At 40.8% G+C, this 72,089-nt stretch overlaps 2 protein-coding genes and 1 long non-coding RNA gene across 9 annotated transcripts in view; 2 read left to right on the top strand and 1 right to left on the bottom strand.

Annotated features, from left to right (window-relative positions):
- The window catches only part of LOC121319169 (zinc finger protein 16-like), a 6,315-nt gene extending 1,360 nt beyond the window's left edge, over positions 1 to 4,955 (top strand). The window contains exons 2-3 of one of the 2 annotated variants that reach the window (XM_041256351.1): positions 740 to 1,060; positions 2,942 to 4,955. In XM_041256351.1, the coding sequence (XP_041112285.1) occupies positions 740 to 1,060; positions 2,942 to 4,092 (1,472 nt within the window). In that variant the 3' untranslated portion in view covers positions 4,093 to 4,955. The remainder of the gene's footprint in view (positions 1 to 739; positions 1,061 to 2,941) is intronic. The other variant, XM_041256352.1, reaches the window with a different exon arrangement.
- Positions 4,956 to 19,932: 14,977 nt separating this feature from the next.
- LOC121319168 (hydroperoxide isomerase ALOXE3-like) lies at positions 19,933 to 35,506 on the bottom strand. The gene is made up of 14 exons (XM_041256350.1): positions 35,238 to 35,506; positions 34,888 to 35,089; positions 33,387 to 33,468; positions 31,968 to 32,090; positions 30,362 to 30,465; positions 29,220 to 29,389; positions 28,597 to 28,740; positions 26,737 to 26,940; positions 25,948 to 26,034; positions 23,753 to 23,922; positions 22,202 to 22,323; positions 21,835 to 21,935; positions 21,233 to 21,403; positions 19,933 to 20,704 (listed from the first exon to the last, which is right to left on the bottom strand). The coding sequence occupies exons 1-14, from the start codon at positions 35,379 to 35,381 to the stop codon at positions 20,525 to 20,527; spliced, it is 2,004 nt and encodes a 667-aa protein (XP_041112284.1). The 5' UTR covers positions 35,382 to 35,506; the 3' UTR covers positions 19,933 to 20,524.
- LOC121319179 lies at positions 30,482 to 68,520 on the top strand. Of its 6 annotated transcripts, none has more exons than XR_005950672.1 (8): positions 30,482 to 31,094; positions 39,768 to 39,879; positions 39,970 to 40,424; positions 62,623 to 62,768; positions 64,663 to 64,785; positions 65,571 to 65,716; positions 66,769 to 66,938; positions 67,414 to 68,520. It is a non-coding gene; the product is annotated as an uncharacterized LOC121319179 (long non-coding RNA). The 6 variants fall into 6 exon arrangements; XR_005950673.1 differs by having other exon boundaries at positions 30,483 to 31,094; positions 39,768 to 39,863; positions 62,641 to 62,768; XR_005950670.1 differs by having other exon boundaries at positions 30,483 to 31,094; positions 62,641 to 62,768.
- The last annotated feature ends 3,569 nt before the right edge of the window (positions 68,521 to 72,089 follow it).

Here is a 72,089-nt window from a genome sequence, read left to right as displayed (position 1 = left end):
AGCGATGTCTTGTATAGAGTCCCACTGAGCCAGTCACAGCCTTATTGCAGAGGGTTAGAATAATGATTGGGGTCCTAATATGAGCGCACAGCAGCAGGTCGTGTTTTCGTGTTTATTATTTTTTCGGGGTTATTCTTTAAGAGCAGAGATGAGTTTGCACAGGATGCATGCAGTAGGGATAGCCACACCATTACAAATGTATTGCAATACTACAAGGGATGTGATTGGATTTATTTGTTTTGTACAGGATGTATAATATAAAGATCTTCATATGAAAATGCCTTTTCCTTCACTTTGTTCACAGGAACCCAAACACAGTGTTATCCGATGATTGCAATGTAGAATAACAGAAATGGGATCAATACCAGAATGAACCTAAACCACCAAACTATTATACCAGCTCACCCCTATACGAAATAACTGAGGAACAGTCACTGGAAATGCAAGCTGCACATTATTGAGCACAACAGCTTGGAGGGGTTATTTTGATACAATCCCTGATCAAAGCAGCTAACACAGAATGTTGATAGGAGTTAAAATAAATGTTTGATCATTGCAAAAGCATAAACCATGGCATTGTGGGTAGGGTACTAGGGTTAGATGTTCTTTATTAAATATAAATACCTCTTCTTAGACCCAAAGACATCTCTCAGTAGCATTCTGACACGGGGCTGGCTTGGTAGAGGAGCCGAGCTAGTAAGAAAGAGTTGGAATTTTATACAACTTTGTTTCCCCACAGATCCCAGAGAGAGCCGTGCTATCCCTGAATCTGAAGCACAGGTGGAGCCAAAGATAGAAGCAGTTTCCACACAAGAGGAGTCCTTTGAGCAGGAGTGCTGTGCAAGTCTAATGCAGGGTACAGAGCTGCCGTTTGTTAAAGATGAAGAGGTCCCTCAACAAGAATGTGTTCCTATCAAAGAGGAGTTCATAGAGCAGGAATGTGTCTCCATCGCAGAGGAACTTCCTGCTGAATATAATGCCTGTACACTTGAGGAGAACAACAAGCTGGGATCCAGCCTGTGTGTTGATTCTCCATCTGAATGTGAACTGGGATTTAGAGGTAACCCTACAAAACAAGCAGCATTGAGCTGCCTATTCATCTTGCAGAACCTGCTACTGAACACCAGCAGTGTGCTTCACATTCATATTTTAACCAGGGGGAGCTGCCCAGCCACTCTGTCAACAAGGACATAACTGTGCTTGCTCCTGAGGCAGCTGCTAGATGTGCAGCCACTGCCCCGCCTCTTTAGAATGCTGTTAGATCAGCGGTGTCCAATCACGCTCCTGCAGGCCATTCCACTCCACATTGAACACGTTCACTTCTATAAAGTGCTGCTCCTGCGCCTGGATGGAGGTTTAATTGGTTCAATTAAACAACTTAGAACAGGGTTGGATCAAAGAGCAGGAGTGGAAGGGCCAGCTCTGCACACCCCTGTGTTAGATCTGTGCCTTTCCCCATTCCTGGTAGCCTGTTTGCAGTTGTGTTGCTCCCACAGGTTTACAGAGCTGCAGGGATCACATGTCCATCACTGGGTGATGTCACATCCAGTCGGGTTGCTTAGCGTCCCCAGAAGAAACATTTCCCCCTCCAGCCCTACATAGTTCTACATATTGTGTGTCTTCAATACAGGCAGATTAAAAAGGCAAGGTGCAGTGCATGGGATTGCAAATGGGATTTCTGTTTTTAGAAGCACAGCAAATACTAATCGTCAAAAAACAAATTAAAATATTCCATTAATAGCAGTACTATCGCCATGCAGGTATTTAATAACTTGGTTGTACAGAGTCAGGATTTTTCAATATTCCAGTTTAAACTGTATAAAAGTAGGAGGATTTTCATTTTCCACGTTACTGACATGCTGACATCATTCTTGCTGTGACTGACACTTGCGGGACACTAGCTGGTAAACGAATCCGCCTCATCTCAAGCATCACTGAACTGCTCATTTGCTTGTGTTCAACACACAGACTCCACACAGGGACGAAGCATTGGTGTTTCTTCATGCCATATATTTTTGACTGGGGAAAGATAACGTAAATAAGATAAAGTTTTTCACTTTTCCCTTGTTAATGCACGTCTATTTTAGTTTTTCCCTTGTTAGTGTACGTCTATTTTAGTTTTTCTCTTTTCCCTTGTTAATGCGCGTCTATTTTTGTTTTTCTCTGTTTTTTTTAATGCAGTTTTTCACTGTAACCATTTGGTTACACAGCAGTAGTCCCACACGTTTGGTCACCATCATAACTGTTGCATGAAACCGGAGTGTAATAATTCAGCACCACTGCACTTAATCATTTGTAATTGTATATCAGCTGACAAGTGTTCCGCTGATATCACAACAAAAGGAATACACTTTTTATTTTGTTTTGGTGCATATGTATATCACCTTACAGTACAGTAATACAACAAATCTTTTGTGAATACCAAAAAATCTTAATATTTTTAATAAAGTAGCACAAATCTAGTATTAGGCAGTGGATTGTGCGATTGTCAGATTATTTTGAAATCCCTGCATTTATTGTCACTATTTTTGCTTTGATCAGTTCTTTTTTGTAGCAATCTAATGTTTTAGCCTTTCAAATGCTTAACACAGAAAACCCACCCCATCAATTCTCTGATTGGTTCAATGTTCTGTCAAGATGTAACACAGCTGTCATGTGGTTCCAAGATTGTTTTTTTTCACCCAGCAACGTGCAAGTGATGTAGTCTGCTAGAAGCACAATCAATCCTTATTGTTAAAGGCACAGTAACATCTGCAAGACAGGCAGATCAGGTTTTTTGAGCCGGGTGGCGACAGCCACTTCACTGGGTGGTCTGCCCAGCTGAAAAGGCCTGGGGAGAACTGTGCTCTCGTTGTCATGGTTATGACATGATGCCCTGCAGAACAGTGCATGTGGAAGAATGCTGTACAATAACTTTTGTCTCTCTTCTTTATTTCTTTAGCTTCTAAAGTAGATGAAGGAGAACACGACTGCACTCCATCATCCCAGTGCGAAAACTCTTCTAGTAGGAAACCACAGCGCAAGAAGCACAGAGAAGCGACACCCCAAGAAGAGTATGTGAAGACATTGAGAACTCACTCAGTTAAAATCCCTTCTTTACAAGACAGACCCCCTCTTACTGTGGAGAGTACAGAGATGCCACATTCTGCATGTTTTAACAGTTCTGAAACCCAGGGCAACTTGAAGACTTTGCCTCATTCTATTAAAGGTGGGAAGAGTTCCTGTCAATTAGACGTTCCTGAAACTCACAAGGGAAATCACACAGGAAGGGCTACATTTTCATGTGGTGATTGTGGGAAGAGTTTCAATCTTTTATCACTACTTAAAAGACACCAGCACATTCACACAGGAGAGAAACCTTCCCACATACAGTCCAGTGATAAGAGTTCCACACAGTTAGGAAATCTTCATTCACACCAGCGCATTCACTGCACTGAGTGTAGGAAAACATTCAGTCGCACAGGAAACCTTAAAAAACACAAGGTGGTTCACACAGGAGAGAAACCTCATCACTGTGCTGCTTGTGGGAAGAGATTCAGCCAGTTTGGAAACCTTAAAATCCACCAGCGCATTCACACAGGAGAGAAACCTCATCACTGTGCTGTTTGTGGGAAGAGATTCAGCCAGTTTGGAGACCTTAAAAGACACCATAAAATTCATACAGGAGAGAAACCTCATCACTGTGCTGTTTGTGGGAAGAGATTTAACCTGTTTGGAAACCTTAAAATCCACCAGCGCATTCACACAGGAGAGAAACCTCATCACTGTGCTGTTTGTGGGAAGAGATTCAGCCAGTTTGGAGACCTTAAAAGACACCATAAAATTCATACAGGAGAGAAACCTCATCACTGTGCTGTTTGTGGGAAGAGATTTAACCTGTTTGGAAACCTTAAAATCCACCAGCGCATTCACACAGGAGAGAAACCTTATCACTGTAGTGAGTGTAGGAAGAGATTCAGTCACATAGGAAGCCTAAAAAACCACAAAGCCATTCACACAGGAGAGAAACCTCATCACTGTGGTGCTTGTGGGAAGAGATTCAACCAGTCTGATGACCTTAAAAGACACCATAAAATTCACACAGGTGTGTAATCCTCTCCCTTCTCTTAATGTGTGAAGAAGTTAAGTCAGTTGCAGGCTCTTACAGGACTTGAGAACTTTCTCAGAATTGCGGACACTTGAACAACAGGAGGATATTTTACTAAATACAGAAATATTTACTGAAAACAAAAAATAAACCTGCTTGATAAACAGAGTCATAAATAGCTATGAGGACACCGGGGTCGAGTCCTCGCTTGTTTTTTTTGCATCATAAGTGACCGGGTATTACACAATGCAAACAGGGGCTAGGCTGGGGCTGCATCAGTTTCCTAACAGCAGTAAAATAGTTTGTATAAAAATAAAGCCGTGTTGTAAGTGTGATTTTACTAGAGCTTCCTTTATGAAGTGTTTTGTACGTTCTCAAATGTAGAGGAACCCCTCTTCAGTTTTACTCTGAAACTGGTAGAATGATCGTTTAAAAATACACCAGTTTAAATCTAGCTCTCAGATTTGTTTCTAATGTGTATAGAAATGAAACTGCCGAGGATGAGAATTGGACAATGAAATGAGGAGGGATCAGATGTGAAGTAAAAACCTGAAGTAACATTGTTTGAACTGTTTGGAGAAAAAAAAAACACAAGAGAAAACAGAAGGAATATGAGAGAGAGAGAGAGAAATTGAATTCACTGTGCCCGCTGGAAACCTTGAGTGGTATGGGGGTTGTGAATGTGTTTCCCTTTCAATTCGAAGATGACCACCAAACATCATTTGGGATACACTCCTGCCTATTGGTAAGTGTCACTGAGCACACAGGGGGAGGAATACCCTCTTTCTCTTCTCACACTGGTAAGGTAAGACCTCTGTGTTGCATTGAGCCCTGTCTTCTTATTAAAGTGCCGCGTAAGCTACTGCTAGTTCCCCTGCACTTTGTGCTGAAAGCTGGCCGTCGCCGCTTTTCCGGAATCAGTAGTTTAAAAAATCGTATCCTTTTTATTCTGTTTCTGACTTTCAGCACCTGCGGGCTCTGCACGTCAGGCTGCTTCTTTCTGTTAGTCTGTCTTAGCAACGGTAAGTATTGTTAAGAATTGTGTGTGTTTTTCACTCCTTCTTTCTTTGTAGAGCACTATTGCTCCACGGGACCGGGCTTGCGTTGTTCCCATTGTCAAGTTTTGGCCAACAGCCACCTGCGGGCCGAGGTCAGGCCTTGTTTTGATTGTAGCTGAACACGTCCCCGTACTCACGTATAGTGCTAGCCGCTCTGCGCTGCTTTTGCCGGGCCGGCCGTATACTCCTCACTGAGGCATCCCTCGTTGTTGGGATGAGATGTAAACGGGCTGCGCGAGCCTTCACCTTGGTGTAGGTTGCTCAAATCAATAGATAGAGTGCTCTCCCTTATCTGTCCTGTAATATTGAACTGTTTTTTGTATTTTAAAACTGTTTTTATTACTGTCTGTGTAAGTCAATCGCCCGCTGCGGCTTTGGCCCTGCCCCCCTATTGTACGCTACGCGCTGCTCAGGCGTGAGACCACACGGTCAGGGTGGGCACCGTGCTTAGCTGCCCCAGTGTTTTTTAATACTGCAGTGCATAAGACACTGCCTGTGCTACTTCGGTACCAAGCTGCACATGGTGCCCATTGTCGCTGTACCGATATAGGCTAGTGTGCCGGTTCTGCACGGTACTTGGTGCGTGCGGTGCCTGACGCTGCACGGTACTCGGTGCAAGAGGCACGCACGGTGTTATTATTGCACAGTGCTCGGTGCACACGGCGCACACTGTGTTTACAGCGCAGTGGTTCTAAACTGGCGCTATGACTGCATGGCCTGTTAGTCCAGTATCCCACAGGAGAACAGGCACAGCATGTCTGCACGGTGCATAGGGCCCGATCCTGCCCTAAATGGTGCCTGCGACGTCTGTGTGGCTTTTCAGCCCCGCATGCTTGCGAGACACCTGGAAAGAGTCGTGTGGGGGCATTCTTCGTCCCCCGCAGAGGGCCCCTCCCACTCACACCTCCCGACATTGTCACCGTGGACCCCCGTGTGGCGTCCCCCCCACCCCCTGAGCCGGTCACAATCTCTGTGCCACCCCCTGACCCCTCTGGGGGAGTACTGGTCAGACTGGGAGGAGTCCGCGTCCCTTCCGGATATTCCAGGCTGATATGGCCCCTAGTTCCGAGGCTGCCTCAGTTACTAGCGTGCCGTCACTGGCAGGGTCCGTGCCTGTGCTTATGGGGCGCGCGGCGGTGTACCTGCAGGTCCCTTGGACAGCGCAGGCAAAGCCACACTGTTCTATCTTTTGGCCGCATGACGTGGCTCCCCAAGCTCAACCCTTCCCAGCTTTCACAGATTTTATGGAGGAGGTGCGTTCCTCTTGGAATCACCCTGCTACAGCGCCGGCACGATTGACTCTTGGTGCCCATGGTGCTTGGTGCCTACTCAGTCGGTGGGACCAATATCCCACAGGAGGACATGCACAGCATGTGTGCGAGGTGCCTAGGCCCCGATCATCCCACCTCAGCCCTGAAGGTGCCTGTGACATTTGTGCAGTTTTTCAGCCCTGCGTGTTTACTAGCCGTCTGGAGAGAGTTGTGCAGGGGTGTTCTTCGTCCCCCACAGCATAACCCTCCCACTCACGCCTCCCGACCCGAAGCTGATCCCCATCGCTTCCAGCTATATGGGTGAAAAAGTCCAGGCGGGCACAGGATATTATGGATAAGAAAGCCCAGATCGGTCGTATCGTTGAGCTTTTGGAGAGGCAGGGACCCTGGTGTAGTGTCTCCCCCACCACCCCCTGAGCCGGTCACACAGGAAATAAATTAGCGATGAAATAAGTTAGCGTTTGCCTTTTGTACCCACTTTCCCACTCAATTTATTGAAAAGGTTCAAAGTCACCAAGCAATTTACCATGAATATAATATAACTGTTAAAGTGAGCCTACATAAACACTTAAACACGTGTTTGCTCACCCCCCAGTATATGATATGTCCGCCAACGACATTTTTATAAGGAAATACAAATTTGGTAAGTAGTGATTTTAACTGTGCATAGACATAAATTATACTGACAAAGTAATGTTTTTAAAATATTTGTTAAAAAAAAATACAGCAAGCAATTTCCTGAAGATAAAATGTATTTATAATACAAATGAAACATAAATATACATTACGATAAATGTCACCTTTAAAAAAAAAAAAAAAAAAAATACTGATTGCAATACACTTCGATAAATAAGATGACAACATATTTAAACAACAATTACTGTCTGCAATGCAAAACTTGTTTTCATTTCTCAAAAAAATACAAATGGCGTCCTGTAATTTTCGATGAACACAGAGAACCTTGCCTTTAAGATCCGCGCATGCGTAGAAAGGCTCAAAAAGGCAAACGCTAACTTATTGCATGGCTAATTTATTTCAACGACGTGTTTCTGATGTTTACCACATATACTGTAGCTTTTAATAAAGATCCTGACAACATTAAGAGTAAAACAATTTATTATACACATTGGAAACATTGCATTAACAGTCTGTTCTGAATAAAGTACACAGACAGAAAGTCTACGGCTTAACCTTGCCTTTAAGCTCTAAAATTTGCGCATGCGTAGAAAGGCTCAAAAAGACAAACGCTAACTTATTTCATCACTAATTTATTTCCCGTGACACCGGCACCATCCGGGTGACCATACATGGCTGTGCCGGGTGCCGGCGACTCGACCTGACCCACGCCGGAGCTGGGGGAGGGAGCAACGTGGCTACCTGCCTCAACGCCTCACGTTCCCTAAGGCTTTGCTGCAGGATCTCCTCCACTGCTGGGCTGAAGGTGTGGCCTGGTGATATGGGCGCGTCCAACAGCGTGGCCTTATCGGCGTCAGGCACCCTCGTCTGCGACAGCCACAGCTTATTTCCTGTGACAGCGGTTCCCACAGCCCCACCAGGTGACCTTAGACACCACTTACAGGCCTCATCTCAGGCAAAAGACAGGACCCTCCCTCAGCATGGTGGATGTGGCCTTAGCCAGCCCACGCAGCAACAACCGCAATGGCAGTTCCAGGGTTTCCACCCAAGACACCTGCCCACGCTAGCCCCATCCCAACCTCAGCCACCCCAACAGGGCCCCTGAAGGCTGGTGGCCTCAGAACCGATTCACGGCACAACAGCTGCACTACTGGCGCGCCACCTCTGATGTGATGGGGTTTCAGTTTTGTTTGGGACCTCCTCCTTTTCGTGACGTCACTGCTACTTTCGTAATGGACCCGCTTCAGGCCTCGGTGCTATTTTCACGTTCCCATTCATCCACAGCACATGAAATATCTCTGCTTCACCTTTCAGGGAAATGCGTATGAGTTTTTCGTGCTGCCGTTCGGCCTCTCCCTAGCTCCCTGTATGTTTTCAAAGTACGTCGACGCTATCCTTGCCCCCTTGAGGCTGCAAGGAGTCAGAGTGATGAATTACCTCGACGACTGGTTGATCTGTTCCCAGTCGCAGGAGGGAGCAGTGGCCCACACGGCGCTAGTGATGGAGCATCTATTGAGGGTGGGCCTCACTATCAATGATGCCAAGAGTCGGCTGACGCCGGCACAGTGCATAACGTATGTCGGGTTCCGGCTGGACTCCACCACGATGCGCGCATACCTGTCAGGTGACAGGGTAGCAGCTTTACCACACCACCTCTCCCTTTTCTGGCAGGGATTGAAGGTGTCCCTTGTTTTGTGCCAAAAACTTCTGGGTCTGATGGCAGCAGCGGTATCAGCCATTGAGCTGGGTTTATTGTGCATGTGCCCACTACAGGCGTGGCTCAATGCATTCAGTCTGCATCCCAAACGCGACAGGCACCGTCGGCTGGCAGTGTGTCTCGTGTGTACGACGGCCCTGCGCTGGTGGAGGATTCCCTCTCACCTGCGCCAAGGAGTCCGAATGGGGGCGGTTTACACCCGCAGGGTAGTGACGATGGACGCCTCCAACTCTGGATGGTTGAGAATAGAAAGTTGAACCTTCTCTGTCCAGTTCGGGCATTGAGATTTTATGTGGATAGGACAAGAGTGCTGTGTCAGTCTAACCAGTCTCTCCAAGCAGCAACTGTTGCATTGGATTGCAGACACAGTCTTGACTGCATATGATGGTGCTGGCTTACCCCCACCTGGGCGGATAGCCACACATTCCATGAGAGATGTGGCTATGTCATGGACCCTCTTCCGAGGTGCCTCCTTGACTGAGATTTGTGATGCGGCTAGCTGGGCTACCCTGCATACCTTTGCCAGGTTCTACCGCCTGAATGTGGTAGATCCCTCATTGCCCTCTGTGGGCACTAGTGTCCTTGAGGTTGCACACTGATGCCGCTGACCTTGGTCAGGCAGGACTTCTTTCCTCCCTCGTGACGGCTCTGTTACACGTTTCCCATAATGATATTTTGGTGGCCATCTTCGAATTGAAAGGGAATTCTAGCTTACTTACCGTAAACCTGGTTCCCTGAAAGAGAAGATGGCCACCAACCTCGAGGTCGCTTGGTCAACATCACAGTTTCATCATGAAAGAGGGCGATTCTTCCCCTGCGTGACGGTTAAGTACCCTCGGGAGGCAGGACCGAGGGCATCACTGGGGAAAGGGGGCCTATCGGCAGCTTTTACATATGAGCTCAGTGACATCTACCAATAGACAGGAGTGTATCCCATAATAATGTTTGGTGGCCATCTTCTCTTTCAGGGAACCAGGTTTGCGGTAGGTAAACTAGCATTTGTTTAAGTGTTAGTTCGTTTTTTTTCATCTCTTTGTTTTCGTTACCAGTGCTGTGCCCTGTGTTTTGTTTGTTTTGTTCACCCTGTTCATTTTGCAATAAACCGGCGCAAGCAAGTGCATTTACCATATCGCTCGCAGTGCTGTGTGTTTTCTAATCACCTGCAATACCATTTCTGGTCTGCGTCTTGAAGGCGCTGTTGTCCCGGTTCTGACACCACATGTGACAGTTTGGCTTCAGTGGTGTTGTCAGACCAGAAGAACCCTGATAGGACAGCTTTTGTATGTATGCTCAGTTATTGACTGTCTGAGGGGCTCTTTCCATTCGGTAATGGTTGTCATTCGAATTAAAAGGGAACACCCAGCACTGTGAGTAATATGGTAAATGCGCCTGCTTGCACTGGTTTATTGCAAAATAAAAAGGGTGAACAAAACACAGGACACGGCACTGGTAGCCAAAACAAAGAGACAAACAAAATGGACTACACAGACAAACACGGTGAACTGTTATTATGATTTATTATTACCTCAGTCTCCAATCCCGTTCTCCATTCACCGAACACACAACCCCAGAGTGAGTGAAACATGCATGCGTCTGTGCAGCTGTACTGAGACTCGATTGCTAGTCAGTCATTCACTTAATCTCTGTACAACTGCATGTGAATTAAATTAGCACACTATATACATTTAATCTGCATGTGGAGTGATGTGCAGTCCTAGTGCCTAAATACAATACAAATATATTTATATCCCGTGTACCAATGACTGTACACCAACATAAACACACTACATACAGTGCATGATAGTTTTAGTTATTTCAAGAAAAAAGTACAATTCACAAAACAATCAGGTAAGAGATGCAAGAGAGTTTTATTTATTTTAAGAAAACAATGCAATACACAAAACAATCCGACAAAAGAGATGCATGAGAGTTGACAGACTGTATGAGTGAGTGAGGGTCCAGTTTTAAATAGTGAGCATGCATCCTGGTTTCAGCTCTTAATTTATTGATGAATTGCACAAAGACATTTGTGTTTAGATTAGTGGGGACTGACGTGTGTGCCTGATGTTATTGCACTTGAATCTGCTTTGTTCTGTAAGTCGCCCTGGATAAGGTTTTCTGCCAAATAAATACATGATAATGTTGGCTGTTGTAATGGGAGGGTAATGTTTAATATAACTGTGAGATTGTACTGTTTGAATATGTGTGAAATATGGTTCAGTTCTGTCTAAGAAATGCTTGATGGCACACTTTGTAAATGAAGGGATTAGAGAAAGGAGATGAAGTGAGCAAGAGTAGCAACATGCTTAAGATACATCCAATTTATTTTTTTGAGGAACATGATCTGTTGTATGGTGTTGGGATTAAGTCTGCTCCTTTTTTTTTATTAATGAGTTCACCAACTTTAGGAAATATGCGTTCACATGGTACTGATGATGCTGGAATGCAGAGGTATTTCCGAGCTAGCTCAAAGAGTTGAGGATATGGTGTACAGTTCAATGCCCAGTAATGCAAAGGGTCCCCACTCCGAACCACATACGCATCGCTCATGTATCACTGAACTTCCACAGACGCATCAGAAGTGATACTCTGTGCACTCCTTGTTGAACTGACTTTGCTGTCAAACAGGTGCCACAGACCCTGGCTTTCTGACAGGGATGGTGTTGGGGCTGATCCCGTTGATGTAGAGGGTGTTGTGGTTCTGTCTTTCAGTGAAGCCCTGATCACAGAAGCACACTCCGCAGTTAGGATTTTTACAGCTGCTTGTGCATTGGGGCTGCTCCCAAATGCCAGGAATTTAAAGCGGGGATCAAGCAGAGTGGAGAGAGCCAGGAGTCTGACAGTCTCTATTGAATAACCTTAATATGCATGTATGTTTAAATTCAAAATAATAAACAAATTATTTTAAAAGCAACATACCTGGTTCAGTAGGGCTACGTGCTGCAGCAGCAGCAGCAGCAATGTTTTCAGCCCCAACGCTTCCAGCCCCACCTTGATGCACGTCACGTTACACAAGCCACATTGCACCTTGTTGGGAACAACCAAAGTGAAGTGGTGCCACACCCAAGAGCGGCCTCCTCTGCCTTCAGCCATGGCATACAGATTATTACATACAGGTTTAAGCACTGCAAAGGTCCCTAGAATTAGGCAATATGCGCCATTATTTGAATACAGAACGGTTTAACATCCACTACCAGTTTCACTGCATGGATGTTAATTCAATCTTTCATTTGATAATACCGCTAGTGTTAGTGACAGTATACAACAGTGTTTCACAGTCCAACTACTTCGTCTTGCTTTCGTCTCTGTAGTAATTCATAAGAACACTCAGAATGAGACATTTTTCGATCATTGGCTTATAAGCACTTACATCGGTATTTCTGTGACCTTTGTGTTTCATTTCAGCTAGGGAACCAATCACAGGTGTCAGCAACATTTCACAAAGGCAACTTTGTTTTGTTTGCTTCATTCAAAGCTGAAACGAACCCCAGTAATATGCTGGCCCATGTTAATGATTAAGTGTCTTTGCTTTTCTGGTCTGAATATACTTTAAATCAATGCTTTACAGTACACCAGTTAGTTACAGTGCCTATAGAAAGATTACATCCCCTTTCAATTTTTAATTTATAATGTTTTTCTCAATAAAAACTTTTTTCCCTTAACAGTGTGGAGTATAGTGTGTAGATAAGTGGAAAAAAAATCCTCATTTAAGAGCATGAAACTCTGAGGCATGACACAACAAAATGTGAAAAAAGTTCAAGGCGGTGTAGACTTTCTATAGGCACTGCATGTTGAGGATGCAATGTCATGCCCTTGCTTGTAGGTATTTCATTGTGTCACACACACATGCACATTGATAGTGTATATGGATATGGTAAGAAATGATCCATTTATAACCTGTATAATAATAATAATAAGATTAAATAGAAATTTCCCTGAATGAATGAACAGGTTTAAACATGGAACGCAGCAAACATGGCATTACAGGGATTTACGTGATGCTCGTTCCAAAAACACGTTGTTAAAGATTATAATTTAACAATGAAATATGGACGAATCAGTGAGAAAATGTGTTTAATATTTTTTTATTGCATTACAATACAATTGATATACATCTTGCTTTGACCGCGAATTGCTATCCCACGTCTCCCAAGAATAACAATCTATAAACGTGATACTGCTGCATATAAATTCGAGAACGTTTTAATGAATGTCGCCTATTGTCAAACTATTTAAAACACAACACATAACTTTCCAATTATATTTATGCTGTTTTACACCATATATACAGTGGTTTGCAAAAGTATTCAGACCCCTAACCAATTCTTTCATATTACTGAATTACAAATGCTACATTGAAATTTCGTTCTGTTTACTATTTTTAAACACTGAAACTCAGAATCAATTATTGTAAGGTGATGTTGGTTTTATGTTGCAAAATATTTTTAAGAAAAATAAAAAAACTGAAATATCTTGCTTGCATAAGTATTGAACCCCGTGCTGTGGAAGCTCCCAGTCTGCACCGATGAAAGAACTTGCCCAAATAGGACACAATTACCTTATCATTGGCCTCCAACTGTGAACCATTAAAGTTGCTGTCACATTTTCTGCATAAAAACCCCATTGTTGAAGGATCATTGGTAAGGCTGTGAATGTGAAGGAAAATGAAGACCAAAGAGCATTCTACAGAAGTTAGAGATAAAGTAATACAAATGCATAGATTAGGGAAAGGGTACAAAATAATATCCAAGTGTTTGGATATCCCAGTAAGCACAGTTGTATCAATAATTAGGAAGTGGAAGCTGCATCACACCACCCAGGCACTGCGAAGAAAAGGCCGTCCCTCAAAACTCAGCGCTCAAACAAGAAGGAGACTTGTGAGAGAAGCCACATAGAGGCCAACAATCACTTTGAAGGAGCTACAGAGTTCAATGGCGGGGAGTGGAGTAATGGTGCACCAGTCAACCATATCAAGAGCTCTGCATAACACTGGCCTGTATGGGAGGGTGGCAAGAAAGAAGCCGTTACTCAAAAAGTACCATCTGAAAGCACGTCTGGAGTTTGCCAGAAAGCATGAGAGTGACCCAGCTGCGATGTGGGAAAAGGTTTTGTGGTCAGATGAGACCAAGATAGAGTTTTTTGGCCAAAACTCGAAGCGCTATGTGTGGCGCAAACCTAACACTGCCCATGCCTCAAGACACACCATCCCTACAGTGAAGTATGGTGGTGGCATCATCATGCTGTGGGGATGCTTCTCATCAGCAGGGACTGGGCATCTTGATACAATTGAAGGAAGAATGGATGGAGCAAAATACAGGAAAATACTCCAAGAGAATCTGCTTCAGTCCGCTAAAAAACTGAAGCTTGGGAGGAAATTCACCTTTCAGCAGGACAATGATCCCAAGCACAAGGCCAAAGCAACATTGGAGTGGCTCAAGAACAAAAAGGTGAATGTCCTACAGTGGCCCAATCAAAGTCTGGATCTCAATCCCATTGAGAATCTGTGGCACTATTTGAAAATTGCAGTCCAAAAGCATCAACCAGCCAACCTGAACAACCTGGAGCAAATCTGCCAAGAAGAATGGGCCAAAATCAGTCCGACACTGTGTGCAAAGCTGGTACATACTTACCCCAGGTTGGCGGTTTTCTGAGTTTCGCAATAAAACGCGTCCCTCTCGCTTTCTACCGAGATGAGTTTCTAGAAGTGGTCATCATATTGTACTTTTTTTCCTTTGTAACACCCCCAACTTATGATCTGTTCGGTCGTGTTCAAAGACTTAAAGCTGTTATTGCAGCGAAAGGTGGCTCTACCAAGTATTAACATGTGGGGGTTGAATACTAATACAAGCAAGATATTTCAGTTTTTTTTTTTTTTTTTCTTAAAAATATTTCAATATTTCAAGATAAAACCAATGTCACCTTACAATAATTGATTTTGAGTTTAAGTGTTTTACAATAAAATATCGAACAGAACAAAATTTCAATGTACCATTTGTAATTCAGTAATGAGAGAATTGGTCAGGGGTCTGAATACTTTTGCAAGGCACTGTATATATTTCAGGGTGACACAGCAATGCCTTAATACTTGTTTTTCTGTGTCGGTTCAGATTGTAATATAGCTGTGTCACAAAGACGGCTGTAGTGGGTGACGTCAGACCAGAAACAGGAACCAACACAGAATAAACAGAGAGGTGGAGTTTGGTGAAGCTGAGCGCTTGTTTTTGTTCATCATTTAATATTGAAACAGACAGAAAGTAAAAGGTTGAAAGAGAACCAGAACACAGGAAACGGCACTTTAGCCAAAATAAATATACAAACAAAATGGACTCCACAGACAAACACGGTGAGCTGCTATTATTTACTATAACTATGACTATTACCTCTGTCTCCAACCCTGTTCACCACTCACCGAACACACAACCCTGAGTGAGTGAAAACATGCAGCTTTTATGCAGCTGTACCGAGACTCGATTGCTAATCAATCATTCAATTTGAGTCTCGGTAAAACTGCACGTGAATTAATGAAGTGCAATTCTCCATGCTCACTTATTATTACATTTTACCTGCACGTGAAGTGCTGTGCAATCTTCGTGCCTAAATACAAATATACATTTTAAACACTCGTGTTACATAGACCATATTTATATCCCGTGTACCAATGACTATACACCAGCATTAACACACAACATGCAACATACAACACAGAAATATACACGGATGGGGCAACATTGCCACAAGCTGTCATTAAACACCAGAAGGCGATGCATAAGAATATTGTTTCAACAGTAGTTTTCATCGTCATCCAAACGCACAAGTATCATCATCTCATCTCTGGTGTGATGTCACGCATATGGGACAGGACAAACGAAAAGCGTGATGACGTGGGAATTTAGGTTCAGATTGGGCTTAGACCCTTCGCTTCAAAACCCTATGCTTAGATAGGTCCGACATGGATTTGAACATTCAGATCCCTTTCTGCCATTCCTACAGTATAGCTCTGCCGTGACTGACCTCCCTGGGCATAGAATGGATATCGACACTTTGCACGGCAAGATCAACTCGATCAAGAGACGGAAGGAACTCACAAGGCGTAACACAGGCACTGTTTATACTAGCAACCTAAACAACGTACCTGGAACCTTGCCAGGCTTCCGTGCTGCCCACATAAGATGCAGCACATGGTGCACTTACTGCATCATATAGGATGGAACATTTTTTATAATTTATGTGCCACAGGGTTACGTCATTTGTTTGCTTCACATGAAGCAGTGGTCATTTGAATCACCTGAAGTAGTGAATCCCTGAATCCCTGACTGATCCGGAGCCTCAATGAGCTCCTGTGGATGATTTGAAGTCTAATTGATGCAATGAACCCTGTGCATGATTTGAAGCCTCAATGAAGCAATGACCCTCATGAATGATTTGAATCCCCTCTCCAAAACTCACAGGCATTATATTAGCACAGCATTAATGGCTCTTAGTTCAGTGTATCGTTGGTGTCTCTCAGATGGCTAGATTATTACAGAAAAAAAAGCATATTACATATATATGATGCAAACCGATCGGAAGCCTCCATGACCTCCTATGGACGATTTGAAGCCTAATTGATGCTTTGCCTCACTAAGCTAATAGAGGCACCACGGATCCCACGATCATAACACAAACATCAGCAATATATACATTTCATTTTTTTAATGCTTTACAGTGTAACTGTGTTTTTTCAATAGTATAGCAATTTGATATTGATACCTTTACATTTATTTTGTTTATGTATCACAACACTTCTTTGAGAAAGGTTTGAAAACACATTTTATTAACAATTCTTTCCGGAAAACATCTCAAATATTCATTACATTTATTTTTATAATAATTAAACTGATAATACTATGTAACACAATTTTTGTTCCTGGGTAGTAAGTGTTATTTCCTAATTGCTTATGCCTCAAAAGTATAGAAAATGGCTATTATTCCCCACAAACTTTGCTTTTGTGACCAGGATAGTGATATTTCAAAATATCACTATTTCCAATGAGAAAACGGGCGGATTTGTGTCTTTTCATTCACATAAAGTCAGAAAAAAAACAACATATGAATCCAAATTAACATGTATTTATACTAAAGTAATACAAAAATGACTACAAAAGATTTAGAAGTGAGTAGTTTTTCGAGATTTACGATTATGCTGTAAATTTATTTGGATTCATATGTTGTTTTTTTCTGACTTTATGTGAATGAAAAGACACAAATCCGCCCTTTTTCCCATTGGAAATAGTGATATTTTGAAATATCACTGTCCTGGTCACAAAAGCAAAGTTTGTGGGGAATAATAGCCATTTTCTATACTTTTGAGGCATAAGCAATTAGGAAATAACACTTACTACCCAGGAACAAAACAAACAAAAAAAAAAATGTTACACGGTGTGTAGCAGGGAGAGATCTGTGCTGACTCTGCTGGCGTGTTCACAGTACTGCAGGAAGAGGGCGGCAGTCTTCCAACAACCGCCTGTGAGTCATGGCAGTGACACGGGGAGGTGGGAAGGTAGGTGTGTGGACTTTCCCCCTCTCTGAATGGCTGAGAGGCGAGTCTTGGCAGATTGCTAGCCCTATAAAAAATGCTCTGCTGTTTCCTCAGGTCTGCCCACTTAGACGCGCCGAGAGTGCGGAAGCTCTGATCCAGGACTGGGAATCAGCCGAAACAAAGAGAGTTTCACAACGAGACAGAGAGAGCGGGGAACCCTTGGGCAGACCCTGGCGTATTGTAAAAGAGCAGGCTAGTTAGCCTACAGAGTAGGACGGTGATCCGGGTCGCACGGGTAGCGGTGACCGGGATAACGCTGCCGAGTGCAGCACCTTTTATTTGTAGTTTTATTACTGTTTTATTTTCCCTTGTTCTTTTCGTTTTCTGTTTTCATTATTATTTCTTTGAGCACCTGCGAGTGCACTTGCTGTTCGCTTACCAGCTGTGGTATTTCCATGGTGCTGTCTATCATCGTTGATAGGCAGCCCACGGTCAACAGTGCCCTCTGCCGGAAAAAGCAAGAACTGTTCTCAAATACAACTGGGCACCTGGGTGGTGTTTTCAATTACACCTGTCTGTCTCCTAGTCAGTGAATTACCCACACCCCTTCCACACGGTGTAATAATTAAAATCCCCCAATTTCACATTGTATTAGCCAGCATATATATATATATATACAGTACTGTGCAAAAGTTTTAGGCAGGTGTACTGTGCAAAAAGGCAGCTGTAAAAAATGTAAGAATGCTTTCAAAAATAGACATGTTAATAGATTATATTTATCAATTAACAAAATGCAAACTGAGTGAACAAAAGAAAAATCTACATCAAATCAATATGTGGTGTGACCACCCTTTGCCTTCAAAACAGCATCAGTTCTTCTAAGTACACTTGCACACAGTTTTTGAAGGAACTTGGCAGGTAGGTTGGCCCAAACACCTTGGAGAACTAACCACAGTTCTTCTGTGGATTTAGGCAGGCTCAGTTGCTTCTCTCTCTTCATGTAATCCCAGACAGACTCGATGATGTTGAGATCAGGGCTCTGTGGGGGCCATACCATCACTTCCAGGACTCCTTGTTCTTCTTTACGCTGAAGATAGCTCTTAATGACTTTCGCTGTATGTTTGGGGTTGTTGTCATGCTGCAGAATAAATTTGGGGCCGATGAGATGCCTCCCTGATGGTATTGCATGGTGGATAAGTATGTGCCTGTACTTCTCAGCAGTGAGGAGACCATTAATTCTGACCAAATCCCCAACTCCATTTGCAGAAATGCAGTCCTTTGCAAGGAACCTCCACCATGCTTCACTGTTGCCTGCAGACACTCATTCGTGTACCACTCTCCAGCCCTTCGGCGAACAAACTGCCTTCTGCTACAGCCAAATATTTCAAATTTTGACTCATCAGTCCAGAGCACCTGCTGCCATTTTTCTGCACCCCAGTTCCTGTGTTTTCGTGCATAGTAGAGTCGCTTGGCTTTGTTTCCACGTCGGAGGTATGGCTTTTTGGCCGCAAGTCTTCCATGAAGGCCACTTCTGACCAGACTTCTCCAGACAGTAGATGGGTGTACCAGGGTCCCACTGTTTTCTGCCAATTCTGAGCTGATGGCATTGCTGGACATCTTCCGATTGCGAAGGGAAGTAAGCATGATGTGTCTTTCATCTGCTGCAGTAAGTTTCCTTGGCCGACCACTGCGTCTACGGTCCTCAACGTTGCCCGTTTCTTTGTGCTTCTTCAAAAGAGTTTGGACAGCACATCTGGAAACCCCTGTCTGCCTTGAAATTTCTGCCTGGGAGAGACCTTGCTGATGCAGTATAACTACCTTGTGTCTTGTTGCTGTGCTCAGTCTTGCCATGGTGTATGACTTTTGACAGTAAACTGTCTTCAGCAACCTCACCTTGTTAGCTGAGTTTGGCTGTTCCTCACCCAGTTTTATTCCTCCTACACAGCTGTATCTGTTTCAGTTAATGATTGTGTTTCAATTGATGATCATTAGCACCTGTTTGATATAGTTGTTTAATCATACACCTGACTATATGCCTACAGAATCCTTGATTAGTATAATTGTTTAATCACACCTGCCTAAAACTTTTGCACAGTACTGTATATATATATATATATATATATATATATATATATATATATATATATATATATATATATATATATTTAAGAAAGATTAATTGAAATTTATTTAAAATGCAATTTGACAAACAGTACATTCTTCCTTCCAGTTCTAGCCTACATCAATGAAGCATTATTGATTTGTAGTAAAGCATTGTATTCATAGTTTGTCTTCTTTTGTAAATATACCATCAAAATGTTTCAATAGTGCACCTACAACACCATCAGCAAGATTTTGCTCTGTGAGCGTGCGTGACTGAATACCTTGAGCGTCTGCAACGTAGAAGTACTGCTGTTTGTGTCACACGATGTATTGCTTCATGCGAACCAATTGAACCTTCACTTCACAGCACTGTTTGCTTCAAATGGTTCAAGACGGATCGAAGAGGGTGAGGCTTTGTACCCATCACCCATGTTTTCATCTTGGACCTTTATTTTTTTCACCTTTATCACAGATCTTGGTAGATGTGCATTCTGCAATCAGTTTCCTAATTAAATCCTGTATGTGTAATAATGAAACAATAATCGATTGAGAATTCTTTATTATTCAAAAGCAAGAAGCAAATGCAACTTCAGATATAATTAAAGACCTGCAGGGGCATAGGCCAGTACATAGTAATATATCTGCATTGAGAAAACTTTATTTTTAATAGTTGATTTATAACATACAATAGGTAAATTTCAAAACAAGTAAAAACCCTAATCCTAACCTTAATTAATCACAAATAAGCCTGAGAAGCGAGCCAGTAAAGGATCCACCAAGTAAAGCACATTAAACATGTTACTAATGCACCTTACTCCTTTATTAACCAGCCACAGATAATGCTCATATGGGGAGAGGAAACTCAATGAACCCCAGATTATAGGTCTCAAGGTTTTCTCTTGAACATTAATTTTTGTTTTGTTTCAATAAAGGTTTGTTCATTAGTATTGGACAACAGATGATTTAGCATAAATGGTTAGACTAAAACAAAAGCCATGAATGATTATGGATTTGAGGCATTTCATTTGATTTCTTATTCCTCCCCATATTCAGATTTAAGAGAAAATATCAAAACAGATGGATCCCCAAGACAGTGAATACGGGTGGAGTTGTTCAGTTTTTACTCTGGCTTATTTATATAGCCACACTGTTCTCCATGAGTGATGGACGCATGTAGATGTATTCTTTTTCAATGCCTTCATTACGATGGACTATTTCATTGTCAATCGTGTCCAGAGCCTTCTGGAATTCTGAAATCAGATCTGTGGGTTCCTTCTCTGTGAAGCGTTTTTCCGGGTAGCACCCCAGTTTAACCTGTAAAAGAGAGGGTGCTCATTACAATGACATGAATTACATTACTACCAGGCCTGCAACTTGTTTACTTATGTTAACTACCACATGGGACTCTATTCTGTAAGTGAAGCAAACCTCTAAGAATGATGCAAAGCCACTTCGATTCTTGACCCCAGAAAATCTGCACGATTGCAGTGGGTGCAAAGAGACGTTCAATTGATTCTGTAAACATGATTTAGCACTCATCGTGCACCACTGCGATAAAGCTTGGTATCGGTACTAATTTTGAGGTGTGGCGTTGTTAACATACAATGCTAAATTATCCTTTATGCTTTACTATGCCTGTGTACAATCAATAATTTCATATTAAATACAATCCCTGGTTTTATGACTCAAGTTATTTTTAATGGAAAAGATAACGGGAATCTGTTATCTTAGATACACAAAGTAGCTGAGGAGAATCCTAATCGTATCTGCTAAGCTCATACGTGTATTATTCCATGTCACTGCGGGGGAATGCTTGTTAATATTATAAAAAGTGAAACTCACAAAGTCACTAGACGGGCGGGTGAGCAGCCATACAGCAGCCAGAGAGCTGACGGTGCTGTTGATATCCGCAATGCTTTCCAGGATGTCAGCCCTGGTGGTCTCCCCCTTCTTGGTGGGAGGAGGGTGTCGCAGGGTGGGACAGGCATTGGGCATCCAGGCACAAAAGTCAAACTGAGGGATGCAGTGTATGGTAGGATTATTTCACTAGTTCTATACATGCGGGGCCTCCTGTATAAACTTCTTTGAACTCCTGTATCTGAAATCTGTCCAGCACTACTGGTGAAAATGATACAAGTTACCAATGTGGAAAAGATGGTTATAAGCTGGCTATAAGTGTAATACAACTGAATGTATGTCATACAATATGTAATTTAGTTCAATATTTTCTGCTGTTTCTCTCCAAATGTCACGCTACCACAAACAAGCCTAACCAGGAACCTTTCACAGCCACTCACTTACAGCATATCCAGTCATTAATAAGGGTGTGCAGGATTCAGATTTGAAAATGTGCGCTTGCATGTCACAGGAATACAGGACCAAACCAGAAGTGAGGGTAAAAACAAGAAAGCAGCAGAATTTAGAATGTTTAGCTCAGAGCTCACCTGTCCATTGTTGACTGCATTGTGCTGCGCCGAACAGGTAAATAGGACCATGGTCAGAAACTTGTTCAGGTCATTAACAGTGCTGAATGAGTCTGGAATACCTGTAAGAGATGTTGCAAACACTAACTTCATCATTATCAAAAGTGATGCTCTGCTAGGGATGACAGCACTAAAAAAAACACATTTGAAAGAAAATCTGATTGAATGAAAACCTGCTAAACCAGTATTCCAACCTCACGATGCACATGTATACACATACCGGATCTTATTACTTTCACTACATTTAACTTTTCATTCTTAGAAGAGGGAAATAAATAATCTATTGCCCACTGCTGCTTAGGTACTGATAAACTGAACAATATCTCACCAGACTCTTTCCTTCCCTGGAAGCCCTCAAAAAAGATAGCTTTTATCCAGCTCTGCAGCTCTGTGTCTTCACACACATCACTGTCATTTGGGTAGTAATGGTGAAGCAGGCCCTTCACAAACCTAACAGGAAGAAAATAATAACCAGTAAGTCCAATTGATCCAATTATGTAATCGAGGGCAAAGCTGGAACAAAAGCCAGGAAGGACCGGAATTGCCCACCCCTGCCCTATTTGCATATATATATATATAATTTGAGACATGTGCTTTGGACTTTATGGGCCTGTTCATGCAATATTCAGCATTTTGTGAAAGGGAAACCTACACACGGAAATGAATGGGGCTGCATGTCAATAGTTAAAATGAAATGGATATATACCTGTTCATATGAAATTCAGCAATTACATTTAAAACCAATATGTTTCACATTAACAGGGAATGTATACATTCAATAAAACTGTGGTGGTTTCAGTGTTTAACTTCGGTTTAACCAAAATGCAGATGAGGTAACACTGATATTCGTAGTGCTGGTCATGTTGTCACTTACGAAGATTGGCCGAGCGGGGCTTAACCCATAGCTGTGTTTGTGCTTCTCATCTGAGTGAAACTCTCCAATTTCATGTGTTCATCCAATATGAGTGACAGAATCTCGCACATGGGGGAATGGCGGTGTAAAAAATGCACACAGCACATGACACAGAGAAGAAAAGATGAAGAGGAAGGAGAAAGCGGGAGCAGCTTTAGAAAACATACCAAAACAAAAAAAAGATGAGTGAGCCAGGGCCATGGAACAGACAAACCCCCCCTCCCACAGGCAAACAAATAAACAAATAAATAGATCCGTCTCTTGTCCAGATCTCGCTTATATTGCATGAACAGGCTCGTGTAAATAATGTGTATATGTTTCGTTTCGTCTGGCAGGGAAGTTGTTATTACAAGCCTATTCTCAGTATATGTTTCGTTTTGTCTGGCAGGGAAGTTGTTATTACAAGCCTATTCTCAGTATATGTTTTGTTTTGTCTGGCAGGGAAGTTGTTATTACAAGCCTATTCTCAGTATGTTTCGTTTTGTCTGGCAGGGAAGTTGTTATTACAAGCCTATTCTCGGTATATGTTTCGTTTTGTCTGGCAGGGAAGTTGTTATTACAAGCCTATTCTCAGTACATGTTTTGTTTTGTCTGGCAGGGAAGTTGTTATTACAAGCCTATTCTCAGTATATGTTTCGTTTTTTCTGGCAGGGAAGTTGTTATTACAAGCCTATTCTCAGTATATGTTTCATTTTGTCTGGCAGGGAAGTTGTTATTACAAGCCTATTCTCAGTTGTTGCTGGCTTGGTGTTGATGATACATTTTTCATTTTGGACTGTTTTGGTCTTAAGAGTCTTTATTAACCATGCAGATATCCTTGAGTGAACAGTCAGTAGAAAGGGTTAAGAATGAAGATCACAGTATAGTAACACACAGATAAAAGGTTGTTTATATGCACATTAGCAGGGTGAAGATAATGGCTGCATGTTTACATATCTCAGGTGTACAGTTTGCTGGCAGTCTCACCCGCTGATCGCAGCCCACAGTTTAAGGCCATCGTCTCTGTAGTAATAACCGGGTATGTCTTGAAGCCCACGAGCTGTAATGTCGTCTGGCAGACAGAGGGAGCTATAGGTCAGGGATGCTTGAGCTTTCTGCAACACTATGAGCTTTCCTTTTCCTCCAGTGCTGAATCCCTAGTTCAGAATTAAATCATGTTCAAAACAATTACATTACTGTAGTTTTATTTTTTTTCATACATTTTCTCAGGTATTTATTCTCAGTTTAGGGCTGCATTTATCAGTTTTTGCTATAAAAACACATTACACTGGAAAGACCTCAATTTGCTATGCGTTCCAGAGGTTGCCATGTGGTAAATTGCGCTCTGCTTTCTTGCATTTTCAGTGTTCATTTGAATTATTTAGTGCAGATTTTAAATTATGTATGCTGACAGTGCAGAAAGGTTCCCTGGCATGCTCTCCTGTACTGATTGCTGGTTTGTGTGTTTGTGCATTTTCCTTTTAATACAATTTAAAATTAAGATTTTGTACACAACAACAGTCTGGAGAATTTTTAGTTAACCAGTTTGATACTGTAGGTGTGGGAAAAAACCCGACCAACAAAATTACTGGATGTAAAAAGACATAACTACGGTGGCCCGAAAGGGCAAGGGGAACATTTTAAAAAAGTGTTGCGCAAAACTAAAAAAGTAGTGCGCAACATTTCCGAGAATAGTGGAGAAACTTAAAAACAAGTGTGCCGGAAATAAAAACGACAATGACTTCCGGCACACTTTTTCATTTAACCACTTTTTTTAAATGTTCACCTTGCCCTTCAGGGCCACCGTACAGAACAGACATTCCTGATTATTTTCCTGATAACTCTACCCCCACAAGGTGGCAGGAAAGTTGCAGCTATTCTCTGTGTTCCATCAAGAACAAGGCAGATTCATTTTTCCAGTTGCATGCCTTGACTACCTTTTCCAAAGCGAGGCAGTGGGATGCAATTTGGATCATTGCATGAGGTGAACAGAAAGGACAAGGATGATACGAGTGCTTACACTCAGACCTACACATATTTAATAATGATATTAAAACACAATGATAGTATTAATATTATGATATTACTGTTTAGTTTTTTTTCTTTGATGTGAATTATAGGGCATGCAATTGATGCGTTTCATACATAAACATCACTGGCAGGCATCTGTCTGCATTTTATTTCTCAACATTTACTTAACGGACGATAGATGCCTGCTGGAACGGCGCAGCACCGACTGTGAATCAAATTTAAAATCAATCCACGCAAGCGATGGCTTATTCATTCTGATTTGTCTAAATGAAAGTTCACATCTATTGGGTGTACTAAACACAGACACAATAGACCGATCCCAGCTGCCAATCAAGTCCTGCAATTTAGCCAATGGCATTCAGCCCTGAGGAACATGTGACACTTTAGGCAAACGGCGGCCATTTTCTCAGACATCGCCCAGCGCTGGGATTGGTGTATTGTGGTCTAAATTTGTTTTATTATCCACCAAAACCAGCCAATCAGTAGCTTGCACAAGCTCTGTCACATCAGCCACACAGCCTGTCAGCTCAACTAGCATAGAGCTCAGACAGCATGTTTCAACAACAAATCAGGACATGAACACACTTCACTAATATTGCTCCAGGTACCTGGCACTTTCCAGAGCTCCGAGTTATTCCTTTAATAAATTTAGTTATTTTTTTCTCTAATCAAATACATGATTCTTTACAAACAACAGATTGGTTTTCAGGACTCAGTGGAAGGGTAAAAGGGGAGATTTAAGGAGAGAATCTTAGAAACAACATTTATAAATCTTTGAGATACAAGTTGCATCTTTGCTCTAACCTGTCTGTATGCTGAAGCTGTGATTACAAAGGGCTAGCCATTTATATTCAAAACTTTACAAAGGGATAGCCATGTACATTCAAAACTTTACAAAGGGCTAGCCATGTACATTCAAAACTTTTAGCCATGTACATTCAAAACTTTTCAAAGGGCTAGCCATGTATTTTTTTTGTATATTCAAAACTTTACAAAGGGCTAGCCATGTACATTCAAAACTTTTTAAAACAAGTCAATTTTTTTTTTTTTGGTTCTGACACAGCTACATATGTTTGCTTTAAATCTGCTGTTGGTAAGTGTTAATGTGCATGCGCTGCATATACAATGGATCTGCAACAACAGAGTCTGACCTTGTCAAAGATTCCACCCGGACCCAACAGTTGATTCCTTGCCATGATATTGATCTGCAGAGTGTATCGCATGTGGGGAGTCAGGAGCTATGAAATAAAACAGAGATGCATGCATTTTTAAAATGCTGTCTGAAGTCAATATTGGCACACTGTACAAACACAAACACTAATTGGTGAAATCAGTGGGGTCTATTTAAATGACCTAAACTAGCGGGTGGCAACCTTGGCACTTCCAAACCATTCCATTGCAAGATTTCGTTTCAACCAGATCCAAAATTATTTAATCGACCCTGTTGGAGGTCAACTCGGTAATTAAGGATCTCGTTAATACAAAGTCCTGCAATGGAATGAATTGGTGATGCCAAGTTTGCCCTGTCCCTGACCCAAACAATTGCAGACCTTAAAGAGCAAGTAGCGGGTTTCAATACACATTATACGGGCCCGACTTTCCCTGGGCATTTGTGCAGAAGCATGTGCAGAAGCAAAGTTGTGGGCAACGCACACACAGCTGTGCGCGGCGTGCAAATCTGCCAGCTCACGTTATTTTCCCCATTAGGACAATCAGTAGTTGCTTCCCAATGAAATTTTGAGGGTTAGAACTCAGTAAATCATATGGTAATGAAGCATTTACATACAGAATTGGTCAATTTAGCACTACAATGCCAATACAACTGCAGACATAATGTCTGGTATTGTAGATCTGGGGAAATGAAATAATAACGACAGTAATACTAAAAACAATAATGCAGTAATGGTGGATGTTTCTCTTCAGTAGAAATGCATGGGTACCTTGCACAGCGGGTGCACCGAGGGCAGCTCTCTGAACGTCGCCATGCAGAACACCTCTGCCATCAGGTGAGTCCTCAGCAGATGAGTCACCAGCTCAAAATAGTTGAAGTCTGCACTGCGCACATAGATCTTTGCCAGCAGCCAGTCTTCTTCATTGTCGTTGGGTAAAAAGATTGGGTTTTCCAGGTCTTCCGTCTGCTTCAGCTAGAATCGGAGTAAAAATCAGGGTTGGGGTCAATTCCGAATGTGTTGGTAAACTCCAATTCAATTCAAGAATTGGAATTGAAACAATCTTCAGGATACAGAATTGGAATTTAAATTGGAATGAAAGGAAATTGAATATAATTACATGAAATGTCATTCATTTTAGAAAGTGAAATGCCACATTTATTTTACACTATATACTTTATACTGTTATATTATATCACTGTAAACAATACTGATTGCAATAGCATTAATATATCATTTCGAATACTGTATCTTAAGCATGGCTCAAAGCTTTCAAGTAATCAAGCACACCTGAATGAATAGTACACCCGAGTAATGAATTGCCTTGTATAATACTTGCCTATGATATAATAATAATATATAATATAAGGCAAGTCATTACTCTTCATTCAGGTCTGCTTGATTATATGCATTCTGGGTAATGTGTTTTTTTTTTTTTTATTTAATAACATAGGAGTGAAGAACTAAAGGATTAAATAAAGGATGAATAAAGAAAAACAAATAATTAAGGACCGCTGTAGCTCTTAAACATCTCATTACAACAATGCAAAAAAAGAAGTTTTGAAAGCTTTGAGCCATGCTTAAGATACAGTATTCGAAATGATATATTAATGCTATTGCAATCAGTATTGTTTACAGTGATATAATATAACAGTATAAAAGATATACTGTAAAATAAATGTGGCATTTCACTTTTTAAAATGAATGGAATTTCATGGAATTAAATTCAATTTCTTTACATTCCAATTCAAATTCCAATTCTGTATCCTGAAGATTTTTTCAATTCCAATTCCAATTCTTGAATTCAATTGAAATTTACCAACAAATTCCAATTCCATTCAGAACTGACCCCAACCCTGATAAAAATAGATTAATAAAGGGTGTAACAAGCACGATGTAATCCATACTATTTTGTTCCCCATAGATCTATGAGAACTTGTATGTTCCACTAACTTTGTAATCAGATAAACACAGCACTGGCAGCACTTCATTTTAAAAAAAGGACACTATTAACAGCACTTTTCTATTTCATAACTGAGTTAATAAGAAGCAGCTGAGCAACTGGGTTGATTGTTACAGGTTGTTAAATTCAACGGAATGAGGCAATGTGCTGGTATGGGTAATTCACACAGCTGCAACATGCTGCTTCAACGCTGGGTCTGAGCTTTGCCAAGTCACCAGTGTAAAAGGGGCAGACAATGAACAAGCAATGGAGTGGGAAAATAAACTTGTTTTATGATTGCAATGTTTATTTTCTGTAAAACAATGTGCTTCACTTGTATTAAGAAAGTGATTGGATTATTCGTTATTTCTTTAGAGCAGGTGTGCAGATCGTGTTTCCATGCTCTTTGCAGAAAGAAATGTTTCAAACAAACGCACAGAAAATCCTAATTCCACACTGTTATGTAGTTTGGGGTGTTTGTGTGGAATGAACGATGCATTACCATAGCTTCTCTAGTTAGCTGTATAACAATGCAATCTATATGTATAAAATGTAGCCAACTCCAATTATTTTGACAGTTTTATTAATTTCAGTCACAAATGCAATATTAGTTTTAAAAAGTTTTTTGTATTGAGCACATAACAGCCTGGCACCAGCTGTCTAATACATACAAGTATGCAGTAGGGTACCTGGATGGCAATGGGTTTCAGCTTGTTGTGGGGATCCTTGTACAGCAGGCATAGCGGAGCAGGAATATATTGAGTATGTCCATTAATTATATTGGCTGGGACATCCTCCAGCAGCTGATAGTCCACCAGAAAGATATTCCCCTTCTGAGAAAAACATAGAAATATGATTCAATTTCAATGGCTTCTTGTGAATGTGAATTCTGGAATGAAAATGTGTTATTTTATAGACAGAAAGAGTGAGATGAAATCTCAAAATGATTGAAACAATAAAATACTGTATTATTTAACAGATACTATAATTGAATCACAGTGATGTGTACGGTGCTGTAATATCTTTTTTATCTTTTACTTGTGCCTTGCAAGACTTAACCCATCTCCAGTTAGCATTAATCTTCCTACTCAATGTTAACTGAGGTATAGTAATCCAAGATTACTGCAAATCCAGGTCTGTGAAACCAGCCTTAAAAGTTTACTTTGTCTCCCCTGCCCAAAACTTAACAATAAGCTAAGGAGGCAAGAAATACTTTAAAGGGATTTATCTATTAATGAACACAATGCAGGCTGCCACACAGGCACTAAAATACATCAAACTAGAGGGGTGGGTTAGGGAGTGCAGTGCTGACCTCCATTTCCTCCTGCAGGGAGTTGGACTCCAGGAATCCACTGACCATGTGATTGGTGACCGGGAAGTTTGCAGGGATCTGTTTGCACTGTTTGATCAGTATAGGGTTGGTGCCGTTTAGATACTGGTACCCAAAAAAGTCGTCTTCCTCCCAGTGATCATGCACACACGCTGGATTGACAACAATGCACAATTTAGACTCATCTTTATTCCGAGATTTTACTAGCTAACCATAAAACAGTAAATAATACTCTGAGTGCATAGTATGAAAATACACACATCTACAATAATATTCATAACAAAAAGAGTAAACTACCAAGCTTCAAAGTGAGGACAGAGTGAGGTTTGAATGGCCCGGGCTCCAACACCCCCAGTGTTAGTGTTAGTTGAATCTCTGTGATGTGATTAAGGGTCTTGTTTTTTTTTTTTTTTTTTAAATGTATTTTATATGACGGTGTGACAGAAATACAGTGAGTTCTGGTGATAAATGAGGTAAAACAAAGATACAGTATAAATACAGTATAATTGTAAATCTCGAAAAACTACTCACTTCTAAATCTTTTGTAGTCATCTTTGTATTACTTTAGTATAAATACATGTTAATTTGGATTCATATGTTGTTTTTTTCCGACTTTATGTGAACGAAAAAGACACACATTTGCCCATTTTCCCATTGGAAATAGTGATATTTTGAAATATCACTGTCCTGGACACAAAAGCAAAGTTTGTGGGGAATAATAGCCATTTTCTATACTTTTGAGGCATAAGCAATTAGGAAATAACACTTACTACCCAGGAACAAAAATTGTGTTACATAGTGTTATTTGACGGTCACCAGACCTGGAAACGAGAATAAACACGAATTCACAGAAATATCGTTGTCTGCCTATCACTCCTGCACCGCATCACTGCTACACCTGTTCCCTTTACCAGCCACTTTGCCACAGACGGTTTTATTGAATAAAGTTTGGTTAAAAATGTCAGTAATCTTACTGGTAACCGTTACTGTTGCTTAAGAGGATGATCTCATTGTGTTGCCTCAGGTACAACAGCAACACAAATGCAAATACGCATTTGAAAATTAGTGCCGTTTCTTTATACCTAATGACTATTTTCAATGAAATGGAAATAAACAGGGATTACCTGACACATTTGTCTTGAATACATTGAAGTATATCTCAATATGTTCCACGGATTTCCAGGTATCAGAACAATCACAGCATTCCAACATCTTCAGCGATGCAATACTGGTGAAATAAACAGGATAGAAGACGACACTTAGAAGGAAATCACTAAAATCATTTAACTAATTTACATTCGTTATCAAGGAAAATAAAGATTGTGAATTTTTATTTAAATCCTGTCCGTAATGTGTGCAAAAATGATGTGATCACGTGACACACAAAACCTAAGAAACTGAAATCATGAAGTCAGTTCAACATAAAAACATTCCCCTACTATTTCATTTTACTATATTTGAAATGATTAATATTTCACATAATGAACGGTAGCTTACTGTACCTTGTAATGATCCTGTTATTGGTCTCTGAGCCTTTAAGCGCGTCACACAACCTGATGACGTCACTCTTTTGACACTATGCTGTTTCCAGGCTGGAGTGTGTTCAGCAGCATCATGGAGGTTAGCAGTCACAGACGTGTCTTTAGGAGAATCCGATACCGTGGCCCGGTTTGGTTGTTAAAGTGACTGCTCCTCTGATATGTACGTTGGGGAGGGGAGCCGTGGGACCTGGCTGTGAATTATCTAAATCCTACCAGCTAATAAATGTGCTGTGCTTGTGCCTCATCATAGTCGACTCACTTCTTCTACGCTCCCGACGGCAGTTGGCAGCTATTCAGCGTTGCAACCTTCATACCGGTAAGTGTCATCTAGACATGCTGCCTTTCTTTAAGAAGAGCTGGACTAATCCCGTTTCACATTCAGCGAACGAGGCCGCGGAAACTTTCCCGGGATTAAAACGCAACGAAAATTCCAAACTAAATATCCTGGGAACAAAACAAGCATTTTCCGTCTTCGAAAAGGCGCTATTGTGCGGTGGAAGAGGAGGAGTGCTTTGATATCGCCCGACCAGATCTACAGGTTTCCTTCCAAAATTCGCATGACAGAATTTTATAGACAACTTTCTCAAACTTATCGAAAACTATCGCGTATTAAACAAAAAAGTAACAATAAATTAACAACCACCACCCTGAGATTGCAAACACACAAAACATGAATAATTGACAGTAGAAATGAAATATTATTATATGTATTATCAGGATACTATTATTATGATTTATAAAATGGGGTGGGAGCTATCTGCATACTGATTGGCTGACAGGCCAATTGAATTATTCCATAATAACGAATGAGAAAAAGTGCCAGCAACGAACAACATCCAGATATTGTTCCAATAAGACATGGCATTTGAAACCATTGCGTGGCGTGTGGATTGCTCTCACTTTAAATTGTATTTTTGTGAGACAAGCAGTTTCCTTGGTTAGGGTTTAAGCAACGTGAATCTATATACCGTGGATATTTTTTAACAAAAGAAAAAGTACTGATAGGACATTTATTGAATTATCCAGAGCTGAATGGAATTCCTTTTGCTTCTAGTAGAATAGGCTCCTTCCATTCCCATCGCAATCTTCGACTACTAATTACACGGTCACTACAGCACTCCCTTCATCTCCTCCTTCTGGATCCGATTCCATTTTTAATAAACAAACAAGTAAATAATAAATGTCTTACGCTTGGGCTCCTGTAAACATGAATTCAGTGTTTTTGGTGAATAGAAATGTCATCTCCGGCGGCAATTTGGATGGGTCCGTGATAGCCACACATTTCGGGAGGCCGCCTCCATAGGTCATCCAACTGCGTCGCAATGAACAAGAAACCCGAAGTTAGAAAAAAAAAATAACAACACAGATCCGGACAGTAAAGAACACAGTTCAGTGTAAATGCATAACAAGACTGTGTGTTAGCTAAATAATGAGCACACCCATTTCATGAAGACAGACAATATGACGCTGGTCTCATGTTTGCTTTTCTTTAATATTTAAAATTCTGATCCTTGGTATTCAGTACATGAATATACATTTCTACTTTAACATCTAATTATAAAATGCAATATGTAATAATTAGGCTGTCCAATCGAGATATTCCCATGTGTACATATTAAATGTATAATATATATATATATAGATATAGCTTATCGATATATATATATATATATATATATATATATATATATATATATAAATATACCTCTATGGATAGAACTACTGTGACTACATATGATGTATATTGATTTATGTTGTAAAGTACTGGCAAAGGAAAATCAAAGAATCTGATTTGAATCTTACAATTTGGAGCTAAGACTTTATTGTTATACATTAATTAGCTTTAATGCTTATTTACATAAAGACATTTAAATAATTAGGAAAATATTGAATACATTTTAAGTGATATAATCCCAAATTTGCCTAGATTTAATGCTTATTTACATAAAGTAACATACCTAAAACATTTTCTATGCCTTTAAATGTTAAGCATACTTGATTGAATTAGACTTGAGGAGAATTTTTATGTGTCAGCAAAAAGTTAATACATATCTTGAAATCATAAAAACATAAAACATATGTGTTACATATACCAGTGAATGCCTATCTAAGGGTTGGAACAAACCTTTTAAAACTATCAAGCTAGTTTTTAAAATAGTTTATTGATTGCTCATGGTGTTGAACAGTAAGGATCTATACTCGGCAGTCAACGCGTGATCCCGCAATTCTAAATACGTGACAATTTAAAATACATTTTAATGTCTATTTTAAATAAATTTTAAAAAATAAAATAATGTATTTTGTGAAATACATGAAATTAGCCATTCTTGGTATATTACCAATATATTTCCAAAGAATAAATATATAGTAATATATTTTTATTATTATATATATATATATATATATATATATATATATATATATATATATATATATATATATACCATTAAAAATATATTTTAAAATCTATTATTTTTTTCACATGGTGGTCTCTCCTCCTTGTGTATATTGCCCATACTCAGAAAAATGTCCAGAATCGCTCTGATTATTTATTTGTACCCTGTGCTTTGCACAGCCCTATTTGATTTCCAGTTCATTCACCACCTACCTCAATTGGCCCCTTTGGCGGTCCAGCTCATGCTGTCTGTTGTCCTTCAGGATATCAAGCGTATCTTCATTGATTTTCTTTGCTGAAATTCAAGGGGAAAATAATTAAGGACCTTCTTAAGTAATGGCAAAATCTTTAAAATATGCAGCTCAATTGCAGCCAAAAATCTGAGAAGTCTGTAGTTCTAGTGCCTTCTTATTAAGGTAAAAGGACAGGTCCTGATTAGGGCAAAGGCAAACACGTGTATAATGCTAATCACATCTTACACAACTGCACATTCTCAGAAAACAAAACACAAAATCAGCAATATGAAAATGTATCTATTTAAACATTATTAATGCTTTTTCAAGCTTTTCTTCCCTTCCTCTTCTGTTGTTTCATCAACTTCTACCTCATGTACGATTGTGGCACTATTATTTTTCAAGATAGCTGACCCACAGATTGCGTGCGGATTGCATTTCAAACAGATTGTGCTAATTTGTCAGATACTGCCAGATATGGTCTACAGCACTGACAAACTTACTTTTCTTAAAGCTTGCATACCTTTTTTTTTGTTTGCTGTACTATACTGAACATGTGTGACTATGGCAAGCCGTTTTAACATTTAATCCTTAATTCTTGATCTCAACAATTCAATTCTTGATCTCAACAATTCAATTCTTGATCTCAACAATTCAATTCTTGATCTCAACAATTCATGCAAGCTGTTTTAACATTTATTCCTCAATTGCAGCCAATGTAACCGACAGAAACAAAACTTCAAAACAGTGCATAGATTGATCGTGGCAAACTGACTGGATTATACTCAGGGCTTGAAATTTTCTGTGTTTATTTTCCATCTCTCTACCTCCCTTTAAACCTTAATCAACAGTTAAGTCTCAAAACTAAATGACATTGTTTAAATTACAGGGAGAAAACTCACTATAAGAAACTAACGCAATGGAAGTTAATAAGCTGAGCCAGACCGAAATGCAGGTTCCAATAGAATCAGGTGAGATCAATGCATGTCAGTTTGTTAACTGTAAGGGGGACAACTTCACTGAGCTATGCCCTGGGCATGTGGTTATTATAGCGTAACCAACACCCTGTCATGGCTTATTGCTTACATATAAATAGTGTTCCGCTTTTTCAGTTTTTATATTTGATCGCGTGATGTCCCTTAAACACATTTTGAGCCGACTCGCTTTCTTAATCAAACTCTTAATTACTCAAGGACGTTGCTTCTATTTACCCTCATATATCTTGACTGAGTTAACAAACGACATTGTGCATTGATCTCACCTGATTCTATTTGAACCTGCATTTCCTTCTGGCTTCAGTCTATTCATTGCTGAATTCAGCTTGTTCACTTCCACTGCATTAGTTTTTAGTAGTGCATTTGTTTTCTCCTGCTAGTAGACGTGTCTTGCTGACAGCAGCTGTAATTGATAAATTGATCACCTCAAGAAGATTCGTGAATATGTCAGGTGTCCAACAATGTTGTAACAATAATAAGACTTACCTTCTCCTTCTCTCAGTTCAAGGCACATATCTCCTGCCAACCATGTATAACAAGGGAAGCAGTATTTCTTTCCACTACAGTCCTCCTCCACAGTCACCTCCGAACAGAACCAGTTATCTTCAAATAAATATTTGCCCTTTTCCAGTCTGATCAGCACAATATCGCCCAATTTTACATTGCAATGTATGGGGTAATTCCTAATCTGCAAACAAAAACACACACTGGATTAGAACTGGTTGTGTTATCACTATTTATAGTTAGTTATTAAGTAATTACTGATAGTCAATATGATAATTTAAGAAACATCCCCGGCCATGGCGCACATTATTTAAATAACAAAGGCTACTCACAGATCCAAGAGCGAAAAAGCTGTCTAGCTTTTCTTTCCCACTTTCACCGCTGGTGCCGATCAAGGTGATATAGATGTAATTTATGGTGTCAGCATAAAGCCTGTTACCTGTAGTTACTGAAACTGTGTAAGTATAGATTGTCATGTTATTGTTTGTTTTTTCTTAAAATATATTCAATTAAAATTAAACAAAATAACTCAGTGCTATTTTCATCAGAAGCAGCAGAGAAGACCTGTTAATGTTGCAGAGAATAGTTTAAGATCACTGTGGAATGGGCTGTTTTATAAAGGGCTTTGTGACATCATTTTTAACACAACAGGTGTGGCTAAAACAGCTGTTTCTATTTTTTTTTGGCAATGAGTATACAGAAGAGAAAAAAAAAACTTTTTCTTATCCAAGTTTAATGTAGTACTTTTATATATCAGTTTATATGCATCATACTACAATTATTGTCACTTCAGTATATATGAAATGCGTGAGTTTAATATATTAACAACAATATTTATCACATAGTGTATGGCATGCAAGAAACATGTTATAAATATAAAATGTGTAAATGTCAAACTGTTCATATATGTTTGTTGTATTTTACACAAGTTATGCTAATTTTATAATCTCTAAAGCAGGGGTCTTCAAACATCTTTAGATCATGCCCCCCTTTGGCCAAAAAACAGAAAGTCAAAGAGACAGCTATCAAAAACCTACAAAAGATGTACAGGTCAGCAAAAACAACCTTCCCAACTGCAGAAATCAAAGTGCCACTAGTGAACTTCTCATGAGCACTCGACATGCAGGCCCAACAGAACTTGGAAGAACTAAACAGATTCATCTCCGCCAACCTACCACACATACCACTTGTGACGGGTCAACTGTGTCTGACCACCAGGACAGATTCTGTATCTGCTGGTCAATAGTAGAGCCCCCCCCCCCCCCCCCCCCCCCCCCCCCCCCACACCCCCCCCCCCCCCCCCCCCCCCCCCCCCCCCCCCCCCCCCCCCCCCCCCCCCCACACACACACACACACACCACCCCCCCCCCCCCCCACACACACACACAGACTCGCACGCACACACACACACACACACACACACACACAACACCCCCCCCTCCCCCCCCCCACACACACACACAGCTTGCACACACACTCACACATACAGTCTGCTGGTGAATTTCAGCTTTAAAAAACTGCAATTGTTTTTTGTTCCAGCATCAATTTCCATTTGGAAACAAGTTCATGTTTCTTCTCTTCTCCCCTCTTGTGTTTTCACATGTTTCTGAATAGACTGAAACATTTTTGCCTGCTCAACTTCAAAAGACTGTTTAGTCAAAACCAACTCAGTAGTAATTCTTTCCATTCTACTGTCAGTGTTGAATAATCTTTTAGCAAAATCCTCCTGCAGCTCTTTTTTACAAACATTGATAGGATTTAACAAGACTTGCACATCATTACTGCTTATCCAAGTTTCAGGCAACTGTACAGTTTGAGAGGGTATATTTACAGCAACAGCATCCACATCAACAGCTGATTGCTCCGGTACCTTAACACTCACACCTGCAACAGCCGTGTCTGCTCGGAGGAGCAAACTGCTATCACCTGCAGCAGCTAGCGCTAGGGTATCAGATAATACAACAGCATCATCAGCATTACTACTAGGACTGGATTCAAGACGTAAACCTGGCATTGGATTTACAGCTTTATATACCCCGAGGGGATTTAATAGCAGTTTTATTTTGTAAAACAACAGGTGTTCTTTTTAACCGATTCATTGTGTTTAACACATACAAAACAATCCAAACAATAATTCAAAGGACGCCCCGGCCCTTCGTGGCCACCGATATGTGACGGGTGAACTGTGTCTGACCAGCCGGACACATTCTGTATTTCCTGGTCAATAGCACAGCCCCCACACACACATGTATACATATATATGTAACCCTGTCGAGTTTTCATTTGTCTTTAACACACATCATACAGGGATCTGGGGTTCTTTTCAGGGTCGCGGTTTTTTCACCAAAAATAGGAAGAAAGAAGGGTTGAAGAGAGATAATACAGGGGGAGGGTACAATTGAATAGTGTGGGGAAAGATAGAAATACAAGATGTGTGAATAATCTTATTCAGAGCAAGAGGGTGGTGGCAGCCTCTGTAAGAAACAGATACACATTATCATCCAGGCCCTGCCGCCTCCACACGCTACACCACATCTTGACAGATAAGTTCAATTCAACACATTCTATGCTTAATACAAAACACAGTGTGGTACTTCATCAACAATAACACAAATCTTTGTTATATCACGTGAAATTATACACACCTGCTATCTCACTTTTCAGGGTTCCAATCTGAGCAACAGGTGCTCCTCAGTACAGCTCTCTCCATCCAGAGATTTTCGCGCTCTGACGAATACGTTCTGATGCAAACTCTCTTAACTCGGAGCATACACTGGAGAAACAGGCAACACTATACGAGTAGGACAAACACAACACATCTGTAATATCAAACACAAAAATAACACAAATAAAGGTAATTTGCAGTTAATTGAAACTCCCATCCCTCAGTGTGTGAAACACAATTAAGCATTCACTACTCGCCACACCATTTTCAAGAACAAATGAACGTATGATTTACCTCCACATTGAAAACATTTACACCCCACTTTGTTTGTAGCTTTAGGTATGCAACTTTGTTGCAACTGATTAATTTTGGCTGATCCAGTGCTACTGAAAGGGACCTGATGCCATTCCGTTTCTCTTGGCTGTCACAATGTTACCTCTGCAGAACACATTTGTGACAAACTGACACATGCAGATTTTCTTTCTACCTTTGAGGTTAAGCACTTAATTAAACTAAATACTCTGTTAATTGGACCATTTAACGACTACTCCCAGTTCAGAAGGTATTGGTGATTTAAAGAGCCACTGGAACCCTTCTGGATAGCAGCCCTGCAGGAACAGTATGGGACACCCCTGGATGAGAAGCACACACTTTGATCCAGGGTATTTAAATATACTAATCCTGTCAATATGTATTACATATGCACATTATCTTACTAACCCAGTATTAGCAGCATACATAATTTTCAGACAGTATTTTTGCACAGTATGGGAAGATGTCAAAAACTGATATGGTTAGAAAGTGTAAGAAGAGACAAGGCTTTCCAACAAGGATTTATTAGAAAAATAAACCTTATTTGGCAGACGCCTTTATCTGAAGCGACTTACATTTTTTACCCATTCTACAGCTGGGTGTGTAAGTGTAGCAATCCGAGTGAAATCCACTTGCTCAAGGTTTTATCAGCAGCAGCAGCAGCAGCAATGCCCCACCCGGGATTCACACCCACACCCTTACAGTTACGAGTCCAGAGCCATAACCACATACAAGCCATGTCTCTCCCAAGTATAATAACTTTTAATAAAATAACACCTGCTTAACAATCGGGGAAATGGAAACATTTATAACCAAATATCTAAATAACTAAACACATCCATGGCATTATCACTTAATACTTCAGCATTAGGTGTGATCAATTTTGATCAATTTTTAGAAGCATGGCTCATACATCTAGAACATTAGGTTTTTACTGGAAAATAGAGTCCAGTTAGGCAGATAGTTGCAACAACTATGAACAAGAAATATTAATAACAACATGAAAGCTCTCCTGTGAAACGATTAGAAAAGCAGGCATTGTATACATTAAATGTGTTGCTTATGTCATTCTAATAAATAATAATAATATTATATTAATAATAATAATAATAATAATAATAATAATAATAATAATAATAATAATAATAATAATAGTATTAATTATTATTATTATTAACTACTGCATTTATTTTCAATTATTAAGGTCCTGTACCATTTGTTTTCTTTTTGCTTTGGCACATTGTATGCATCTGAATAACTGAACAAAACTGAGTAAAACGTGAGCATGCTTTGGTTAGTACTAATGTGTTGGTCACATTATCATGACATGGTATGAAGGATCCCTAAGAGGCAATTGAGAATCAAACAGAAATTACAGTGCATCTCAAACCTTGGTAAGGGCTTCCACAGAAGCCAGAAGAAAGACTCCACAATCAAAGGATTGGTCCATTGAGAACACTACAAGAACAATAATAAAAATGTAAATGGATGTGCAAGCATTGTAAGAATGTGGTATGCGTAAGCAGGCAGTGGATCCTAAGCATTGCACTATTGCTAAGGGTATCCCATGCAGAACAACAGCAGTATCACGTTGTTTAAATAGCGTATGTGCAATGAAACAAAAAACAAAGTAACTTAATACAAAATATGTGCCTCAACTGCAATCCACTGGGTGATCATCTTGTCCTCCAGGCATCTGAAATGTCATTAAAATAAATGCAATACATTAACCCCTACATTCAAACATTTTTTTTTTGCGTTAACTGGTGAAGAAATCACCACAACATGACTTATCGTTCAATCACAGGTTTGTTAATGCTGTGGTCAACATTTAAACTGTCAAACCAGTTCTGTCAAAACCTCATTTTTATCATTTCTGTTTCAGATGTTCACGGTAGTGGCCCTGCAAGTTTGTGGGCATACAGCAATGCAAATCGAAACTGTTCCTCTGCTGTGCTGTCCAACAAATGCCAGCATACAGGTCTGTTTACATATGAGTAAGTACAATCAATTGTTAAATGTATTTTTTTCATTGAACACAGGGGTGATTATGAGTGTCTTAATTATCCTTTACTTTATCTTGGTAGCATTTCACTGTTTGGCCATGATGGAAGAAGAATTGGACTAGTTTCCTTCACCGACACCATGTCATTGTTAGCAGGAAGAAAACTCACAGATGGGATCATTGATTCCAGCATTGTGTCATTTTTATTTGTAATTCATTGTACATGTATTTTAATTGGGAATTCAAAATGTATAAATCATTTCATGAGTAGTGTTGGTATAGGAGACATGTGATCGATTCTTGCAGTGTAGAGGTAAATGATGGGCTTAATGGCCTGTTTTCTGATGTTCATATTTTCAGTTCTTCAACATCACTAGTATATTACCAAATGTAACATGATGTGATTTCCTATTAAAACATTAGTGCCATAGAATGCATTTAATTATGAATTCATAATTGAATTAAAGATTTTGATTTAATTGCAGGTGTTTAATGGAAAAGGCTCAACTGCCCAGCAGTGCAGCCCTGGTCAGTCTGGTAAGTCATGTTGTGGTGATTTCTTCACCAGTTAACGCAAAAAAAAAATGTTTGAATGTAGGGGTTAATGTATTGCATTTACTTTAATGACATTTCAGATGCCTGGAGGACAAGATGATCACCTAGTGGATTGCAGTTGAGGCACATATTTTGTATTAATGTACTTTGTTTTTTTTGTTTCATTGCACATACGCTATTTAAACAACGTGATACTGCTGTTGTTCTGCATGGGATACCCTTAGCAATAGTGCAATGCTTAGGATCCACTGCCTGCTTAAGCATACCACATTCTTACAATGCTTGCACATCCATTTACATTGTTATTATTGTTCTTGTAGTGTTCTCAATGGACCAGTCCTTTGATTGTGGAGTCTTTCTTCTAGATTCTGTGGAAGCCCTTACCAAGGTTTGAGATGCACTGTAATTTCTGTTTGATTCTCAATTGCCTCTTAGGGATCCTTCATACCATGTCATGATAATGTGAGTAACACATTAGTACTAACCAAAGCATGCTCACGTTTTACTCAGTTTTGTTCAGTTATTCAAATGCATACAATGTGCCAAAGCAAAAAGAAAACAAATGGTACAGGACCTTAATAATGGCAAATAGATGCAGTGGTTAGTATTAATTATTATTATTAATAATGATATAATTTTATTTATTAGAATGACATAAGCAACACATTTAATGTATACAATGCCTGCTTTTCTAATCGTTTCACAGGAGAGCTTTCATGTTGTTATTAATATTTCTTGTTCATAGTTGTTGCAATTATCTGCGTAACTGGACTCTTTTTTTCCAGTAAAAACCTAATGTTATAGATGTATGAGCCATGCTTCTAAAAATGTATCGAACTTGATTGCCTTTTATCCCTTGGCAATACATTCCCTTTCTGAATGTATTTTATGTACAGTCACCATTCCTTTTACAGGCAGTGAAAGCAGTGGATATCAGCAAGAAAAGAGCAGAGATGGCTGCACTTCTCTACAGTGCCCAAAAGCATGTGGCATAATTCTGAAGCCTTTTTTCTCTCTTCCCCACCTAATGCTGAAGTATTAAGTGATAATGCCAATTATGGAACCAAGCCTTTTTGTATGTGTTTAGTTATTTATATTTTTGGTTTATAAATGTTTCCATTTCCTCCCTTGCTAAGCAGGTGTTACTGTTTGTTTAGTGTTATTTTATTAAAAGTTATTATACTTGGGAGAGACATGGCTTGTATGTGGTTATGGCTCTGGACTCGTAACTGTAAGGGTGTGGGTGTGAATCCCGGGTGGGGCATTGCTGCTGCTGCTGCTGATAAACCCTTGAGCAAGTGGATTCCTCTCGAATTGCTACACTTACATACCCAGCTGTAGAATGGGTAAAAAATGTAAGTCTCTTTGGATAAAAGTCCTGCCAAATAAGGTTTATTTTTCTTATAAATCCTTGTTGGAAAGCCTTGTCTCTTCTTATACTTTCTAACCGTATCAGTTTTTGACATCTTCCCATACTGTGCAAAAATATTGTCTGAAAATGATGTATGCTGCTAATACTGGGTTAGTAAGATAATGTGCATATGTAATACATATTGACAGGATTAGTATATTTAAATACCCTGGATCAAAGTGTGTGCTTCTCATCCAGAGGTGTCCCATACTGTTCCTGCAGGGCTGCTATCCAGAAGGGTTCCAGTGGCTCTTTAAATAACCAATACCTTCTGAACTGGGAGTAGTCGTTAAATGGTCCAATTAACAGAGTATTTAGTTTAATTAGGTGCTTAACCTCAAAGGTAGAAAGAAAATCTGCATGTGTCAGTTTGTCACAAATGTGTTCTGCAGAGGTAACATTGTGACAGCAAAGAGAAACGGAATGACATCAGGTCCCTTTCATAAGAACATAAGAACATAAGAAAGTTTACAAACGAGAGGAGGCCATTCTGCCCATCTAGCTCGTTTGGTTGTTAGTAGCTTATTGATCCCAAAATCTCATCAAGCAGCTTCTTGAAGGATCCCAGGGTGTCAGCTTCAACAACATTACTGGGGAGTTGATTCCAGACCCTCACAATTCTCTGTGTAAAAAAGTGTCTCCTATTTTCTGTTCTGAATGCCCCTTTTTCTAAACTCCATTTGTGACCCCTGGTCCTTGTTTCTTTTTTCAGGCTGAAAAAGTCCCTTGGGTCGACACTGTCAATACCTTTTAGAATTTTGAATGCTTGAATTAGGTCGCCACGTAGTCTTCTTTGTTCAAGACTGAACAGATTCAATTCTTTTAGCCTGTCTGCATATGACATGCCTTTTAAGCCCGGAATAATTCTGGTCGCTCTTCTTTGCACTCTTTCTAGAGCAGCAATATCTTTTTTATAGCGAGGTGACCAGAGCTGCACACATTCAAGATGAGGTCTTACAAGTGCATTCACTTGTAAGACCTTTCAGTAGCACTGCATCAGCCAAAATTAATCAGTTGCAACAAAGTTGCATACCTAAAGCTACAAACAAAGTGGGGTGTAAATGTTTTCAATGTGCAGGTAAATCATACATTCATTTGTTCTTGAAAATGGTGTGCTGAGCAGTGAATGCTTAATTGTGTTTCACACACTGAGGGATGGGTGTTTCAATTAACTGCAAATTACCTTTATTTGTGTTCAATTAATGGGCTACACCTGCTTCATAGCTATTTGAAATGAGTTCTGCTTGTCTGGATTGAAAGTCCTGTTGACCCATGCCCACTTTCTCTGTTTGTGTGGCTATTTAAATTAACATTGCGCTTCCCCTGCGCTGCTGGAAACATGTCCGTGTTCAATTCTAAAGTGTTTCTACAGTCTGGACATTCTACAATCTTCAGAGATTCCAAGTTGTGTTGTAGAAAGTGTGCTACTAGAGGTGTTTGTGATTGTTTTTTTGTGTTTGATATTATAGATGTGTTGTGTTTGTCTTACTCGTATAGTGTTGCCTGTTTCTCCAGTGTAACTCTGTGCACCAAGTTAAGAGAGTTTGCTTCAGAACTTATTCGTCAGAGCATGAAAATCTCTGGATGGAGAGAGCTGTATTGAGGAGCACCTGTTGCTGAGATTGGAACCCTGAAAAGTCAGATAGCAGGTGTGTATAATTTCACGTGATATAACAAAGAATTGTGTTATTGTTGATGAAGTACCACACTGTGTTTTGTATTAAGCATAGAATGTGTTGAATTGAACTTATCTGTCAAGATGTGGTGTAGCGTGTGGAGGCGGCAGGGCCTGGATGATAATGTGTATCTGTTTCTTACAGAGGCCGCCACCACCCTCTTGCTCTGAATAAGATTATTCACACATCTTGTATTTCTATCTTTCCCCACACTATTCAATTGTACGATTCCCCTGTATTATCTCTCTTCAACCCTTCTTTCTTCCTATTTTTGGCAAAAAAAACGAGACCATAAAAAGAACCCCAGATCCCTGTGTGATGTGTGTTAAAGAAAAATAAAAACTCGACAGCCCTGAAAGGGGGGGGTTACATATATATATATATATATATGTGTGTGTGTGTGTTTATGTGCGGCCTGTGCTATTGACCAGCAGATACAGAATCTGTCCGGCTGGTCAGACACAGTTGACCCGTCACAAGTATTATGTCTGGTAGGTTGGCTGAGATGAATCCGTTTAGTTCTTCCAAGTTCAGTTGGGCCAGCATGTCGAGTGCTCATGAGAAGTTCACCAGTGGCACTTTGATTTCTGCAGTTGGGAAGGTTATCTTTGCTGACCTGTACATCTTTTGTAGGTTTTTGATAGCTGTCAAAAAGTAATACAAACCATTATATTGCTCTGAATGCAGGCAGAGACAGCACAGCAGCAGAGGCAGGGGGCGTGGCCCCTGTGTGTGTGCCTTTATTTTAAGGCAAGACCTTACAATATGTAACACGTTAAAATAGAAAAACATCCCAGGAGTGAAGAATAACTTCTGTAGGACTTACTTTACCCCAGTGAATTAACTACAAAACAAAGGATGTCAAATAGCAGCTCAAGTTAAACATTGTTTTGTTTATTAGGGCTCCTGATTTTCCATTCTTGGGAATGGCAAATTCCGTTTTTCAAAATGACCAATTCATTTTTCAAAATGACCAGTTCCTTTTTCAAAATGACCAATTTGTTTTTTTCTGTTTTTCAAAATGATCACTTCCGTTTTTATCAATTTATTAAGAATTAATAACGCACTCTGAACATAACATTTTTACATAAAAAAATGAATTCAGTAGATTTATTTAATTTCCTAGATACTGTAGTTTTCAGGAAAAAATCTTTCATAAAGCAGTCCACTAGTAAAAATGTACTGTAGGTCAGTCAACAAATAAAGGGGTTTTGAAAAAAACAGCTTCTTGTTGGCATTACAATGTACAGGCTAGTCGAAAAAAATGAGGGGCATTATTACAAAAATGTACAATTTTCATAACACTACAAATTAAATACGATGTTCAGGACACTTCTCTCCCACTTGTTAAATTTGCAGACAACACAAAAATAGGAGGAGTGGCAAACACTGTTACAGCAGCAAAGGTCATTCAAAATGATCTAGACAAGATTCAGAACTGGGCAGACACATGGCAAATGACATTTAATAGAGAAAAGTGTAAGGTACTGCACGCAGGAAATAAAAATGTGCATTATGAATATCATATGGGAGACAGTGAAATTAAAAAAGGACTCTATGAAAAAGACCTAGAAGTTTTTGTTGATTCAGAAATGTCTTCATCTAGACAATGTGGGGACGCTATAAAAAAGGCCAGCAAGATGCTCGGATATATTGTGAAAAGTGTTGAATTTAAATCAAGGGAAGTAATGTTAAAATTGTACAATGCATTAGTAAGACCTCATCTTGAAAATTGTGTTCAGTTCTGGTCACAAAAGGGATATTGCTGCTCTAGAAAGAGTGCAAAGAAGAGCGACCAGAATTATTCCGGGTTTAAAAGGCATGTCATATGCAGACAGGCTAAAAGAATTGAATCTGTTCAGTCTTGAACAAAGAAGAGTATGCGGTGACCTGATTCAAGCATTCACAATTCAAAAAGGTATTGACAGTGTCGACCCAAGGGACTTTTTCGACCTGAAAAAAGAAACAAAGGCCAACAAGAGTCACAAATGGAGATAAGACAAATGGGCATTCAGAACAGAAAACAGGAGGCACTTTTTTACACAGAGGATCATGAGGGTCTGGAATCAACTCCCCAGTAATGTTGTTGAAGCCGACACCCTTGGATCCTTCAAGAAGCTGCTTGATGAGATTCTGGGATCAATAAGCTACTAACAACCAAACGAGCAAGATGGGCCGAATGGCCTCCTCTCCTTTGTAAACGTTCTTATGGTTAATCAAACTAACAAACCTTGAATTATCAGTGTTCTATACAAACTTTTATAATCCCTCTATAAATGTCTGTTAAACTGTGACCTGATGTCAGAAGCTGACCTACCATAAAAACATTGGAATGTGTAGCAATTCTGGTAAAACTGGTATACTGCTGTTTAGATTAGCTGTGTGTGTGTTTTCTGCAAAGACTAGAGAACTTTGTGTATAAAACTAACTTTTTGACTCCAGCTCTCAGACTCTTTATTTCCTTACAACCTGTATTATATATTCGGAGTATGCACTTCTCACCTGTACTGTAAGCATGTACATTTTTCTTTTGGGTTTCTTATGTTTCTACCTTGCGAAGATGTGCAGCATTTTTGTTTGTTTTGTACATTTTTGTGTCATGGTTGTCTTGGTGTTTGCAACCCCCACCCCAATATTACCGAAATAAATTGTCAAGTTGCATTTTTCAGCTGACTTGCTGAGTTTTAAAAAAAAAAACTAAAAAGTTTTGTTTGTAGCTTTAGGTATGCAACTTTGTTGCAACTGATTAATTTTGGCTGATCCAGTGCTACTGAAAGGGACCTGATGCCATTCCGTTTCTCTTGGCTGTCACAATGTTACCTCTGCAGAACACATTTGTGACAAACTGACACATGCAGGTTTTCCTTCTACCTTTGAGGTTAAGCACCTAATTAAACTAAATACTCTGTTAATTGGACCATTTAACGACTACTCCCAGTTCAGAAGGTATTGGTGATTTAAAGAGCCACTGGAACCCTTCTGGATAGCAGCCCTGCAGGAACAGTATGGGACACCCCTGGATGAGAAGCACACACTTTGATCCAGGGTATTTAAATATACTAATCCTGTCAATATGTATTACATATGCACATTATCTTACTAACCCAGTATTAGCAGCATACATAATTTTCAGACAGTATTTTTGCACAGTATGGGAAGATGTCAAAAACTGATATGGTTAGAAAGTGTAAGAAGAGACAAGGCTTTCCAACAAGGATTTATTAGAAAAATAAACCTTATTTGGCAGACGCCTTTATCTGAAGCGACTTACATTTTTTACCCATTCTACAGCTGGGTGTGTAAGTGTAGCAATCCGAGTGAAATCCACTTGCTCAAGGTTTTATCAGCAGCAGCAGCAGCAGCAATGCCCCACCCGGGATTCACACCCACACCCTTACAGTTACGAGTCCAGAGCCATAACCACATACAAGCCATGTCTCTCCCAAGTATAATAACTTTTAATAAAATAACACCTGCTTAACAATCGGGGAAATGGAAACATTTATAACCAAATATCTAAATAACTAAACACATCCATGGCATTATCACTTAATACTTCAGCATTAGGTGTGATCAATTTTGATCAATTTTTAGAAGCATGGCTCATACATCTAGAACATTAGGTTTTTACTGGAAAATAGAGTCCAGTTAGGCAGATAGTTGCAACAACTATGAACAAGAAATATTAATAACAACATGAAAGCTCTCCTGTGAAACGATTAGAAAAGCAGGCATTGTATACATTAAATGTGTTGCTTATGTCATTCTAATAAATAAAATTATATCATTATTAATAATAATAATAATAATAATAATAATAATAATAATAATAATAATACTAAACTACTGCATTTATTTTCCAATTATTAAGGTCCTGTACCATTTGTTTTCTTTTTGCTTTGGCACATTGTATGCATCTGAATAACTGAACAAAACTGAGTAAAACGTGAGCATGCTTTGGTTAGTACTAATGTGTTGGTCACATTATCATGACATGGTATGAAGGATCCCTAAGAGGCAATTGAGAATCAAACAGAAATTACAGTGCATCTCAAACCTTGGTAAGCGCTTCCACAGAAGCCAGAAAAAAGACTCCACAATCAAAGGATTGGTCCATTGAGAACACTACAAGAACAATAATAACAATGTAAATGGATGTGCAAGCATTGTAAGAATGTGGTATGCTTAAGCAGGCAGTGGATCCTAAGCATTGCACTATTGCTAAGGGTATCCCATGCAGAACAACAGCAGTATCATGTTGTTTAAATAGCGTATGTGCAATGAAACAAAAAAAACAAAGTAACTTAATACAAAATATGTGCCTCAACTGCAATCCACTGGGTGATCATCTTGTCCTCCAGGCATCTGAAATGTCATTAAAATAAATGCAATACATTAACCCCTACATTCAAACATTTTTTTTTGCGTTAACATCTGTCACTGTGTATTGGGCAGGTGGAATAGTTCATTTATGTTTTCATTTCATTCAGTTTTTAGGGGTAAGTTTAAAACCCTGTTCTGTCTCAGTCTTTTGGAGCCTGTTGGCAAACCTATTTACAGCTGCCTCGACTATTATTTACACCCTTCATAGACTAGAAGGGGTTTTACAATCTACAGCTGCCTCCAGTATTATTCACACCCTTCATAGACTAGAATGGGTTTTACAGTGTACAGCTGCCTCCAGTATTATTCACACCGTTCATAGTCTAGAATGGGTTTTACAATCTACAGCTGCCTCCAGTATTATTCACACCCTTCATAGACTAGAATGGGTTTTACAATGCACAGCTGCCTCCAGTATTATTCACACCCTTCATAGTCTAGAATGGGTTTTACAATGCACAGCTGCCTCCAGTATTATTCACACCGTTCATAGTCTAGAATGGGTTTTACAGTGTACAGCTGCCTCCAGTATTATTCACACCGTTCATAGACTAGAAGGGGTTTTACAATCTACAGCTGCCTCCAGTATTATTCACACCCTTCATAGACTAGAATGGGTTTTACAGTGTACAGCTGCCTCCAGTATTATTCACACCGTTCATAGTCTAGAATGGGTTTTACAATGTACAGCTGCCTCCAGTATTATTCACACCGTTCATAGTCTAGAATGGGTTTTACAATGTACAGCTGCCTCCAGTATTATTCACACCCTTCATAGACTAGAATGGGTTTTACAATGTACAGCTGCCTCCAGTATTATTCACACCCTTCATAGACTAGAAGGGGTTTTACAATGTACAGCTGCCTCCAGTATTATTCACACCCTTCATAGACTAGAATGGGTTTTACAATGTACAGCTGCCTCCAGTATTATTCACACCCTTCATAGACTAGAATGGGTTTTACAATGTACAGCTGCCTCCAGTATTATTCACACCCTTCATAGACTAGAATGGGTTTTACAGTGTACAGCTGCCTCCAGTATTATTCACACCGTTCATAGTCTAGAATGGGTTTTACAATGTACAGCTGCCTCCAGTATTATTCACACCCTTCATAGTCTAGAATGGGTTTTACAATGTGCAGCTCTCTCCAGTATTATTCACACCCTTCATAGACTAGAATGGGTTTTACAATGTACAGCTGCCTCCAGTATTATTCACACCCTTCATAGACTAGAATGGGTTTTACAATGTACAGCTGCCTCCAGTATTATTCACACCCTTCATAGACTAGAATGGGTTTTACAATGTACAGCTGCCTCCAGTATTATTCACACCCTTCATAGACTAGAATGGGTTTTACAGTGTACAGCTGCCTCCAGTATTATTCACACCGTTCATAGTCTAGAATGGGTTTTACAATGTACAGCTGCCTCCAGTATTATTCACACCCTTCATAGTCTAGAATGGGTTTTACAATGTACAGCTCTCTCCAGTATTATTCACACCCTTCATAGACTAGAATGGGTTTTACAATGTACAGCTGCCTCCAGTATTATTCACACCCTTCATAGACTAGAATGGGTTTTACAATGTACAGCTGCCTCCAGTATTATTCACACCCTTCATAGACTAGAATGGGTTTTACAATGTACAGCTGCCTCCAGTATTATTCACACCCTTCATAGACTAGAATGGGTTTTACAGTGTACAGCTGCCTCCAGTATTATTCACACCCTTCATAGACTAGAATGGGTTTTACAGTGTACAGCTGCCTCCAGTATTCTTCACATCCTTCATAGACTAGAATGGGTTTTACAATGTACAGCTGCCTCCAGTATTCTTCACATCCTTCATAGACTAGAATGGGTTTTACAATGTACAGCTCTCTCCAGTATTATTCACACCCTTCATAGACTAGAATGGGTTTTACAATGTACAGCTGCCTCCAGTATTATTCACACCCTTCATAGACTAGAATGGGTTTTACAGTGTACAGCTGCCTCCAGTATTATTTACACCCTTCATAGACTAGAATGTGTTTTACAATGTACAGCTGCCTCCAGTATTCTTCACATCCTTCATAGACTAGAATGGGTTTTACAATGTACAGCTGCCTCCAGTATTCTTCACATCCTTCATAGACTAGAATGGGTTTTACAATGTACAGCTGCCTCCAGTATTATTCACATCCTTCATAGACTAGAATGGGTTTTACAATCTACAGCTGCCTCCAGTATTCTTCACATCCTTCATAGACTAGAATGGGTTTTAGCAAAATAAATGCAAGTGTACATTCAGTATTTGTTGCATAAATGAATAAAAACATTTGTAGTGACCGAGCAAGTAATAATTAAGAACGAGACGGGAGTAAGAAACACAAAGCATGTTTATTCATCCGCCATCTGGGCACACATTCTCTCCACACAGCAACTGTAACTTTCCCGTATGTCATTCACTACTAGCGCCCTCACCTGGACAAATCTGAATATTATTATTTAAGTTTGTAGACACAACATTTCCCGTTTGTGGAATTAACATGGTTTCTAAACAGTAACAGTCACAGTATGAAACACAAAATTATAATATTATGTAACGTAAAGTAATAACCACCAAGTAAGGCATGTATTTCACTATAAGGAAAATTATTCAACTTACAAATATTTTTCATTTACATACTGTATTAGTGTTTTCCTCATTTCCGTTTCCATCAATATTACATTAAACTATTGAACATAGTCCTTAAACCACGCTGGGTTATGTCTTATCCGTTGCGATCTTGCTGGTGCATCTGAAGGTATTCCAAGCTGGTTGGGTATTTGAACTGCAGTTGAATTTGGTATAAGTGACAGTTCTGGGTACAAGGTAAGGTGTGACGAGTTCCACGTCTTTCCATCGCTAAGCACATAAGTACTTTGTCCCTTCTTCTTTTTCACCTCAGCTGGCTTACTGAATTTAGAAGTCCCTTTTTTACGTGAAGAGGATTCTTGATGCGCACACAATCACCCTCCTTAAAGACAGGAACTTTAGCCCCTCTTTTCTTGTCTGTGTAAGTTTTCATTTTCTCTTGCATTTTGCTCACCCTCTGGCGAGCCTGTTGATCAGCAGGTGAACCAAAAGTAGTAATTGGCAGAACATTAAGCTTAGTGCACATGTTCCGCCCATGGAGTAATTCAACAGCAATATGCCTGTAGTTGCATGTGGTGTGGCCCTGTAGTTGTGGAGAAATTCAGGCACAATTTTTTTTCCACTGCTTCCTCTACCGGTCTGCGGTCTGTATGCACTCCTTCAGGTCACGATTGAAACATTCAATTGCCCCGTTTGCCCGTGGATAATAAAAGAAGACCTTATGTGTTTAATGTCCCTCTCCTTAAGAAAAGCTGTGAATGCAGCTGACGTAAACTGCGGTCCATTGTCACTGACCAGTTGGTACGGGTTCCCTTTGTGGCTGAAAACAGAAGTCAGAAAGGAACCAATGACATCTGTAGTAACATGTGAAGCGAAGGCAACATCAGCCACTTGCTATAATAGTCAAGTAGTGTAATGGCATAACGACAGTCCCAAGAGCCAGACTCGAAAGGACCTACAATGTCAGTTGCAGGTTTTTGCCTTGGTCCCTCAGGTAATTATACTAGTTGCAAAAATGCAACGTGCGTTTTAGCAGTCTTGTCATTCAGCTGACAGGGTTGACAGGACACAATTGTAGCTTGAATCCATCTTCAGCCACCATTAGAGATCATGTAGGCGCTGTTTAGTACGTACGACCCCCTGGTGGCTTTCGTGAGTCGATCTCAGCGCTGTTGGTACAATAAGGTGATTTGAGCCTCTAAACATGCACTGGTCTTTTACAGCCAGTTCGTGTCTGATTGGAAAGTACGGTGTCAATTGTGGTGTAACAGTCTTAAGTGGTTTTGGCCATCCATGTGCAATCTGGTTATTTAAAGCACTCAGTTCAAGGCAAACTGCAGAAGCTGAAGCAAAATCAAAGACTGAGAGCGAACTATGCACAGTGGAGAGTAAGGCAACGAACTCAGGCTCCATGTCGGGTTCCGAATCAGCAGCAATAGCAAAGGTAGTGTGGAGAGGCAGTCAGCAGCTGAATTCTGAGAACCTGGACGGCACATGACATCATAGTTGAAGCAGAGCAACCGTGCAGACCATCTGGCAATGCGCATCCCTGCACATCCTACACTTTTTGTGGAGAGCAGTGTAGTCAGTGCTTGATGGTCTGTGCGAAGAGTAAAGTGGCTGCCCCACAAGTATGTTCTCCTTTTTCACACTGCCCAATCACAAGCAAGTGCCTCCTTCTCAACTGTGGAGTATTTGCATTCAGCAGCAGAGTGTGTGAAGCAAACACTACTGTACGTTCAGTTCCATCCGAGTGTATCTGAGTCAAGATGCACCCAAGCCGTAGTCGGAATCATTGGTAGAAACTAATGTTGACAACGCAGGGTCGAAAATAGCAAGTGCAGAGCTGCACACAATCGGGTGTTTAATTTGCTCAAAGCTGCGGTGTGCATCATCAGTCCATACGAATTCCATCTCCTTTCTGAGATGAGCACGCATTGCTTCAACCACAGTGGCAGAATTCAGCACGAATTTTGAGTACACGAGGTAAGTCCCAGAAAAGAAGGCAGTGTAGATGCACCAGTTGGGGCAGCTGCATTAAGGATAGCAGCCACATGTTCAGTGTCAGGCAGTAGTCCATTTGCAGTGATCACATGACCGAGAAAGCGGAGACTGTCCTGGTGACAAGTACATTTCACAGTTGTAATCCTGATTCTTTCAATCATTGTAAAATAGCCTGCAGGTTATGGTTGTGATCAAGTGAAGATATTATGACATCATCTAAGTAGTTTTGCACTCCAGGAAGTCCTTGCAGGATTAACGACATCATTTTCTGAAAGGCAGCTGGTGCAGATACTAACCCGTAGGGCACACGGCAGTACCTGAACAGCAAAAGAACCTGGTGGTAAGCACTCGCTAAATCAATAGTAGAAAAGATCGTAACACCTCGGAGTTCAGAAAACAGCTCTTCAATGTGTGGAAGCGGGTAGCTATCAATGATCACTGTCTTGTTCGGTTCACGTAAGGACACACGCAACCGAATGTCCCCAGATTTCTTTTGAGTAACCACAATAGGTGAAACCCAGGCAGACGCATCAACACGTTCTATGATGTCAGCATCCAGCAATCATTTTATCTCTGCTGAGACTGTGCTTTTGACAGATAGCGGCAGACGGCGTAACTTTTATTGCACAGGAGTCACGGTAGTACGAATCTTAACACGGTGCACGAAACCCTTCTCGCATCCCACTGTCTTAGATTTGTTTGCAGCAGACAACTGTAACACTGGTGCAGGCAAAGTATCTTTGGAAGACTGAACTGTATTCCCTGAAATTTGTAAGTGTAAAGCAGTTACCAAGTCCATGCCTAGTAAAGGAGTACCTAGCTTGACAGTATAGAAAGTTGCTGAGGCGGTTACATCATCATGCAGTACTTGGGCAGAAAGACAACCAAGCACAGGTAAGTCAGTTTTTGTATAGGTAACAAGTTTCACTGTAGGTGGTGTCAGAGGAGAGTCACTGAAGTAACGCAGGTAAAGGTTTTCAGGCAGGACTGATACAGAAGCGCTAGTGTCAACAACAAGGTCAATAGGGTACACATTTGCATTGGATGTTTGAATAGTAACAGCGCACACTATTTTATTTGTCCTCTGTGCTGTGTCATGTAAGCACAGGACTGTAAGCTCTGGAACTTCCACTTCATGCACTGGGAGGTTCTGGGCAGAACGGCACACTCGAGCAAAATTTTTACCACAGTTCTTACATTTAGCTTTCACAGCAGGGCACCCAGGCGCATTCGCCAGGTGGTTTGCAGAGCCGCAGCAAAAACAAGCACGAGATTGCCGAGTTTGCTTTAAAGCAGAGTCGGTGCTTGTATTTGCTTTGTGATGAAAGAACTTTAGGTTTGTAAAATGTTGCCTTTACAGCTTGCACTGGTTGCTGACGCACACTGGTAAGAAAGACTGCGCATGGTCTAAGGCGGACTCAATCTGGCATGATAGTTGTATTGTTTTCTCTAAAGTGAGGTTTTGTTCCAACAAGAGTCATTCATGAATTTGTGTACATGATGACTTTTCAACATCTGATCCCGAAGCATTTAATCAGCCTTATCAGCAAAGTCACAAATAACGTGACGTTCACGTAATTCAGCAATGTATTGTACTACGCTTTCCTCAGGCCTCTGGGCCCTTTGTCGGAATTTATGGCGTTCTACCACAACATTAATTTCAGGATTAAATTGGATTTTTAATTTGGCAACAGCGTCATCATAAGTAGTACCTGTGTCTGGCAACGTGTAAAAGATCAGCTGTCCTTCTGTCCCCAAGCAATGAAGCAGGACTGCACGTTTTCTTGTCTCAGACCAGTCATCCCTGGGAGCATTGATAACATGTAGGTAGTTATCAAACATCTTCATCCATGTCGGGAACGGAATTGCAGGCTCCCCAACACAAGGAAGAAATAAAGCAGGCAGTGGAACAGCAGCTGTAGCCATCCTCGTCACCAATTTGTAGGGACCGAGCAAGTAACAATTAAGAACGAGACGAGAGTAAGAAACACAAAGCATGTTTATTCATCCGCCATCTGAGCACACATTCTCTCCACACAGCAACTGTAACATTCCCGTATGTCATTCACTACTAGCGCCCTCACCTGGACAAATCTGAATATTATTATTTAAGTTTGTAGACACAACAACATTAATATTCTCAAATATTCAGAATTGGACGTCGCAAACATATATTTGTCTAACATATTTGTATGATGTGATTGTTGTTGCTAAAACCAACTTTTTGTAACATTGAATCAAGAGTGTAAATGATTCTGGAGGCAGTTGTATAGCCTTCAGAAAAAAAAAAAAATAATGCTAAAACTGATTTGTAGAAATGGTTATAGAGCCCAGTGTATCCCTTCAGCTGCCTGACACAGCTATCAGACAGATAAAAGCAGACTTGATACACTTTCATCTGACGGGTTGCCATTGTGCTCCATTGAAAACAGCCAGGGAAGAGAATCAGCTCTCCCTTCGGTGATGTCACGCACTAGCGGCTGCGTTTTCAGGAAGTGTTTAGGAAGCAGGACCGTCAAGACAAATTGTCTTTATAAATACAACAAAATAAAACATATGGTATATAAAAGCAAGCCAGTTATGATTTTTATAGGCCTCATAGATACAGAAACTAGTATTTTTGGTAAGTGTAAAAATCCATGTCATACCCACTTTAAAATCTATAAGAAAATCTAAATTGTTTTTATTGCAAAACTAATTTGCTCATGTATATATTTTCAGGATATTTTCCCCATAATGCTCCCGGATAAACAAGGTTCAGCTGTGGGCAATATAAAAATCATATATGTACTGAAAAAGAAACATACACTACGATTGTTCCATGGGTTGTTTTTTTTGTTCTTTAAAATTTAAGAAAAATCAAAACTGTTTTTAATTGCAAAACTCATTTTCTCAAGAATAAACATGGGGGAACGAGATTAAAAAACCACCCGAAGCCTTACAGGCATAAGATCAAAGAAACACATTCTAAAATCTGCAAGAAAAAGAAAAAAAAAAGATTTTCTCAAGTCCAAAAGATTGCAGTTTGACACGTTCTTGATCCAACATGCTTGTAAATGATTACATCTTATTTTTGCATTGTTACTGTTAGTTTCAAGATTGCTTCCTTGGAAGAGGTGTGGGATACTTTTTCATGTGTATCACCTACTTGTTAAACAAGCTTGTAGGTCGCTTACATTTTGCCTGAGTACTTTTGCATTTTTACTGTTATTTTTCTAAGGTCAGTTATGCTCTACATGTGAAACATAGTCCTCGTTACTGTCTTCACTCGCCACAGACAATTCTCTGTGTGGGATTTCAAACTCTAAGGAACTCATACTAACATTTCCACAATGTGAGTGTGGAAGGGGTGATCTCTCCCTGCTACATATCCTTCCCCTCAGAATGACACTACCGGTTCATTCGAAACTCCTACACCCCCATGCCTTCCCGAAAGAAAAAGTCTGCGTTTTGATGCAACTTTCCTGCTCGGTGGACTACCCTGAAGGCATAGGGCTGCAAGGCCAAGTACCACCGTGTGATTCTGGCATTGCTATCTTTCATCCGGTGAAGCCACGCTAAGGGGGCATGATCTGTAACCAGGGTGAAGTGTCGCCCCAGGAGGTAGTACCGGAGTGACTCGACTGCCCATTTTACCGCGAGACACTCCTTCTCGATGGTGCTATAATTTTTCTCGCGGGGAAGGAGCTTCCTGCTGATATACAGGACCGGGTGCTCGCTTCCCCGAACCTCCTGAGACAACACTGCCCCGAGACCTGTCTCTGACGTATCCGTCTGCAGGGTGAACCTCTTACCAAAATCCGGGCTGCATAGTACTGGCTTACTACACAGCCTCCGCTTCAAGGCGAGAAAGGCCCTCTGGCACGACTCCGTCCACTGAACCGTATTTGGGGCAGCCTTCGGGGTGAGGTCTGTCAAGGGAGCAGCGAGCGTAGCGAAGCTCGGGATGAATTTTCTATAATAGCCCGCTAGTCCCAAGAAAGAGCGCACCTGGGTTTTGGTTGTAGGAACCGGCCAGTCAGCCAAGGCTTTCACCTTAGCAACTAGCGGTCTGATCTGGCCGCCCCCTACTCGATACCCCAAATACTCCGACTCACTCTTCCCAATGGCACACTTCTTTGGGTTAGCAGTGAGCCCCGCCTCCCGCAAGGATTGCAGCACCGCCGCTACCTTACACAGATGACTCGGCCAGTCCTCGCTGTGGATAACCACGTCATCTATGTAAGCAGCGGCGTACTGCTGATGGGGCCGCAAGATGCGATCCATCATCCGCTGGAAAGTGGCGGGGGCTCCGTGCAACCCAAAGGGCATGGTCCTGAATTGGTACAACCCGAAGGGAGTCGAAAACGCCGTCCTCTCTCTAGATTCCGGAGTCAGGGGTATCTGCCAGTACCCCTTCGTTAAATCCAGTGTCGTCATAAAATGAGCCGTGCCTAGACGCTCCAGCAACTCATCTACTCGGGGCATCGGATAAGCGTCAAATTTCGATTTCTCATTGATTCGTCTGAAATCAATGCAAAATCGAGTTGACCCGTCTGGCTCATCGACTAAAACAATCGGACTGTTCCAGTCACTTTGGGACTCTTCTATTACTCCCAGTCTCAGCATTTCGTCAATTTCCGCTTTCATTACCTGTCTTTTAAGCTCAGGTATACGGTACGGCCTCTGGCGAACTAGCGCCCCCGGCTCAATATCAATGTGATGATGGGCTACTCGAGTCTGCCCCGGGACGGGAGAGAACACGTCAGGAAACTCCGCCACCAGACGGCGAGCCTGACATTTCTGCGTTGGTGTCAGATTCTCAGCAATCTGTACTGATCCTTTTCTTGCCAACACAGAAAGATCAGGTCCCAGATCCGTGACGTCATCTGCATGCGCCAATAACAACGCCTCTGGTTGTAACCAAGGCTTTAAGAGGTTTATATGGTAAATGTGTTTCTCTGTCCGTCGCCTTGGCTGGCAGATCTCATAGTCCACCTTCCCAACCTGGCGTGTAACCTCAAAGGGTCCTTGCCACTTAGCCAAGAGTTTCGACTCAGAACTGGGTAATAATAGAAGTACCTTATCCCCCAGCTGAAATGTGCGCAACCGGGCTCCTCGGTTGTACTGTGTCTCCTGTCTGTGCTGTGCCTGCTGCAAATTGTCATGCGCCCATTTCCCCACAGACTCAAAACGTTTGCGCAGGTCCAACACATACCGGACGGTATTGGTCGAATTGTCCTGCTGCTCCTCCCACATCTCTCTGACCAGGTTGAGCACGCCCTGGGGTCTCCGCCCATACAGCAGCTCGAATGGTGAAAACCCCGTGGAAGCCTGGGGAACCTCTCTGATCGCAAAGAGAAGGGGAGGAATCAGCTGGTCCCAGTAACGCACATCACTACGAATAAACCTGCGCAACATGCTCTTAAGGGTCTTATTAAAGCGTTCCACCAAACCGTCGGTCTGAGGATGAAACACCGAGGTCCTAATGGTCTTAATTCCCAAAAGCTTACATGTTCCGCGGATTAGCCGGGACATAAAATTGGTGCCTTGATCGGTTAGTATCTCCTTGGGAATCCCCACCCGGGAGAAAACCTTTACCAGCTCGTTGGCAACAGACTTAGCGGACATAGATCGGAGGGGAATTGCCTCTGGATAACGCGTAGCGTAATCCAGAATGACAAGTAGGTGGGTGTATCCTGCCGCGCTCCTCTCTAATGGCCCAACTATGTCCATCCCAATACGCTCAAACGGAGCTTCCACTAGGGGCAAAGGCACCAGTGGGGCTCGTGGAACGGCTCTAGGGCTGGCCTTTTGACATTCCCCACAGCGCTCACAAAACCGTTTGACATCGCCATCCAGCCCCAACCAGAAGAACCATGACACAAGCCTGGCTTTAGTTTTATCCCTTCCCAAATGACCAGACAGGGGAATAGCGTGAGCCAGCTGCAACAAATCCTCCTTAAAGGGCTGAGGAATGAACAACTGATGACGCACTTCACCGGTCTGGGGTAATTTATCAACACGGTACAGCAGGTCTCGATCAATTTCAAAGTGGGGGTACGTGGCGGCGCGTCTGGGCTCGACCACCCGACCATTAACCACCGCTGCTTGGTCAAAGAGCCTGCCCAGCACGTCGTCACGCCCTTGCTCGAGTCGGAAGTCACGGGAGCGAGCTAAGAAATCAGCTCCCATGGCTTCCAACTCGGGGTCAGGTCGATCCCGAGCAGAGGCAGCCGAGCCAGACCCCTGCGCTGGCACCGCGACCTCCCCCCAGGACTCTTCACCAACCGCCCCCACCTGAAACTTCTCCGACTCCCTCCATTGCCAGCCCTCATTCTTAGCGATCCGGCGCTCCCGTTTAGTTTTACGGGGTTTAAATTTATGGCAAAACCATTCTGGATCGCGAAAGGGAAAAATCTCTCCAATTACTTCCTCTTTCTTAGCCAATAAAGAAGACGGGGCTGTCAGAGCAGCCAACCAATCTTTAAACTGCTCACAGTCCCATCCCAGAACTACTGGTACCGGCAATTGAGGACATAATCCTACCTGCACCTGCGTCACCTGCTGGCCAATAGTCATACATACATTGATCTTGGGATAGGAGCGGACATCCCCATGAATACATTTAATATGCACCCGTCCCAATATTCGTTTATGCCCCGGTGAGATTAGGCTCTCCTGTACTAGAGACTGACCACACCCTGAGTCCAGGAGAGCCTGGGTTTTTGTACCATCCACTGTCACAGGAATAACAAAACCCTTGTGCTGAAGTGACTGAGGTAATTGAACGCGCCTACCTGGTCGGCTGAGGACACACTCCATTACGGGGCAGTCCCGGGCGAGGTGGCCCACCTCCCTGCACGTCCAACACCTCGGTGGGCTGGTTTCTCTCCCCGAAGTTTTGGCAAAAGGGGGAAACACTGGAGCCATAAAAGGGGCTCGCCGATAAGGCGTCCGCGCGAGACCCCGGTCCGACACTGCAGCAGCCCGTGGGTATCCCCACCCTGCCCCAGTTCCCGGGCCGGGAGCTCCCGCCGACACCCCCCGACCAAATCCTGGACTACCCCTTCCCCCCAGTCCCTTCGCCCTTTCCGGGGCCAGTTGAGGGGACGATCCAGTAGCCGCACTCCTCCCGGGCAGTTTCATAGGCGTTGGCTCCGCTGCCTAGTACTGCTCGGCAAGTTTGACCGCCCTGTCCAGCGTGTCTGGCGCCTGCCGCTGGACCCACAGCCGAGGTCCCGAGGCTAAACACCCCAGGAAGCGCTCCACCACGATCATCTCCACCACCCTGGCTTTGGTGTTCAAATCCGGATTCAACCAACCCATGGCGTAATCCTTCAGACGGTGGGTGATGGCTCGTGGGTGCTCCCCTGCCGCAAACTGCTCCTCCCGGAATTTCTTCCGATAGCTGGCCCCCACGCCCTCCGGAGTGGATGGCTGCCGATTTAGGATGGCTGCCGTCAGCCGGGGGTAATCCAGCATGTGCTCCGGGGACAGCGTCGTCGCAGCTGCTTGAGCCTCCCCGGTGAGTTGGGGCAACACATAGCTAGCCCACTGGGTTTGGGGCCACCCGGCTGAGATCGCCATAGCCTCGAACACCTCCAAGTAGGCGTCCGGTGGATCCTCGGCCGTCATTTTGGTGCGTCTCTGTATGGAGTGGTCTGGAGCTGCGGGTCTAGCCGCCCCCTGCACTGCCGCGGTGAGCGTCTGGCGCAGGAGGTCCATCATTGCGGCAAACTGGGTAGCATCCATGCTAGTCTGCTCCTTCTGAATATGCACTGCTTGGGGCAGTGCCAGTGAATCCCACTTCTAAAACCACGTGTGGAAGGGGTGTGGGTAATTCACTGACTAGGAGACAGACAGGTGTAATTGAAAACGCCACCCAGGTGCCAGTTTTATTTGAGAACAGTTCTTGCTTTTTCCGGCAGAGGGCACTGTTGACCGTGGGCTGCCTATCAACGATGATAGACAGCACCACGGAAATATCACAGCTGGTACGCGAACCGCAAGTGCACTCGTAGGTGCTCAATGAAATAATAATGAAAACAGAAGGTGAAAAGAACAATGGAAAATAAAACAGTACTAAAACTACAAATAAAAGGTGCTGCACTCGGCAGCATTATCCCGGTCGTCGCTACCCACACGACCCGGATCACCGTCCTACTCTGTAGGCTAACTAGCCTGTTCTTTCACAATACGCCGGGGTCTGCTCAAGGGTTCCCCGCTCTCTCTCTGTCTCGCTGTGAAACTCTTTGTTTCGCCTGATTCCCGGTCCTGGATCAGAGCTTCCGCACTCTCGTTGCGTCTAAGTGGGCAGACCTGAGGAAACAGCAGAGCATTTTTTATAGGGCTAGCAATCTGCCAAGACTCGCCTCTCAGCCATTCAGAGAGGGGGAAAGTCCACACACCTACCTTTCCACCTCCCTGTGTCGCTGCCATGACTCACAGGCGGTTGTTGGAAGACTGCCGCCCTCTTCCTGCAGTACTGTGAACACGCCAGCAGAGTCAGCACAGATCTCTCCCTGCTCTGGTTTGTTATTGTTAAGCTGGTATTCCTGTGTGTTTGTATGTGAAGCCAGCAAAAAGCAAATCCAAGCTAATAAATATATGGCTGGTTTTACAGACCCCGATTAGCACTAATCATAGACTACTCAGTGTTCATTTAAGTAAAGTAATCCAAGATTGGCACTAATCTGGGTCTTTGAAACCAGCCATGTGTCTATTAATTGAAAACTCCTCTGCTGAACGTCATATTTTAGACGTATTTGTTCTTGAACAGAGCATTCCCACACTACCTGAAGGACTTTGTGATATGATGCTGCTTAACTATTGCAGGCGTAAAGAGAATTCCATGAAAGACTCAGGTCTTGTTAAATATTTTACATGTGAAATATTTTTACTTTTTTTATAATTAAAATCTGGCAATCACTTAAAGTTATGAATAAAAAGTATAAATTACATTTCATATCATCCAACTTGGAAAATGTTATTGATAATTGACCTTGACTTTTAGTGGCCTCACTTTTTCTAACTCCCGTCGCAATTAATTATCACACAATAGAGCCATGATTGGCGGGCACTCTCTCTCTCCTGGCTTTTGTTCCAACAGTACCCTAAATTATGGCACTGGACTCGTAACTGTAAGGCTGTGGGTGTGAATCCCGGGTGGGGCGTTGCTGCTGCTGCTGTTTGACATCTTCCCATACTGTGCAAAAATTGTCTGAAAATGATGTATGCTGCTAATACTGGGTTAGTAAGATAATGTGCATATGTAATACATATTGACAGGATTAGTATATTTAAATACCCTGGATCAAAGTGTGTGCTTCTCATCCAGGGGTGTCCCATACTGTTCCTGCAGGGCTGCTATCCAGAAGGGTTCCAGTGGCTCTTTAAATCACCAATACCTTCTGAACTGGGAGTAGTCGTTAAATGGTCCAATTAACAGAGTATTTAGTTTAATTAGGTGCTTAACCTCAAAGGTAGAAAGAAAACCTGCATGTGTCAGTTTGTCACAAATGTGTTCTGCAGAGGTAACATTGTGACAGCCAAGAGAAACGGAATGGCATCAGGTCCCTTTCAGTAGCACTGGATCAGCCAAAATTAATCAGTTGCAACAAAGTTGCATACCTAAAGCTACAAACAAAGTAGGGTGCAAATGTTTTCAATGTGCAGGTAAATCATACGTTCATTTGTTCTTGAAAATGGTGTGCCGAGTAGTGAATGCTTAATTGTGTTTCACACACTGAGGGATGGGTGTTTCAATTAACTGCAAATTACCTTTATTTGTGTTCAATTAATGCGCTACACCTGCTTCACAGCTTTTTGAAATGAGCGATGCTTGTCTGGATTGAAAGTCCTGCTGACACTTGCCCACTTTCTCTGTTTGTGTGGCTATTTAAATTAACATTGCGCTTCCCCTGCGCTGCTGGAAACATGTCCGTGTTCAATTCTAAAGTGTTTCTACAGTCTGGACATTCTACAATCTTCAGAGATTCCAAGTTGTGTTGTAGAAAGTGTGCTACTAGAGGTGTTTGTGATTGTTTTTTTGTGTTTGATATTATAGATGTGTTGTGTTTGTCTTACTCGTATAGTGTTGCCTGTTTCTCCAGTGTATGCTCCGAGTTAAGAGAGTTTGCATCAGAACGTATTCGTCAGAGCGTGAAAATCTCTGGATGGAGAGAGCTGTACTGAGGAGCACCTGTTGCTCAGATTGGAACCCTGAAAAGTGAGATAGCAGGTGTGTATAATTTCACGTGATATAACAAAGAATTGTGTTATTGTTGATGAAGTACCACATTGTGTTTTCTATTAAGCATAGAATGTGTTGAATTGAAATTAACTGTCAAGATGTGGTGTAGCGTGTGGAGGAGGCAGGGCCTGGATGATAATGTGTATCTGTTTCTTACAGAGGCTGCCACCACCCTCTTGCTCTGAATAAGATTATTCACACATCTTGTATTTCTATCTTTCCCCACACTATTCAATTGTACCCTCCCCCTGTATTATCTCTCTTCAACCCTTCTTTCTTCCTATTTTTGGTGAAAAAACCACGACCCTGAAAAGAACCCCAGATCCCTGTGTGATGTGTGTTAAAGACAAATGAAAACTCGATAGCCCTGAAAGGGGGGGGGGGGTTACATATATACGTAGACATGTGTGTGTGGGGGCTGTGCTATTGACCAGGAAATACAGAATGTGTCCGGCTGGTCAGACACAGTTGACCCGTCACATATCGGTGGCCACGAAGGGCCAGGGCGTCCTTTGAATTATTGTTTGGATTGTTTTGTATGTGTTAAACACAATGAATCGGTTAAAAAGAACACCTGTTGTTTTACAAAATAAAACTGCTATTAAATCCCCTCGGGGTGTATAAAGCTGTAAATCCAATGCCAGGTTTACGTCTTGAATCCAGTCCTAGTAGTAATGCTGATGATGCTGTTGTATTATCTGATACCCTAGCGCTAGCTGCTGCAGGTGATAGCAGTTTGCTCCTCCGAGCAGACACGGCTGTTGCAGGTGTGAGTGTTAAGGTACCGGAGCAATCAGCTGTTGATGTGGATGCTGTTGCTGTAAATATGTAATAAAATGTAATAAAAATATATTACTATATATTTATTCTTTGGAAATATATTGGTAATATACCAAGAATGGCTAATTTCATGTATTTCACAAAATACATTATTATTATTATTATTTATTTTTATTTATTTAAAATAGATATTAAAATGTATTTTAAATTGTCACGTATTTAGAATATTGGGATGATTGGGAATATTGGGATCACGCGTTGACTGCCGAGTATAGATCCTTACTGTTCAACACTATGATCAATCAATAAACTATTTTAAAAACTAGCTTGATAGTTTTAAAAGGTTCGTTCCAACCCTTAGATAGGCATTCACTGGTATATGTAACACATATGTTTTATGTTTTTATGATTTCAAGATATGTATTAACTTTTTGCTGACACATAAAAATTCTCCTCAAGTCTAATTCAATCAATTATGCTTAACATTTAAAGGCACATAAAATGTTTTAGGTATATTACTTTATGTAAATAAGCATTAAATCTAGGCAAATTTGGGATTATATCACTTAAAATGTATTCAATATTTTCCCAATTATTTAAATGTCTTTATGTAAATAAACATTAAAGCTAATTAATGTATAACAATAAAGTCTTAGCTCCAAATTGTAAGATTCAAATCAGATTCTTTGATTTTCCTTTGCCAGTACTTTACAACATAAATCAATATACATCAGTGTCACAGACCAGGTATATTTTATAAAAAAAAAAAAAAAAAAAATATATATATATATATATATATATATATATATATATATATATAAAAATTAAATACACATCGGAATACATATTGCATTTTATAATTAGATGTTAAAGTAGAAATGTATATTCATCTACTGAATACCAAGGATCAGAATTTTAAATATTAAAGAAAAGCAAACATGAGACCAGCGTCATATTGTCTGTCTTCATGAAATGGGTGTGCTCATTATTTAGCTAACACACAGTCTTGTTATGCATTTACACTGAACTGTGTTCTTTACTGTCCGGATCTGTGTTGTTATTTTTTTTTTTAACTTCGGGTTTCTTGTTCATTGTGACGCAGTTGGATGACCTATGGAGACGGCCTCCCGAAATGTGTGGATATCACGGACCCATCCAAATTGCCGCCGGAGCTGACATTTCTATTCACCAAAAACACTGAATTCATGTTTACAGGAGCCCAAGCGTAAGACATTTATTATTTACTTGTTTGTTTATTAAAAATGGAATCGGATCCAGAAGGAGGAGATGAAGGGAGTGCTGTAGTGACCGTGTAATTAGTAGTCGAAGATTGCGATGGGAATGGAAGGAGCCTATTCTACTAGAAGCAAAAGGAATTCCATTCAGCTCTGGATAATTCAATAAATGTCCTATCAGTACTTTTTCTTTTGTTAAAAAAATATCCACAGTGTATAGATTTATGTTGCTTAAACCCTAACCAAGGAAACTGCTTGTCTCACGAAAATACAATTTAAAGTGAGAGCAATCCACACGCCACGCAATGGTTTCAAATGCCATGTCTTATTGGAACAATATCTGGATGTTGTTCGTTGCTGGCACTTTTTCTCATTCGTTATTATGGAATAATTCAATTGGCCTATCAGCCAATCAGTATGCAGATAGCTCCCAACCCATTTTATAAATCATAATAATAGTATCCTGACAATACATATAATGATATTTCTTTTCTACTGTCAATTATTCATGTTTTGTGTGTTTGCAATTTCAGGGTGGTGGTTGTTAATTTATTGTTACTTTTTTGTTTAATACACGATAGTTTTCGATAAGTTTGCTAAAGTTGTCTATAAAATTATGTCATGCGAATTTTGGAAGAAAATCTGTAGATTTGGTCGGGCGATATCAAAGCACTCCTCCTCTTCCACCGCACAATAGCGCCTTTTCGAAGACGGAAAATGCTTGTTTTGTTCCCAGGATATTTAGTTTGGAATTTTTGTTCCGTTTTAATCCCAGGAAAGATTCCGCGGCCTCGTTCGCTGAATGTGAAACGGGATTAGTCCAGCCCTTCTTAAAGAATGACAGCATGTCTAGATGACACTTACCGGTATGAAGGTTGCAACGCTGAATAGCTGCCAACTGCCGTCGGGAGCGTAGAAGAAGTGAGTCGACTATGATGAGGCACAAGCACAGCACATTTGTTTATTATCTAAATCCTACCAACAGGTGTAGCAGTGATGCGGTGCAGGAGTGATAGGCAGACAACGATATTTCTGTGAATTCGTGTTTATTCTCGTTTCCAGGTCTGGTGACCGTCAAATAATAAATTCCCGGCAATACACAACAACGTGTAAAGCACGGAGATAACAAAAACAGGGCACAGTCCCGAACAAAAACACAAGACGCGGTCACCAGTCCTGGGTGAGTGCAGACGTGCAGGTGCTCGGTGCAGACATATGTTTGTGTGGAGTGTAGTGGTGCTCCAGATCGTGCTGACCCTGTCGACAGCTCCGGAGGTGTGCTTAACTGTCTAGTGGTGAATACAAAAAACAGACAGTTACACGGACAGACACAAAAACACAAAACACGAACTCAGTTCACTCTGAGAGCTCCTCTCTCAGTCCTCCTCTCTCCAAACGTTAACCCAAACGAAGGAAAAGATCTGCGTTACCCTGGCCCCTATATGTACTCCCACACGACATCTAGGTAAACGGTTGCAGCTGCCTTATTACTTGCAGCTGCCCCTCGTTTACCTTTCAGGTCAATACGGTCTTACAACACAGTCTCGCTTCTTTCCAGGCTGACCGACTTCCCGGTCCCGGAAACAAACTGTCAGGCCAGCCCTTCCAGATACTTCTCCTCCTGTTCTTTAGCGGTCTCACAGGTCGGGATGGAGATTTATCACCAGAACTCACTGTATTTCTGTCACACCGTCATATAAAATACATTTAAAAAAAAAAAAAAAAACAAGACCCTTAATCACATCACAGAGATTCAACTAACACTAACACTGGGGGTGTTGGAGCCCGGGCCATTCAAACTTCACTCTGTCGTCACTGTGAAGCTTGGAGGTTTACTCTTTTTGTTAATGAATATGATTGTAGGTGTGTGTATTTTCATACTATGCACTCAGAGTATTATTTACTGTTTTATGGTTAACTAGTAAAATCTCGGAATAAAGATGAGTCTAAATTGTGCATTGTTGTCAATCCAGAGTGTGTGCATGATCACTGGGAGGAAGACGACTTTTTTGGGTACCAGTATCTAAACGGCACCAACCCTGTACTGATCAAACAGTGCAAACAGATCCCTGCAAACTTCCCGGTCACCAATCACATGGTCAGTGGATTCCTGGAGTCCAACTCCCTGCAGGAGGAAATGGAGGTCAGCACTGCACTCCCTAACCCACCCCTCTAGTTTGATGTATTTTAGTGCCTGTGTGGCAGCCTGCATTGTGTTCATTAATAGATAAATCCCTTTAAAGTATTTAGTGCCTCCTTAGCTTATTGTTAAGTTTTGGGCAGGGGAGACAAAGTAAACTTTTAAGGCTGGTTTCACAGACCCAGATTTGCAGTAATCTTGGATTACTATACCTCAGTTAACATTGAGTAGGAAGATTAATGCTAACTGGAGTTAAGTCTTGCAAGGCACAAGTAAAAGATAAAAGAGATATTACAGCACCATACACATCATTGTGATTCATTTATAGTATCTGTTAAATAATACAATATTTTATTGTTTCAATCATTTTATAGATTTCATCTCACTCTTTCTGTCTATAAAATAACACATTTTCATTCCAGAATTCACATTCACAAGAAGCCATTGAAATTGAATCATATTTCTATGTTTTTCTCAGAAGGGGAATATCTTTCTGGTGGACTATCAGCTGCTGGAGGATGTCCCAGCCAATACAATTAATGGACATACTCAATATATTCCTGCTCCGCTATGCCTGCTGTACAAGGATCCCCACAACAAGCTGAAACCCATTGCCATCCAGGTACCCTACTGCATACTTGTATGTATTAGACAGCTGGTGCCAGGCTGTTATGTGCTCAATACAAAAAACTTTTTAAAACTAATATTGCATTTGTGACTGAAATTAATAAAACTGTCAAAATAACTGGAGTTGGCTACATTATATACATATAGATTGCATTGTTATACAGCTAACTAGAGAAGCTATGGTAATGCATCATTCATTCCACACAAGCACTCCAAACTACATAACAGTGTGGAATTAGGATTTTCTGTGCGTTTGTTTGAAACATTTCTTTCTGCAAAGAGCATGGAAACACGATCTGCACACCTGCTCTAACGAAATAATGAATAATCCAATCACTTTCTTAATACAAGTGAAGCACATTGTTTTACAGAAAATAAACATTGCATTCATAAAACAAGTTTATTTTCCCACTCCATTGCTTGTTCATTGTCTGCCCCTTTTACACTGGTGACTTTGCAAAGCTCAGACCCAGCGTTGAAGCAGCTTGTTGCAGCTGTGTGAATTACCCATACCAGCACGTTGCCTCATTCCGTTGAATTTAACAACCTGTAACAATCAACCCAGTTGCTCAGCTGCTTCTTATTAACTCAGTTATGAAATAGAAAAGTGCTGTTAATAGTGTCCTTTTTTAAAATGAAGTGCTGCCAGTGCTGTGTTTATCTGATTACAAAGTTAGTGGAACATACAAGTTCTCATAGATCTATGGGGAACAAAATAGTATGGATTACATCGTGCTTGTTACACCCTTTATTAATCTATTTTTATCAGGGTTGGGGTCAGTTCCGAATGGAATTGGAATTTGTTGGTAAATTCCAATTGAATTCAAGAATTGGAATTGGAATTGAAAAAATCTTCAGGATACAGAATTGGAATTTGAATTGGAATGTAAAGAAATTGAATTTAATTCCATGAAATTCCATTCATTTTAAAAAGTGAAATGCCACATTTATTTTACAGTATATACTTTATACTGTTATATTATATCACTGTAAACAATACTGATTGCAATAGCATTAATATATCATTTCGAATACTGTATCTTAAGCATGGCTCAAAGCTTTCAAGTAATCAAGCACACCTGAATGAATAGTACACCCGAGTAATGAATTGCCTTGTATAATACTTGCCTATGATATAATAATAATAATATATAATATAAGGCAAGTCATTACTCTTCATTCAGGTCTGCTTGATTATATGCATTCTGGGTAATGTTTTTTTTTTTTTTTATTTAATAACATAGGAGTGAAGAACTAAAGGATTAAATAAAGGATGAATAAAGAAAAACAAATAATTAAGGACCGCTGTAGCTCTTAAACATCTCATTACAAAAATGCAAAAAAAGAAGTTTTGAAAGCTTTGAGCCAGGCTTAAGATACAGTATTCGAAATGATATATTAATGCTATTGCAATCAGTATTGTTTACAGTGATATAATATAACAGTATAAAGTATTTAGTGTAAAATAAATGTGGCTGTTGGAAAACATGGATCGAGAATTGATTAGCAGTTTGCTACGCATGTGGACTGGCAGAGCTATACTGGTGTTCTTTTCTGAAAAGAGACTAATATTGCAGATAGCAGACTGTTTGGTTCAAATTGCATGTACTGCTAACCACTGATAGAGACGATGCGTCTACAAACTGCCCAACAATGACTGCAAGCTAATGAGATAACAATGCTGTGGACTAGAAGGGAACAGGCTCTAGACTTCAGAGAGAACAAAAGAGATAATCCCACTGGCATCAAAGGGGGTCGCAAGAAGATAACAAAAGGCAGATGTATGGACCTTTTGTCTCCAGGAGTGTGAAGAATGCACTGAGTTCAGAGGTTGTCACACTAGACTACACACACAGACACACACACACACACACACACACACACACACACACACACAATAAATTAAATTACCTTTGCAGTTGGTTAAGTGTCAGAGAAAGTGGAGGTGGACCATCTATACAGAAGGGTATTTAATGTCATGCAAACATTGGAATGATGAGTATTCTGTTTGTCCTGTACCTGGGACCAGACTCCCTGCATATTTCAATAAACCTGGCAACTGATTGAAGAAAAGGACTCTGTGCATTTTCTTGAATCTACTTAATCACCATCATTTTTTTTTAAGTTACTTCATTGGCGAGCCACCTGAGGACTGTTTCCTGGTGCTTTTTTTTTCCAAATACCGGGGGGTTGATACTTGATTACGGAGAAACCTTTTTTGCCAGCCTGTATCCCAAGAAGAGGACCAGGACAAAGCAGACAGAAGGCGTTTCTACTTTCTACTTTCAGCTCAGACGGTGTGGAGAATCTTTGAATCAGGACTTCAGATCGAACATATAACCACATACATTGGTGAGTAGTTACTGTTTTTTTGTTTTATATGCAGTTTTTAGAATGTAGTGAGAATCAAGGGTAAAGTATGAAAGAGGACTTTTGACTACTTGATAATTCATGTACATTGAGGACACAATTAGTTAAGACTGCTTAATTAAAAGTGTATTGACTATTAGGACTTTAGGTATGAAAGAGGACCTCTGGAATCCTAAAAAAAGTCATGAGTAAATCGTGTAGTGTTATGACGTACCAGTAGAGTTTATTGGACTAGTTACACGGACTTCTATTGCTCAGCAGGTACGGGCATACTCGGATTTATGTTTTATGTTTGTTTTTGAGAAGATTTGTTACACTTGTTTTGTCTTTTTTTGTACTGTTTGGTTTATATGTCACGATAAGGGGGCAATAGGATAAGCCTCTTATTTAACTGTCCACATTAGGTGGCACAAATAAGAAACAATCAGATAATAAGTTCCAGTTAAGCCCAATAGCACATACAAAAGTGTAAATTAAATGTGCAATAAACCAAAATAAAATGTTATGCTTCCTTAAGCATAGCTTTAAACACGGAACATTGGTAACAACAAGACAAAACTAAAAAGTGGTGTTGTTTTTTTGCTAGTGTTGTGTTTTGTTGAGATCAACTCCAAATATGTTCAAAAATAATCATGACAGTCATCAAATGGATGACTGGAGAATCTGGAGTATAGACTATGTTTTTAAACATGGCAAGGAGGGACCCTATACAAAAGACAGTAATGACCCAGTCAATACTATAGGGCGGGAATGTGTGTCTCGGAATGGAAAAGAAAAGCGTAAGAAAGTGAAACAGGTTAATTGCATAAGAGCAATGAGGCAAACTATTGAAGAATTGAAAACAAGATATGATTTTACAAGCGAAAATTGTAAGAAATTATCTGTTGAAAATTAAGGTTTGCATGAGGAAATTAAGCGATTAGAATCTGTTACAAGTGCTTCCATAGTTGAAAGGCAATTGGCTGCCACACAACAATTAGAGATGCGTAAGGAATACGCAACCCAAAAACAACGATTGATAGATTGTCAGAGAAAGACAAGTAATTTGGAATCAAGTTTGAAAAATGCATGGATTGCATATAAGGAATTATGGAATGTGTCTGGAGAAAACAAAGACAGACATATTGTACAAAAGTTGAGGGAAGTACATAAAAAAGCATGTGAACAACGACAGAATAATAAGGTTTTGCAGCGCAGAATTGCAGCATTGGGATTGGTTGATAATGAGCAAGAAACAGATAGTGAGCATAGCGATGGTCCTGAGGACTGGGATCCTAGACAGGAGAGTGAAGAGGATGAAGAGGTGGAGGACTTAGATGAGTTAGGGGACTTTGCTATAGCACCTGAGGAGGTTCAGAAACAAAAGGAAGGCACTAGAGGGGACTATGTGTCCAGTATTGCAGAAAATGTTAAATCAAGGAGGCGCAATACTGAAAGAACAGAACCGAAAGGGAGAGTAAATTTTGCAGGCAAGTATGTCAAAACAGCTCCTGTAATGACTCGTAGGATACGCACAACTGGTACTTTGGACCAGCAAACTGGAATAACTACATATGATTATGCTGATGAACAGGTCAATAGGGATTTGACATTGTCAGAATTGGCTTTGATGAAAGAACAGTTGCCCAAATGGGATGGTAATGCAGATCCTACACCTTTGTGTGAAAAGCTGCGTGGTATACAACGTACGTTTAATCTCACTGACAGGGATTGTTGCAGAATCCTGAGTTCAGTATTACCAGTTGAAGTGATTGCACCAACTGAATTTACACCACCGGGTGCTAACCCACAATATCCAGGACATGATGAGAGAGTTAGATTAATGTGTGTGGCTGCTAATTATCGACATGCACCAGATCTCAGTAAGGTTCTTGACGCTGTTCCCAAAAAGGGACAACATCCTACTGACTTCATTCGAAGTTTTGTGCAGATGTATAATACCCACAGAGAGAGAGCTGCAGCAAGAGTTGCGATTACAGATGATAACGTCACATTTTGGCAGTTGGTAATCAACAAATATAAAGACTTAATCTACATGCAAACAAGACCCTGTTCCGCAAGGTACAGGGCAAGACATACATGATTGTTTAAGAGACAGGAATGAGTCTGAAACAGATAAAGCACCAATAGAGAAAAAGAAAATTGCTATGATTGTTG

Source organism: Polyodon spathula, chromosome 8 (assembly GCF_017654505.1).
Source record: "Polyodon spathula isolate WHYD16114869_AA chromosome 8, ASM1765450v1, whole genome shotgun sequence".
Taxonomy (NCBI): domain Eukaryota; kingdom Metazoa; phylum Chordata; class Actinopteri; order Acipenseriformes; family Polyodontidae; genus Polyodon; species Polyodon spathula.
The sequence above is the reverse complement of the archived record's forward strand: the minus strand, read 5'-3'. Positions and strand labels throughout refer to the sequence as shown.

Bases quoted from the DNA above. Each gene is read 5' to 3' on its own strand.
- LOC121319168 (XM_041256350.1), bottom strand. From the start codon at position 35,381: ATGACAATCTATACTTACACAGTTTCAGTAACTACAGGTAACAGGCTT. The intron at 28,741-29,219 runs GTCAGCACTGCA...TGTTTTTCTCAG, and splicing joins CCCTGCAGGAGGAAATGGAG to AAGGGGAATATCTTTCTGGT. The intron at 26,035-26,736 runs GTACCCATGCAT...TTTATTTCATAG, and splicing joins CGGTGCACCCGCTGTGCAAG to CTCCTGACTCCCCACATGCG.